Genomic DNA, 60,429 nt, shown 5'->3' with positions numbered 1-60,429 from the left:
TCACGATATTCCCAATGCAGGCTCCCAGATTATGCCCTGAGACAGCCAGGTATGGGCCCTGCTTTACCAGAGAGTCCTCAATATCAGGACCCTGAGGTCCTTGGCTCACACTTCCTCTCCATGTGCACATGATTCTGTAGACTGTACCTCTCTCCTGTCTTCAGACCCCACAGATGAACGCCCACGCCTTCCTGCCCCCACATCACACGATTCTCCCACCACTCACTCATCACCAGTACTGGCTTTTTTTTCTCATGAGAGAATTCCCACTGGAGAAAGTCCTTATGTGTGCAGTAAATGTGGAAAGCCCTTTCTCCATAGAAGGAGCCTCAATGTGCATGTAAAGGTTCACTCAGGTGAACAGCCTTATAAGTGTAGTGATTGTGGGAAGTGTGTTATTTTTTCCCCAAAGATTTTAAAATGTATTTCAAAGAGGAATAGAACAAATGGAGATTGGCAAATAGAATCTTCAAGCTGCCTCCCTGCTGGGCTCGGAGCTAGAATCCTCTGAATCCGGCGCTCTGGAACCTTAGGAGACAGACGGATCTAACAGGAGGCAAAAAAAAAAAACCGCCACGGAGATGAGGCGGGGCTGAGGCAGGAAGTCCCACCCCCCTGGGGTGGCGCCCGCCTAGAAATGCGGCGTCCTGTTCCCTCATTGGCTCCTCACTGCGCCCTGTTGCCCAGGCTCTTCCGGGTGGTGTGGCTCGCAGAACTCTGGCTGTCTCCCGTCGTGGGTGCTCCCTCCAGGAGTTCTTGAGCATAGTTTTTCCTAGACGTCGGTAAAAGCTAAAAAAGGAAAACCATTATCACCCCAGAGACCTACTAGGAGAAGACTTAAGTCTGAGAAAAGATAGAATCAAAGCATGTCACCGTGCTAGACCAATGGGCCTGGACATTGTGAGGTTGTTCTCTCCAAAATGTGACTTGCATTCCTGAAAACATTGAGGCATACTGTTGTCAACCATAAGTATAAATAGCCAGCTATTTTACAAGCAGACTGAGTTTATTCAGGAATAACGGGAATTTCAACTCGGGATAAGCACAGGATGGTAAACCACAACTAAGTCTGAAGAGAAAAAGGGAAAGTCAGCTTTTATAGGTCTTAGAAGGCGATTGGGGAGGGTAGCTTTAATTAAAGGTTATTCAAGAAAAGTTTGAAGGACGCCTGGGTGGCTGAGTGGTCACACATCTGCCTTAGGCTCAGGGCATGATCCCAGCATTTTGGGGATCGAATCCTGCATCGGGATCCCTGTGAGGAGCCTGCTTCTCCCTCTGTCTGTGCCTCTGCTTCTCTCACTGTGTTTCTCATGAATAAATAAAATATAAATATAAATAAAATATTTTAAAAAAAAGAAAAGTTTGAGGTTTTTGGCAGTGTTTTATTGGCGCATGTCAAAGTTAATGTGTCTTTGCTGGGGCAAAGATAATGTGGACAACCTAAATCTGCTTAGTCGACTTCTACCCTGCATCTCCACCAGAAGGCACCAGTGGTCATATTGGGGCGAGTGGGTAGAATTAAGGACTCACCTGTGAACTATGCTGTATCCCATACCTGGACAAGAACGGGCAGAGCTCTGAACAGGGCATTACCTTGAGGATCCAAGTGTGGGAACATCAGCTCCAGAGGAAGTAAGGGACTCAGCCCAGAGGGTCCTTCCTAAATTGCCTCCAGCAGTGTTGCCATACATCAGGTGTTCCCCGCTCCTGCACTACACTTGCCCTCCTACCCAGCATCATGGTCCCCCTGCAGGCAGGCCTCTTCCTGGCTGATCCTCACAGAGGAGACCCTATCTCACCTGGGTACATGACAAAAAGGTCTCAGCAGATTCCCACACTAAAGTGCCTGACCTGGGATCCTTTTCCTTATGGTAGAGCACTACCCCAATCTTCCTGGTGAGGCCCCATTCCACCTGGCTCCCAGTCCTTCCAGGCAAGGGGAATACCGTAAGTGGCCCTAGTGTCCCTTCACAATCTTCCCCAAACAGCTATCTGGAAATTGCCCAGAGCAGTGGTGAGATGCACAGAAGGTAGACTCCTTTGGAGACGAGTAGTCAACTATTCCAGGAAGAAAAGGAATTATATCATTTGGAGGTGATTATGTGAATGGGGAAGTCCTTCCAGTGTACAGTGTGGGATCAGAGGAAGTGACTCTGAACTGAGTGGGTGTCACAACCTTGTATCTACTAGAGACCAGCCTGACTTACAGTCACCCCTCAGGGTATTCAGGGAGGTCCCTCCCGTCCACTGTCAGGATTAACTGCTCCCGCCTGCGTGGCTCCTGCACACATCTAGCCAGCTCACAGCCTGCGTGGCTCCTGCACACATCTAGCCAGCTCACAGCGACTCACAATGAGTCGCTTCCTACCTAACACCCAAATACGGTTTTTCAGCACATCCTGCACTCAGAATGGGATAATAAGCACTCTGGAAACTGGCTAACACTACAAATCAGGATGGATTTTTGTATTTCTGAATGCCTGGACTTTTTTTTTTTTTTTTCCTCAAGATTATTTAAGAGAGAGAGGGTAAGAGAGAGAGAGAGCATGCACTCAAGGGTGAGGGGTGGGAGAAGATCCCCGCCCCCCACAGAGCAAGAAGACATACCTGGAGCTTGATTCAAGGACCCTGAGATCATGATCAGAGCCAAAGGCAGATAGATGCTTAGCCAAGTGAGCCACCCAGGCAAGTCTGAATGCCTGGACTTCAGAAAGACATTACATAATGGTAGGAATGCACTCTACACTTAACAGTGGGGCCATATCATACGGGACACAAAAAAATCCGAGAAAACATAAGGAAATGCCCTTCCAGTATTACTATGATTCCATTGAGAAAAATGTCACACCATGAAAGAATGAGAATTCCAAAATATACCTTTGTTGTACACATCTTATTTGTAAATGACAAGGAATAGTCAAAATTCATATGAAATACACAAATGATACAAACAGAAATTTTACCAAAGACGACATATAGGTGGTAAATAACACATTAAAGGGCAGCCCTGGTGGCGCAGCAGTTTAGCGCCGCCAGCAGCCTAGGGCGTGATCCTGGAAATCCTGGATGGAGTCCCACGTCAGGCTCTCTGCATGGAGCCTGCTTCTCCCTCTTCCTGTGTCTCTGCCTCTCTCTCTGTCTCTATGAATAAAAAAAAATAAAAAAATTTAAAAACCACATTAAGAAAAATGCTCAAGGGCAGCCTGGGTGGCTCAGTGGTTTAGCGCTGCCTTCAGCCCAGGGTGTGATCCTGGAGACCTGGGATCAAGTCCCATGTCGGGCTCCCTGCATGGAGCCTGCTTCTCCCTCTGCCTGTGTCTCTGCCTCTCTCTCCCTCATGAATAAATAAAAATCTTAAAAAAAAAAAAAAAAAAAAAAAAAGCTCGAAGTCAGAAATTCCTAGGAAATGCAATCACAACATAGTACTACATGTGTATTAAAAGAGCTGACATTGGGATCCCTGGGTGGCACAGCGGTTTGGCGCCTGCCTTTGACCCAGGGCGCGATCCTGGAGACCCGGGATCGAATCCCACGTTGGGCTCCCGGTGCATGGAGCCTGCTTCTCCCTCTGCATATGTCTCTCCCTCTCTCTCTGTGTGTGTGTGACTATCATAAATAAAAATTTAAAAAAAAGAGCTGACATTAAAGACTGGCCCTACTAAGTATTGGCAGAGGCTGGAAATACTGGAACTCTCATACAAGCCTAGTGGAATGCAATAGTGAACAGTTTAGATCCCATTTCATATGTTTACACTGACCTGCTTCGACTTAGGCATTGGACTTGGAGGGGTGTTTTTGTTTTGTTTTTAGATTTTATTTATTCATGAAAGACACACAGAGGCAGAGACACAGGCAGAGGGAGAGCAGGCTCCATGCAGGGAGCCCGATGTGGGACTCGATCCCGGGTCTTCCAGGATCATGCCCTGAGATGAAGCCAGCGCTAAACTGCTGAGCCACCCGGGCTGCCCTGTTTTGTTTTGTTTTTAAGAGATTTTATGTATTTATTCATGAGAGACAGAGAGGCAAAGACATAGACGGAGGGAGAAGCAGGCTCCTCACAGGGACCCCAATGAGGGACTCGATCCCCAGACCCAGGATCATGCCCTGGGCCAAAGGCAGGCACTCAATCACTGGGCCACCCAGGAGTCCTGTGCTTTGAGTTTTAAGAGAAATGAAACCTCTATCTGCATAAGGAGTTACAATGAAAACATATAGATGGGTTTGTTTCCCAAAGCCAAAAGCTGGAAATAACCCAAATGCTCCAAACACATAAAGAAACTTTTTATTTTTTTACACATGAAGAAATTAATAGTGCTGTATGTCCAGAGAAGAAAACAGTAGTGTTGAAAGGAACGTCTTTGCAAAACACCTGAGCCTTCAGACCAATGAAAAAGTCTGAAGTCCACCTTGATTAGAAATGGTTAATTCAAGGTCTTTGGGACAGAAATATAATTTGAGAAACAACACTAGGAGTAGGTCTCTGCACCACCACATCCAGTAAGATTTTTTTTTTTTTTCTTTAAACACTGGGGTGTACTTGGGAAGAGGTTTCAGAAGAGGTGCCTGCCAGTTTGATATACCAACAATACTGTCTAGGCAGGATCACAAAAGCTACATCCCAGGGATCCCTGGGTGGCTCAGTGGTTTAGCATCTGCCTTTGGCCCAGGGTGTGATCTTGGAGTCCTGGAACCAAGTCCCACATCAGGCTTCTGCATGCAGCCTGCTTCTCCCTCTGCCTGTCTCTCATGAATAAATAAATAAAATCTAAAAAAAAAAAAAAAAAAAAAAGAGCTACATCCCTATGAATTCTCCCTGTTCCTTATCTTTTTTCTGCCTGCACTACAATTTCCTTGACATTAAGCAAGCACCAAAGAAGAAATGAGAAATCAGGTACCTTGGATTATTTTGATAATGACCTGTTACACAGGATATGTATCTGAAAGTGGAGAATTTGTGAACACTGATCCTGCCCACTCAGCCACTACAGTATTTGTGGATACACTTTTATAAGACATATTCTGGGACACCTGGGTGACTCAGTGGTTGAGTGTCTGCCTTTGGCTCAGGTCGTGATCCGAGGGTCCCTCTGGGGAGCCTGCTTCTCCTACTGCCTATGTCTCTCATGGGTAAATAAAATCCTAAAACTAAAAGAAAAAAAAAATACATACCTTCCATTAGGGGCCTGATATCTCCTCTAATTACCTAATTATGCAGTCATCTAGAGGACCACTTACAGTTCCCTTTCCCCTGTGGTGTCACAAGTGAATACTGTACATCAGGTCACATGGCTCCTCTGAAGGATCTGAGGTAGAGATTCCACTCAACAGTGCAGGGCACTATGTGGTATCAGCTGTGGGCAAGCAAAATATTCACATGGTCTCCATAAGCACTGGAGATGGTCTCAGCTGCTCCCTCTTCAGGGTGACCTGTGAACACGCAAAACTTCCTGGCATCTAGAACACAAAACCCAAATGTGGCCCCTAGGAGGATGTATTAGCTAAAACTGATGTACCAGTACCGCACACTGGGTGATTAGACAAGAGAAATTAATTTTCCCACAAATCTGGAGTCTAGAAATCAGACATAAAGTGTCATCAGCAGGGTTAGTTTCTTCTGAGGCCTCTCCTTGGCTGGTAGATGGAGATTCCCTGTCTTCAGGTGGTCATCCATATGTTCCCATACACTCATCTCTTATCATGAAACCATCCATACTGCCTGAGAGTCCATCCTAATAACCCATCTTAACTTCATCATTTCTTTAAAGGTGCTATGTCTAACTATAGTGAAATTGTGAGGTACTGGGGATTACTTCAAAATATGAATTTTAGGTACAGAATTCAGCCTATCAGAAAAGTTTGGGTTATAATGCAAATTAACAAACAAGCTAGTGTATTTATGGATATATCTATGTACATATTATTGATTTATTTGCAATTATCCTCTTAGAGACACATCCAGGTTGGGATGCAATGCAATCTGTTCATTCCTTTATGTTGGGAGAGCCCAATCCTGCTTGCTTGCTATTTATTTATTTATTTCCCCAATCCGGCTTTCAAACCACCCCTAGAGTACATACAATGTCAAAGACTAAAGGTAATTAAACAAAGATGGCATTTACTAATATATACATCAGAAAAACATGTGGAACACAATCCCCGTGTGGTGACTTGGAAGCTGCAAATACTTACCAAAGCATCATGAGATCAACAACATCCCTATGGGATTTTGTCTTCCTATGCAAGTTACCACCCAGAACTCAGATCACACACTAGATCAACACTGGGTCACATCCATGCCCTAACTTAGAAGGGAATGAGTTCTAATTACCCATAATTTACATCAGCAAATGAAAAGGCAAAGTCAGCATTAAACATGTTGGGGTGTTGACCTATGCACATTATCAGGAAATGCCAGGTGGCAGAGGTGAAAGGACATCTGCCACAGGAACTGACAGTGACTTTAATTTTGTAATGACTGCATGCATATCAGAAAGTACAACACAGGTTCTGAATTTTTCCCAACTGGAACACATCAGAAGTCACTCCATAGCATTGAGGTGAACCAAGTTCAGTACAGGTAGGTAATTGCCTCACAGAGGTTGTCCTCCAGCCTAAACTATACTAAGTAAGAAGTATCACATTCTGTCCTATTTTAAATCCTTCCTGCAGTGTGAAGATTGTTATGATATTTAAAACCATTACTACTCATATATGATTTCCCACATTCACGGCACTCATAAGGCCTTTCTCCAGTGTGAAGTCTCTGGTGAGAACGGAGGGAAGAATTACCAGTGAATGATTTTCCACATTCATGGCATTCATAAGGCTTTTCTCCAGTGTGAAGTCTCTGGTGAGAACGGAGAGAAGAACTACATATAAATGATTTCCCACATTCACGGCACTCATAAGGCCTTTCTCCAGTGTGAACTCTCTGGTGAGTACGGAGGGCAGAACTAAAAGTAAATGATTTCCCACATTCATTACACTCATAAGGCCGTTCACCTGAGTGAACCTTTTGATGAACAACGAGGGTATCTTTTCGGGGAAAGGATTTGCCACATTGACTGCATTGGTAAGGTCTCTCTCCACTGTGGACGCTCTGGTGAGCTCGAAGGCGGGTACTTGTGAGAAAAGATTTCCCACATTCATTGCACTTAGAACAGTTTTGTCCAGTGTGAACTCTCTGATGAATACGGAGGGCAGAACTAGCAATAAAAGATTTCTCACATTCACTGCACTTATAAGGCCTTTCTCCTGTATGACGTCTCTGGTGACAACGGAGGGCAGAACTAAAAGTAAAAGATTTCCCACACTCAGGGCACTCATGAGGCTTTTGTCCAGTATGACGTATACGGTGAGAATAGAGGGCAGAACTAGCAGCAAAAGATTTCCCACATTCACTGCACTTATAAGGCTTCTCTCCAGTGTGAATTCTCTGGTGAGAACGGAAGGCAGAACTAGTAGTAAAAGATTTCCCACATTCACTGCACTTATAAGGCCTTTCTCCTGTATGACATCTCTGGTGAGAACGGAGGGCAGAACTAAAAATAAAAGATTTGCCACATTCAGGACACTGATGAGGCTTTTGTCCAGTATGACGTATGCGGTGATAATAGAGGGCAGAATTAGCAGTAAAAGATTTCCCACATTCACTGCACTTATAAGGCCTCTCTCCAGTGTGAATTCTCTGGTGAGAACGGAAGGCAGAACTAGCAGTAAAAGATTTCCCACATTCACTGCACTTATAAGGCCTTTCTCCTGTATGACATCTCTGGTGATAACGGAAAGGAGAACTACCAGCAAAAGATTTCCCACATTCGTTGCATTCATAAGGCCTTTTTCCATTGAGAACTCTCTGATAACGTAGGGCAGAATCACTGGTAAAAGATTTCCCACGTTCACGGCATTCATAGGGCTTTTGTCCAGTGTGAACTCTGTGGTGATAACGGAGAGCAGGATTACTGATAAAAGATTTCCCACATTCATGGCACTTATAAGGCTTTTGTCCAGTGTGAACTGCCTGGTGATAACGTAGGATAGAATTAGTGGTAAAGGATTTCCCACATTCACGGCACTTATAAGGCCTTTGTCCAGTATGAACTCTCTGGTGAACACGGAGGGCAGAACTAACAGTGTAAGATTTCCCACAGTCATGGCACTCATAAGGCCTTTCTCCAGTGTGAAGTCTTTGGTGAGAACGGAGGGCAGAATTACTGGTAAAAGATTTCCCACATTCATGACACACATAAGGCCTTTCTCCAGTGTGAACTCTGTGGTGATAACGGAGAGCAGGATTACTGACAAAAGATTTCCCACATTCACGGCACTTGTAAGGCTTCTGTCCAGTATGAATTCTCTGGTGAACACGGAGGGCAGAACTAACAGTGTAAGATTTCCCACATTCACGGCACTTATAAGGCCTTTGTCCAGTATGAACTCTCTGGTGAACACGGAGGGCAGAACTAACAATGTAAGATTTCCCACAGTCACGGCACTCATAAGGCCTTTCTCCAGTGTGAAGTCTTTGGTGAGAACGGAGGGCAGAATTACTGGTAAAAGATTTCCCACATTCATGGCACTCATAAGGCCTTTCTCCAGTGTGAAGTCTTTGGTGAGAACGATATTGGCTACTAGTAATAAAAGATTTCCCACATTCATTACACTCATAAGGCCGTTCTTGTGAGTGAATCTTTCTGTGTTCAACAAGGCTATATTTTCGGGAAAAGGATTTGCCACATTCACTGCATTCATAAGGCCTCTCTCCACTGTGAACTGCCTGGTGATAACGTAGGTTAGAACTACTGGTAAAGGACTTTCCACATTCATGGCATTCATAAGGTCTTTCTCCAGTGTGAACTCTCTGGTGAACGTGGAGGCCAGAACTAACTGTGTAAGATTTCCCACATTCATGGCACTCATAAGGCCTTTCTCCAGTATGAACTCTCTGGTGAGAACGACATTGGCTACTAGTAATAAAAGATTTCCCACATTCCTTACACTCATAAGGCCGTTCTTGTGAGTGAATCTTTTTGTGTTCAACAAGGCTATATTTTCGGGGAAAGGATTTGCCACATTCACTGCATTCATGAGGCTTTTCTCCACTGTGAACTGTTTGGTGAGAACGGCACTGATTACTAGTAATAAAAGATTTCCCACATTCTCGGCACTTATAAGGCTTTTGTCCAGTATGAACTCTCTGGTGATAACGGAGGGTAGAACTAAAAGTAAAGGATTTCCCACATTCATGGCATTCATAAGGCCTTTCTCCAGTATGAAGTCTTTGGTGAGAACGGAGGACAGAATTACTGATAAAAGATTTCCCACATTCACGGCACTCATAATGCCTTTCTCCAGTATGAAGTCTCTGGTGAGAACGGAGGACAGAATTACTCGTAAAAGACTTCCCACATTCACGGCACTCATAAGGTCTTTCTCCCGTGTGAGATCTCCGATGATAACAGAGGGCAGACATAGAGGGAAAAGATTTTCCACAGGCATGACACTTATAAAACCTTTCTTCAGGTTGAACATTATGAGTAATCAACACTGAGTTACAGCTAAAAGATTTTTCACATTCACTGCACACATAACTCTTTACTCCATTGTGCCATCTCTGGGGATGAATGAGGACAGTTTTGGGACCTAAGGATTTCCCACATTTACTACACGTGTATTGCCTGGATCCACTATGAGTCTTTCCATGTTCACTCAGGGTTGATCTTTGCCTAGAGTATTTTCCATATTTGCCAAACTCATGGTATCTTTCTTCAGTATGGAACCTCTGATGTATAGCAAGTAACGATTTATACCTGAACGTTTTCCCACATTCACTACACACAAAGCACTGTCTTCCAGGGTGGACACCCTGGTCCTGAACATGGGGATGTTTGGGACTAAAGGCGTTCTTGCATTCTCCCCAAGGATAATGACTTTTTCTGCTTTGTGAAGTTGCCCTGTACTGTGTGATGGTGTTTGGCTTCTCCCCACTCGCAGTGGCCTCTTGCCGCAGATGTCTCGAGCCAGACAGGAAGTCCTTCCGAACTTCCCTACAGGTAAAGGGCTTTCCTGAATCATGGATTCCGCAGCTCTTCACGTCACAGGCCCCATCCACACCGTTTCTGCATAGTGTTTCTCCCACGTGCTGCTGCTGTTCAAACTTTATACTGAAATAAAATCGTTTCCCACATGCTCCGCACCTCAACAGTTTCTGGCTGTTTTCTTTTCCCTGCTGCTCAGCCAAATGGAAAATGTCTCTCAAGACTGGACCACACATCTCACAGGGGTGGGTCTTCTGGGAAGTCAGAGCTACTCTGGGCGTCCTGGTCTGTGACACACCTCCAGAAGCACTCTGTTCAATGGGTGCCTCCACAGCCTCTGCTCCACAGCAGCAACCTGAACGCAAAGAAAGGCTGGTAAAACACGTGTTGACTAAAGCAAAGCAGTGAGCACATAACATGTAAGCAACCCACTCATGTAGGCATGAGTGTATAGCTTGATTTTCCAAATACAAAAGATTCATTTGAAAGAATGGCTGCTGTGCATTCCTGGGCCCAACTGGTCAAAGTGTTTTGGAGAACACACTAGAAGGCTAAAAAACTAGGGTATAACGTAAGGAAGAGAACCAGAGTCTACAACTTGTTCTCTGACAGCAGCTTCATATAGGACCATTTCTGCTACTGGTACTTGGCTGACTAGAAGACTGGAGGAAAATCCAATTACAAGAAATTTGTTTTTGTTCAAGGTCAGCTTAATATCAATATCTTATGGCAAAATGTTCACTGGTGAATGTTGGACTACACATAAAGTGCAGTGAGAGGAATGGGTGAGATAAGGAGGCCCGAAAAGCATTAATAACCCTTGCACTAGACATCACTGAATTACCAAAGGAATAGAATCCATAAAACAAATTGTCAACAGTGAGGACGGAAAGACAGAAATGGGGTGTGGCCATCAGCAATGGCACCAAACTCTGGTGTTTAACAAACAAAAGGTGCCCAGTATAACCTAAACACAGCCCTGATGTCACAACTTTGCCAACCACCATTCACAAGAAACAGGTCCTCTAGTCGACGTGGTCACGTCTAGAGCATAACCACTCTCTGAAACACAAAAGACTCTTCCCTGGAAGCCCTAGCAGTGCAACTAGAGTATGAAAAGGATATAAATACTGCAGGAAAACAGGCCAATTGGAGCACCAACACTGTCCCTGAGTTACTCAGGACACAACGAACACAGAAAAATAGCCTAACGGACTGTTATCAGCAAGAAGGCAGATTATGAGATACCATTACTCACTCCAACAAAAATCAATTCAATAGCTGTCCATAGATGACATTAGCCTTGGAGGGCTCAGTAGTCCTATTAAGACTGACTACTGTACAGTAGAACATAAGAGGGCACAAGCACATAGAAAAGATGGCTGAAGGCTATATTAGCAGAGACACATAGGGATGGGTAGGAAATAAAGCTGGGGCTATCTCCATCAGCCACATGGTGGGTGCTACTGCAGTCCCTGATGAGCAGAGACTCCTACTACCTGGTCCACAGAGGACATTGGAATATTTGTCACCAACTTTACAAAAGCTGAAACACTGGGCAGTCCGGGTGGCTCAGGGTTTAGCACTGCCTTCAGTCCAGGGTGTAATCCTGGGAACTCAGGATCTAGTCCCACATTGAGTTCCCTACGTGAAGCCTGCTTCTCTCTCAGCCTGTGTCTCTGACCGCCCCCCCCGTGTCTCTCATGAATGAATAAATAAAATCTTAAAAAAAAAAAAAAGCTGAAACATGAAGTCATCTTGAGAAAGATCAGTTTTAGGTAGCACATATCTTTAAATGTTTTCTTTCCTTTCTTTTTTTAAAAATTTATTATTTGAGAGAAAGACAGAGAAAGAGAGAGAGAGAGAATGCATAAGCAGGGGAGGGGAAGAAGCATACTTCCTGCAGAGCAGGGAGCCCAACTCGGGGTTCAATCCCAGGATCTCGAGACCATGACCTGAGCCAAAGGCCAACTGCAGACACTTAACCGACTGAGACACCCAGGTGACCCTAGGCAGCACATTTCTGCTAAGAAACTACAGTGGGGAAAAAAAACTTCTTTCCTACTGCTGTGAAATCTAAATATCCAAATGAAAAAATAAAAGTGACTCCACCTTATAGCACTCCTTGAAATGCACATGCATTGATTAAAGACTGAAATATATGACCTGAAATCCCAAAACTCCTAGCAAAAACAAAGGGAAAAACCCCTTTAACCTTGCACCTGGCAATAATTTTTGAATCAGACATCCAAAGCATGTCCTATTTGCTTTCAAAAGCAAATACAACCAAACCATATTGAATTGAAATGTTGCAGCAGAGCCAAAGAAACAAAAAAGAGTGAAAAGGAAAAAAAAAAGTGAAAAGAAGATGTAAGTGCCCAAGACGAGCTCACAATCACTGATCATCAGAGAAATGAAACAAAACCATAATGTATTACCTCATAGCTGTTACAATGGTTATTACCAAAAAGACAAGACATGTGGTGAGGAAGTGGAGAAAATTGAACCCTTGAATACTATTGCTAGGCATATAAATTACAGAAGTCATGATGGAACACATTGGGGAAGACACAAAAAATTAAAAATAGAAATACTGTATCGGCTACCATTGCCATTTCTTTTTTGTAGGTTTTTTTAAAGAATTTTTTTTAATTTTTATTTATTTATGATAGTCACAGAGAGAGAGAGAGAGGCAGAGACATAGGCAGAGGGAGAAGCAGGCTCCATGCACCAGGAGCCCGATGTGGGATTCGATCCCGCGTCTCCAGGATTGCGCCCTGGGCCAAAGGCAGGCGCTAAACCACTGCGCCACCCAGGGTTCCCCGGTTTTTTATTATTATTCATGAGACACACAGAGAGGCAGAGGGATAGGGAGAGGGAGAAGCAGGCTCCTTGCAGAGAGCCTGATCCCAGAACTAGGACCTGAGCCAAAGACAGACGCTCAACAACCACTGAACCACCCAGGTGCCCCTACTGTTGCCATTTCTAATTATGTATCTCAAGGAAACAAAATCAGTATCTCTACAAACTCTCGGTATCTTTTAGGGTTTAAAATGACAAAGAAAAGTTAGGGAGTGCCTGGCTAGCTCAGTAGGTACAGCATGGGACATTTGATCATGGGGCTGTAATTTCTAGCCTCACACAGAGTGTAGATTACGAAAAAAAAATAAAACCTTAAACAAAATAGTAAGGTGACAAAGAACAAATGCAGGAATACTCAGACATAAAAATGGGAACATTACCACTCGACACAACATGGATGAACATGGAAAACATTATGCTAAGTGACATCATCACAGAGCAAAAGACAAATACTTGGGGATCCCTGGGTGGCGCAGCGGTTTAGTGCCTGCCTTTGACCCAGGGCCTGATATTGGAGTCCGGGGATATAGTCCCACATCAGTCTCCCTGCATGGACCCTGCTTCTCCCTCAGCCTGTGTCTCTGCCTCTCTCTCTCTATGTGTCTATCATGAATAAATAAATAAAATCTTAAAAAAAAAAAAAAAAAGACAAATACTGTATGGCATTGCTAACATGGATATCCCTTTTTTAAAAAGCCTTGGGATCCCTGGATGGCTCAGCGGTTTGGCGCCTGCCTTCTGCCCAGGGCATGATCCTGGAGACCTGGGATCAAGTCCCAGGTCGGGCTCCCTGCATGGAGCCTGCTTCTCCCTCCCTCTGCCTGCGTCTCTGCCTCTCTCTCTCTCTCTGTGTCTCTCATGAATAAATAAATAAAATCTTTAAAAAAAATAAAATAAAATAAAATAAAATAAAAAGCCTTATTTGAGAGACAGAGAGCCCACATGCACAAGACAGTTTGTAAGTGGGGGAAGGAGCATGGGGAGAGAATCTTCAAGCACACTCTTCACTGAGCAGGGACAGACACAGGGCTCAAACCTACAACCTAGGATCACGACACAAGCCAAAACCAAGAGTCAGGGGCAGTGTGGGTGGCTCAGGGGTTTAGTGCCGCCTTCAGCCCAGGATGAGATCCTGGAGACCTGGGATCCAGTCCCGAATCCGGGTTCCCTGGGTGGAGCCTGCTTCTCCCTCTGCCTGTGTCTCTGCCTCTCGCTGTGTGTCTCTCATGAATAAATAAATAAAATCTTTAAAATAATAAAAATAAATAAATAAAAAAGAGTCATATGCTTAACCAAGCAAGCCACCAAGTGCCCTAGATATTATGTTGTTAAATTTTTTTATTTTTATTTTTTTTATTTTTTTATTTTTTGTTTTTAAATTTTTTAAAATGGTGTTTGTATATGGGGATCCCTGGGTGGCACAGCGGTTTAGCGCCTGCCTTCAGCCCAAGGTGTGATCCTGGAGACCTGGGATCAAGTCCCACATCAGACCCACCTCATGGAGACTCTCTCTGTCTCTCTCTCTCTCATGAATAAATAAATAAAATCTTTAAAAAAAAAAAGTGTTTATTTGAGACAGCATGAGCTAGCATAGTCAGAGGGGAAGGGATAAGGATAGCAGACTCCCCACTGAGAAGGTAGCCCGATGTGGGACTGGATCCCAGGGCCCTAGGATCACAATCTGAGCCAAAGGAAGGCACTAAGTAGACTAAGCTACCCAGGCATCCAGCCTTGCATGTACCCATTAAAAAAAAAAAAAAACTCAGACTCAGAGACAAAAAGTAGAATGCTACAAAGAATTACAGGAGGGGACAGCGGGTGCTCAGGGGTTCACACTTTCAATTAAAAGATGAGAAATTTCGGAGGAACTAACATACAGCATGTAGAGTACACTTAATATTGCATTTACAGTTGAAATTTGCTAAGAGGGAAGATATTAAGCCTTCTTACCATCAAAAACAAAAAATGTACTATGCCAAGTGATGGGTGTGTCATTAGCTACATATCGGTATTAATTTCATAATGTGTGAGTAAATGAAATAATTATACTACATAATACATTACATATTAAATAATATAACTTTATCTGTCAATCATTCCTCACAAACCTGAAGGGAAGGGGGCGGGTAGAAAAAGAGATGTAAACACTACAGAAAGAAACACAGAGGACGCTCTTGAGAAGTAGCCCATGGTCCACTTAAGAAGTAAACATGCCAATGCCTGCAGTTTCAGGCACAGACAGGCACAAGGAAATGTCGCAAGGTATCAAAAGGCAGGCCACAGAAATGGCACGGATCTGAACACATGTACCCAGCTGGGCTGAGGACAAGCCAGGTGCAATCCATCAGCCTCACTGCAGGACTACTGACCTCCAATGTCACCCTCAGGGTTCAGTACACAGGGTACGGGGACTGCAGGGCAGAGGAAAGGGCACACCAACAACTCAGAGCTAGCCACAAAAGCAACTACCCAGAAAGCTGGGGAAGCAAGCAGTGCCCACAGGCCACGCATGAGAAGGACAAACCATCCCCTGGAAAAAGGAGGAGGGGGATGTGGAATACAGAGTCTACTACTCCAGGTGAATGAGGACGGTGAAGGCCTTACCCAGTGAGGATATAAGTGTAAAGTTCTCCAGCATCACATGGTGGTACAGCCGTCTCTGAGCCTCATCCAGAAGTCTCCACTCCTTCCAGGAGAAGTACACGGCAATGTCCTCAAAGGTCACGCCACCCTGTCAGGAGAGCGACAGATGGAACCATGAACATTCTCTCTCTCTCTCTCTCTGAGAACCTACAATCCAATCCCCCACACAGCACCCCAGTCTCCCCTGCCACCCCAGCTCCCCACCGTAGGATAAATGCCAGGTCCTGGTGCCGCTAATGCTGCACTCCTCTCCTCTTCCCATCAATCACTGTTCAGCCCTCAGTAGTAACAGACACAGGACATGTAGGTGCAATCTAAGCTCTGGGTGTGGCCTGCAAGGTCCCATGTCACGATATTACCAATGCAGGCTCTCCCAGATTATGCCCTGAGACAGCCAGGTATGGGCCCTGCTTTACCAGAGAGTCCTCAATATCAGGACCCTGAGGTCCTTGGCTCATACTTCCTCTCCATGTGCACATGATTCTGTAGACTGTACCTCTCTCCTGTCTTCAGACCGCAGATGAACGCCCACGCCTTCCTGCCCCCATACTACACGATTCTCCCACCACTCACTCTTGTACTTGTCACAGGTCATCCAAAGGATGTTTGACAGATTCACACAGGCTCCACTACCACCCCAGGACTCTCATGGATCCCAACTGAGGGAAAGCCTCAGATGCTGCTGAGAAGCCCTCCTCAACCTGCCTGTAATCCTCCCTTCAATAACAGACACTCACAAGCACATGTCAACCTAGGATACTCACAGACCCTCTTCTTTTTTTATTTTAAAGATTCGTATTTATGGGATCCCTGGGTGGCGCAACGGTTTAGCGCCTGCCTTTGGCCCAGGGCGCAATCCTGGAGACCCGGGATCGAATCCCACGTCGGGCTCCCGGTGCATGGAGCCTGCTTCTCCCTCTGCCTGTGTCTCTGCCTCTCCCTCTCTCTGTGTGACTACCATAAATAAAAAAAAAAAAAAAAAAAAAAAGATTCGTCTTTATTTATGCATGAAAGACACAGAGAGAGAGAGGCAGAGGCATAGGCAGAGGGAGAAGCAGGCTCCACACAGGGAGCCTGATGTGGGACTCCATCCCGGAACTCCAGGATCACACCCTGGGCCGAAGACAGGCGCTAAACTGCTGAGCCACCCAGGCGTCCCTGCATGCCTTTCCTATATGGGACCCAAATTTCCACCTACTCCGCACAACAGCCATCATTTTTGGAAGCCTCCAATCTGCAACTTTCCCCCAGTTTCCCAAAATGTCCTGTCCAGCTGCCCACTCCACACCATCACTCACACTTCCCTAAAACATCTAAGATGCTTAACCATGTCAAGACAAGTTAGGACACCCCAAGGGATAATCAACATACTGCCAACTTCCATCAGGTTCACGGGAGCTTCAATCCCTTCCGCTGCTATTCATAACGGAAAACCTCACTAAACTGTGGAGTCGGGAGATTGCACTTCGGGGAGCTCTCAGGCATTACCAATGTGATCAACTGCAGGCCCAACAGAAAGCGATGGGATTGACCTTATATGGGACAGGACTTCACTACCTCAGACCCCAAAAGACAGGCTTTCCTGATCACCGCACCCAACAGCTCAGCCAATGAGAAGCCGCAACTCCCAACTTACTCCTGTGGACTTGTAGTTTACAACAGCTTCCCCAACTTCTCCCCTTTCCCCTTAAAATAGACTACCTCTCTCTTGTTCTCCACACTGGCCCGCTATTTTGACTCAGCTGCTTTATTCCAAACCGCAGTTCTCTTTCGCTCCCACATTAATCCATTTTTGCGGGGAACTGGCACTTTTTTAAGGTTCACGTAACTAAGGCCCTGGGGTTTGCCCTGACTCCTCCCTTCCTTTTCTCACCTGCAACACCCACAATCGGCCTCGGCCCTTCTCAAAACATAGACCAGTCAACCGGTTCACCCACGTCCACTGGCCACGGAGTCCATCAACAATCCACCGACTACTGCGAGTCCCTCCTCCTCGCTTACCCCCGCGGGGCGTGCCCTTCTGCGGCCAGATAAAGCCTATGTACACCCGGGTCTCCCCCCACTCAGCATCGCTAGGACAGATGGCCCCGTCAGGCAGCGAGGGTGCAGGCCTCACTGGCCGTCACTGCTCCTGAAAGAATGGACACTTGCAGCTCGCCGCTGCTGACGCAGCCACCCCGCACCGCTATCCCCGCAGCCTCTGCCCCAGCCCGCCCCGCCTCTGCGGTCCGCTCCCCACCGCAGCGCGCCGGCGCTCACACGGGGGTCCCAGCACACCGATGCGGGGTCTCAGGGACACAAGCAGGCGCCCCGCGCTCGGGCCTTGATAATCGGGGGGGCGGGGGAGGGGGGCGGGGAGGGTCCGGGGGATGAGCGTTTACCTGCGCTAGGGCCCTGGGCGCGGCCGCCGCCATTGGACTCATGGGGCGGAGCGAGGCCCGGTCCTAGTGTGTGCGGCGAGGACAGTGCCTCCCCTTGCGTCTTCACTAGCCACCCCGACTCTGAACCGGCACTCTGAAACCTTAGGAGACAGACGGACCTAGCGGGGGTAAAAAGACCGCCAGGGCCTCAGACCGGAAGTCCCGCCCCAGCAGATGGTGCCCGCCTAGAAACCCCGCGTCCTATTCCCTCATTGGCTCCTCGCTGCGCCCTTGCCCAGGTTCTTCCGGGTGGTGTGGTTCCCTGATCTCAGGCGGTCTCCGGTAGGGATCCTCCACCCTGGAGTACTGAAGCATAGGTCACGTGGCATCCTGAAGGCTGCAGGAAAGTGGTGCTCTTATGCAGAAGTATATGAGCATTGATTTTTTTTTTTTTTTAGATTTTATTTACTTGACAGAGCACAAGCAGGGGAATAGCAGAGGGAGTGGGAGAAGCAGGCTCTCTGGTGAGCAGAGTCTTATGGGACCCTGGATTCCCCGTGACCCCAACCTAAGGTAGGGGCTTGACCAACTGAGCCACCCTGGACTCCTGGCTTTACCCCTTCTTAAAGGTAGAGAGGAGTCATGAATGCAGACTCCATGAGGCCCAGCTTCCAAAGGAGAAAACTATTTTTGATAGTCCCAAATTCTTCTACTGAGATGACATTACTTCTGGACAGCAGTTCCGAAATAAATGAGACTTTACATAACTGGGAATATATTGCTGCTCCTCAAAAGTTTTCACCCTGAAGCATTAAAGTCAGTTTTGTAAGTTTCAGTAGGCTTGATTGGGAACTATAATTTCCAGTTAACAAAAATTCAACTCATCACATTGTAAAGCTCTCTTGGCTTTATTCAGCAATTTGTGAATTGGGCAGCATCCCATCTAAGGGATGGGATGAGTGCAGCTCCAAAAAGCTACAGAAAGGAAAAGGTTTTTAAAGGTAGTACAACAGCATCAAAAACAGAAAAGAATAGATTCACCATATTGTGGGAACAAAAGAGACTTATTAGAGGAATCCCTCATCTTTTGGGAGATGGAGAGGGCCCATCCATATGACAGATTACCTTTTTATTGCTTGCCAGAAAATTCCTAGCAGTGGGAACTAAATTCCTGGGGGAGGTTGTAAATGCAATGAGTTTCAGTATTCTGCCGCGGTTTGGTGACATGGCCTACCTAGCAGAAGCGATTCCATTTGGAACCCAATTGTTTCCTTTTTCATACCCTATACAGGTTGGTTACATGAATGGGGATGAGGGATGGTAGGTCACCCAGAATTATGGGGACAATAATGAAGTAAGACTCTGGTTCCACACTAAACCTCTCTTGCCGGGATCCTTGGGTGGCACAGCGGTTTAGCGCCTGTCTTTGGCCCCGGGCGTGATCCTGGAGACCCAGGATCAAATCCCACATCCGGCTCCCGGTGCATGGAGCCTGCTTCCGGTGCATGGAGCCTGCTTCTCCCTCTGCCTGTGTCTTTGCCTCTCTCTCTCTCTGTGACTATCATAAATAAATGAAAATTTAAAAAAAAAATTAAACCTCTCTTGCCTGCATACTGATTCTGTCCCAACTATTGAGGGACACTTTTATTCATATATTTCTTGCTCCATATTCTCAGATATATTCATTTCCTTTTAAGAGTCTGACATGTCAGGGACGCCTCGGTGGCTCAGAGGTTGAGCGCCCACCTTGGGCCCAGGGTGTGACCCCGGGGACCTGGGATCGAGTCCTGCATCGGACTCCCTGCATGGAGCCTGCTTCTCCCTCTGCCTGTGTCTCTGCCTCTCTCTGTGTGTCTCTCATGAATAAATAAATAAAATCTTAAAAAAAATATATTAAAAAAAAAAATAAGAGTCTGACATGTCAAACACAGAGCAACTTAATGATTGCTGGTTTTGGTATAGAACAAGTTGCCATTTCCAGTTGGAGCATGTGTGCAAAGAAAGAATCTAAACACTGAAATAATGGGTTATCTGAACCCAATGATCTCAACTTCTTGTGGGGAAATGATTCTATCTTTTTCAGGCCCTGGCAGTAGTGTTGCTTTAGGAATTAAAATTATCTCCAAAAAACAGCAGTGAAACACATTTCAGATGTTTAAAGACAGTGTTAGAAATAGCTCTGGGGAAACCCACATTCCATCTTCCTACATATCAGTAAAAGCTAAAAAAGCATTATGACTTCAGAGAACTTTTAGGAGAAGGCTTAAGAAGTCTGAGAAAAGATAGAATCAAACAGCATATCATTGTGCTAAAAATGTGCCTGACACTGTGAGGCTTTTATCTTGAAAATGTGTTTTTTTTTTTCATTCCTGAAAACATTGAGCTATGCTACCGGTCAACCTTAAATAAATAGCCAGTTATTTATAAGCAAACTGAGTTTATTCTAGAATAATGGCGAAATTTCAACTATGGATAAGCACACTATGGCAAACCACAATTAAAAAAAACAAAAGTCAGCTTTTATTAGGTCTTAGGAGAAGATTGGGGAGGATAACTTTCAATAAAATGTCCTTGAGAAACACAAGACTGAGTTTGGCAGTCTCTTATTGGCTGCATGCCCTGGTTAGAGTGTGATTGCTGGGGCAAGGAGAGATCATACTTTCTTTTGTTAAAAACAGGAGATTGGGGGGATCCCTGGGTGGCGCAGCGGTTTGGCGCCTGACTTTGACCCAGGGCGCGATCCTGGAGACCTGGGATCGAATCCCACGTCGGGCTCCCTGTGCATGGAGCCTGCTTCTCCCTCTGCCTCTGTCTCTGCCTCTCTCTCTCTCTCTGTATGACTATCATAAATAAATTAAAAAAAAAAAAAAAAAAAACACAAACAAACAGGAGATTGGGCAGCCCAGGTGGCTCAGTGGTTTAGCGCTGCCTTCAGACCAGGACCTGATCCTGGAGTCTTGGGATCCAGTCCCATGTCAGGCTCCCTGCATGGAGCCTGCTTCTCTGTCTCTGTCTCTGTCTCTATCTCTGTCTCTGTCTCTCTCAGTGTGTCTCATGAATAAGTAAATTCTTTTTTTTTTAATTTTTATTTATTTATGATAGTCACAGAGAGAGAGAGAGAGAGAGAGAGGCAGAGACACAGGCAGAGGGAGAAGCAGGCTCCATGCACAGGGAGCCCGACGTGGGATTCGATCCCAGGTCTCCAGGATCGCACCCTGGGCCAAAGGCAGGCGCCAAACCGCTGCGCCAACCAGGGATCCCTGAATAAGTAAATTCTTAAAAAAAAAAAAAAAAAAGCAAGAGATTAAAATCATCCCTAGAAAGTCTCCTTTGTCAAGATAAAAATTGTCTTCCTTCTTAACTGCTGATTATGCTTCTCATGCCGGTTTGTACTGTGATTCCTTAATACATCTTCCATGAGTTCTCTCTTCTAATTTTCACACTACTTTGGAGAAACTTAGAAGAGTACATTTAGGGTACCTGAAGACTTAAAATGACCAGGAAATTGAAAGCCCATGTTTATCCACTCTTCTAACAAAGTGCACTGAGCGCATACGGGGTTTTCAGGAACTTTGGTAGGTGCATGGGAGAAATGTAGGCACAAGACATGCAGTCTTGCCTTCCTGTGGCTTTTATGAGGTTCAAGAAAACATAGGAAACATGAAAGCAGAAATACTAGGGAACCCTGGTTGGCGCAGCGGTTTAGCGCCTGCCTTTGGCCCAGGGCGCAATCCTGGAGACCCGGGATCGAGTCCTGCATTGGGATCCCTGCATGGAGCCTGCTTCTCCTTCTGCCTGTGTCTCTGCCTCTCTCTCTCTCTCTCTCTCTCTCTGTGTCTCATGAATAAATAAATAAAATCTTAAAAAAAAAAAAAAAAAGAACCTTTGACTCTGCTGCTCATCACAGCCTGTACATCTACAGCCTCTCTGTACTGGAGCCTGGGGCATGCAGTCTGACCTTCCCTAAATAACCTGTTTTTACAGTTTCATCTCTGCACTGAGCTCTCCATCGGCTTCACCTCAACTCATTAGAAATGCTCATTCTCAGCCCCACAAGACACACCTATTGACTCAGGGCCTTTGGGGGTAGCCATAGAATGAGTATTTATTTTATTTTATTTTATTTTATTTTATTTTATTTTATTTATTTTATTTATTTTATTTTATTTTATTTTATTATTTTATTTTTTTTTAGAATGAGTATTTTAAAAAGCCTCCAGGTGAGAGAGACACACAAATTCCATCTGCTTGCTGTGGTTCCTGTGGACAAGGCACCTGATATTCTTGTGATTCACACAAATGTCCTCTACGGCTGCAGGATTTCATAACCTAGGCAGAAAATTTATCAGCACACATTTGTTTCTTTCATTAAAAGTGGAGTGTCTAGGGACACCTGGGTGGCTCAGTGGTTGAGCGCCTGCCTTCAGCCCTAGGGTGTGATCCTGGAGTCCTAGGATTGAGTTCCACATTGAGCTCCCTGCATGGAGCCTGCTTCTCCCTCTTCCTGTGTCTCTGCCTTTCTCTCTCTCTGTCTCTGTCTCTCATGAATAAATAAATGAAATCTTTAAAAAAAAAAGTGGAATGTCTAGAATGTCTGGTTTTGCTTTTAGTAACAGATTATTACTCCGTTGTGAACATAAAAATGAAAACCGGCTAATCACTCTGATGTGGAGAACAAGGGAAAAGAAAAAAAATTAAAATTCTTTACAACTTACTCCCCATTGACAACTACTTGAGACAGGGAGGGTGACCTTCCAGGAAGGTAACTCCCTCAGCGTTAGCTCTTTCCTTTTTTTTTTTTGTTAGCACTTTCCTAAAGGAAAAAGACAATTTTAGCCCAAATGCCAAGATCCGGTAGATCTTCTTTACCATATGAATATCCCTTTGGAAACTTCCTTTAGTTCTACCTATTCCCTCAAGGTATACAAGAGCAATCGTTCTCTAAACAAAGAGCCAACTAATCTACATTTGAAGGGGCTCTCAGTACTAAGATTTTAGTAGACAGCAGCAAATGACCTTGACCTAACAACAGCTACCTCTCAAGGTCCTGGAAACCTTGCTTCTAAAATACTTTACAGGTTAACATTTTCCCTACCCCAGTCCCAACTGAAAATTATATAATCAGTCACAGTGCAGCTCTTTCTGACCATGGATCCTGTCACCATGCTTTAATCAATCACTTTTTTCTCACCAAATCCTTTCCTGAGTCAAGAAATTCTTTCTTGACTGTGTGATCCCTCACCCTGACATTTCACATCAACTACCTCAATGCAGAAAAACAATTATCAGCAGTATGGTATCCTTTTATTTATTTTTTTTTAAGATTTTATTTATTCATGAGAGACACAGAGAGAGGCAGAGAATAGGCAGAGAGAGAAGCAGGCTCCATGCAGAGAGCCCGATGCGGGACTCGATCCCAGGACTCCAGGATTACACCCTGAGCTAAAGGCAGATACTCAACCACTGAGCCACTCCGGCATCCCAGTATGGTATCCTTTTAAAATTGCTTCGGCACATGGAAGGATTGCAATGTTTCTGTGGGGATCTGTGTTCAAATATGTTGTTAGCAAAACCCAAGTTTGGCTGCACATCACTATAAAGCCAATAATCAAGAGACAGGTGCTGACTGGAAAGATACAGGAGCTTTTTTTTTTTTTTGATACAAGAGCTTTAATGAGGAGGCTGGCCGTGTGGAAAGAAGGCAGACCACTGTACAAAGAAAAACTCCAAAGTCTCTGCCTCATGAAGAGGTTTTTAGAGGCGTTTGGGTCAGTTAGCCAGTAAATGGAGCACAGCAGTACTTAACACTTCTTGACAACGTGCAGACTCCAGAGTGCTAGCTATAGATGTTATCACAGTGCTGGGAGGTTGTGCAAGGGGATCTGGTTTGTTTTGTGGCATGCAGAGTACTCAGCTCTTTCTAGGAGAGAATGCATGGTCTGTAGACAGAGAAACAACCAATCACATGGGCTAATGGTGCTTCTTTAACCTTAAGATTACAAGGTCACCCAAGGGCCCGAGGTGGCTTCACCCATACATACTGGTTTTCCTAGTACTGAAAGAGGACCTTGGCTGCCCCTATTTTGACCTCAAATCTTCCAGTTGGGTTCTTTTTTCAGGCTTGTCCCCTGTCTCAGATGGAAGACCCTGATGCCTGTTTCATCACCACCTCTTCCTCTGTCTTTGGATTTTGTCACCAGGCAGTGGCCAAACCTAGTTTGTCTGGGACCCTCAGGTTAGGTGCTCTTGCACCCCTGTGCCCTGACAGTACAACAAAGTCCGAATTTGTTGACAAACCTGCTCCTGAGGTTTTTTTCCTTTAAGATAATCGTGGGCAACCATCTGCTGAGTTTAGTCCAGACATATATACTCTGACACCGCCAGGAGGTGCCAGAGCGGTCATGATGGTGCATGTAAGAGGAATGGAGGGATCACCTGTGGACTGTGCTGTGTCCCTGAGGGATCTACCAGGTCAACACTCTGGGAGGGCATTTGCCATAAGTATCAGTGGTGGGAGCTTAGGCTCCAGAGGAAGTATGGGGACTCAGCCCAGAGAGTCCTTCCTAAATCTGCTACCCAGGGTCCTAACTCCCTCCAGGTGTCTCCTCTGTCCCTGTGCCACCCCTACCCTTCTGCCTGGTACTGAGGTCCTCAGGAGACCGCATCCCAATCTCCACGTGCTCAGCCCCTTTCTCGCTGACTCCCCAAGATGCCATCATGCTCATGCAAGGGTCCATAGAATAAAAGGCCTCTCCAGGTTCCCATATTAAAGCACTTAATCTGGGTACCCTCTTCCTTGCAAGATGGGCTGTACCCATCCTGGCCTTCCTTCTCTCCTCTTTCTTTCCTTCCTTCCTTTTTTTCCTTCCCTTCCTTTCCCTCTTTCTCTATTTTTGTTTTTCTTTTTTTTTTATTTTTGTTTTTCAAAAATAAAAATGCTAGTAGGTGAAATAGATTGCTTTTAAGCCACTGACATTAAAGCCCGCAGGCATTAAGGGCAGCCTTTTTTTTTTTTTTTTTTTTTTTTTTTTATTTATGATAGTCACACACACAGAGAGAGAGGCAGAGACACAGGCAGAGGGAGAAGCAGGCTCCATGCACTGGAAGCCCGATGTGGGATTCGATCCCGGGTTTCCAGGATCGAGCGCCCTGGGCCAAAGGCAGGCGCCAAACCGCCGCGCCACCCAGGGATCCCGGCAGCCTTTTTTTTTTTTTTTTTTTTTTATGCCTACATACCCTAACTTTCTTTATTTATTTTATTGGAGTTCAATTTTCCAACATATAGCATAAGACCCAGTGCTCATCCCATCAAGTGCCCCCCTCAGTGCCCGACACCCAGTCACCCCCACCCCCACCCCCGCCCCCGTCCACCTCCCTTTCCACCACCCCTTGTTCGTTTAAGGGCAGCCTTAAAGAGATTTACACTGGCTGTCTTCCTGTCCTCCACTATTATGCATAGCCAGTAAAAGTCCAGAAGTCAGTGCCAGACTTCTCAAATCCCAGAAGTAGTGCACTATAGGTGAGGGTTCCCTGTTTTGGCCACTAAGCTGACAGTGTAGAGGAGCCGAGACCTGTCGGAACCCAGGTGGCAGATTCATGTTGAACCAGGAAACCGGACCTTCCTGTGTATCTCCCAGTCAGCAACTGCAAAGGATCTTTCTGACATGGGAGCCCTCAGGTGGAGAGGGTGCTGCTTGGCCCGAAAGTGGATCAAAACAGGCACAAGGTCAAGAGGGATAGTTCAAACCAAATGCCAAAGTCACCACCTGGAGGTAGCAAACAAAAACCGCACCAACACTGACCCCAGGGCAGCTCCAGGGGCGCAGCAGTTTAGCGCCGCCTGCAGCCTGGGGCGTGGTCCTGGAGATCCCGGATCGAGTCCCACATCAGGCTCCCTGCATGGAGCCTGCTTCTCCCTCTGCCTGTGTCTCTGTCTCTCTCCCTCTCCGTGTGTGTGTCTCTCATTAATAAATAAAATCTAAAAAATAAATTAAAAAAAAAAGAAAAGAACACGGACCCCAGATCTATTCTAAGATAGGCTTCACTTCCTCCCACACCCTCCTGCTCCCAGTCCTTCCAGGTCAGGGGGAGGCGGGATGCGACCCCAGCGCCTGCCCTTCCCAGGCCCAGAAGACTTCCCCTGAGACAGCTGACGGGAAACAAAGCCCAGAGCAGTTTCCTTTGGGGATTAGTCGTCAACTGTTACAGAAAGAGAAGGAATTAAATCACTTGGAGGCTAGCGCTCTGCGGTGAGAAATCCTTCCCCGTGTACTGGATGGGATGGCAGGAAACAACTCTGTCAGGTGGGCACAGCAACCTTGTCTTTACTAATGTGAGACCAGCCTGACTTACAGTCACCCTTCAGGGTGTTCAGGCAGGTCCCTCCCCTCCAGCCTGTCAGGATTAATGTCTCCTGCCTGTGAGGCTCCTGGACACCTCCAGTCAGCTCACAGTCCCCAAATCTGCTGTCTGCCTGGGCTTGTAAAGGTAAACACATGAACAAAATCAGAAATCCCTAGGAAATGCAATTACAACATAGCACTACACATGTATTAAAAGAGCTGACCTTAAAGACTGGCACTACCAAGTATTGGCAGGGGCTGGAGATACTGGAACTCTCAGACATGCCTGGTGGGAATGCAATAGTGAACAGCTTAGATCCCATTTTGGCTCTTTCATGAAAATGTTAACTCCGGCCTACCTCTGCCTTTGGCATTGCACTTTGAGATTTAACATAAGAGAAATGAACCCTCTATCTGCATAAGGAATTATAATGAAAACATATAGAGGGGTTTGTTTGTGGAAGTCAAAAGCTGGAAATAAGCCAAATGTGCCAAATGCTCTAATGAAATAGATCAGTAGGGGTGTAAATCTGGAGAAGAAAACAGTACTGTTGACTCAAAGGGACATATATGTGAAACGTCAGAGCCGAATGACCAAAGAAAAAGGGTGTGAGGGCACTTGGGTTGCTCAGTCGGTTAAGTATCTGCTTTCGGCTCAGGTCGTCATCTCAGAGTCCTGGAATGGAGCCCCACATCAGGCTCCCTACTCAGTGGGCAATCTGCTTCTCCCTCTGCCCCTACCCCAATTTGTACTCTAATAAAATCCTAAAAAAACAAAAAAGAAAGAGGGTGAGAACTCCAGCCTGAGGAGGAATGGTTTATTTAAGAACTTCAGGACAGAAGCAAACCTTTGGCAATCTTAACAGAAGTAGAACTCCACACCACCACTGGCAGTTAAGACCTGCATTTACAGCCCTAGATGATGGGGAGTATCTGGGAGAAAACCTGGGAGATGGATGTTTCAGAACAGGTGTCTGCCATAGTTGTATAGGATACTGTAAGAATGCTGGCAAGGCAGGGTTACAAAACTACATCCCTAGCCTATGAAATCTCCTGTTTTTATCCTTTCCTTGCCTGCACCACAACAGCCTTGACATGTAAGCACCAGAGAGAGGATATAATTCAGAGACTTTTGGATAATTTTATGACAATGACCTCTGTTACACAGGATACCTGTGTCTGAAATTAAAGAATTTCTGTGCACACTGATCCTGCCCAGCCAGTCACTATATCTGTGATACATTTTTATAATAGATACATTCCATAAACAGGCCTGATGACTCCTCTACTCCCTAATTACCCAATCATTTAGATTACCAATTAGAGTTTCCCTGCCTCTGTGGTACAAGTGAATACTGTACAAAGGTCACATGGATCCTCTGAAGAATCTGAGTTAGAGACTCCACTCAACAGTGCAGGGCACTATGTGGTATCTGCTGTGGACAAGCTTGTCTCTACAAGCACTGGAGATGGTCTCAGCTGCTCCCTCTTCAGGGTGACCCGTGAACACGCAAAACTTCCTGGCATCTAGAACACAAAACCCAGATGTGGCCCCTAGGAGGCTGTATTAACTAAAACTGATGTAACACAGTACCACACTCTGGGTGATTAGACAAGAGAAATTTATTTTCCCACAAATCTGGAGTCCAAAAATTGGACATAAAGTGTCATCAGCAAGGTTAGTTTCTTCTAAGGCCTCTCCTTAGCTGGTAGATGGGGATTCCCTGTCTTCAGATGGTCATCCATGTGCACCCATATCCTCATCTCTTATCATGAAACCAGCTAGACTGCCTAAGAGTCCATCCTAATAACCCATTTCAACTTCATGATCTTTTTTAAGATGCCATGTATAACTATACTCACATTGTGTGGTACTGGCAGGTTACAACTTCAAAATAGGAATTGTGGGTGCACATTCAGCCCATCAGATAGGTTGTTAGAGTTAATGCAAATTCCCCAGGATGGAGAACAGTAAAGATGTACATATGTAGGTATTCTCCTCTCTGAGGCACAATAAATTTGTGATGCAATGAAATCTGTTCACTCCTAAGTGCCAGCAGAGCCCAACTCTGCTTTCCAACCACTCCTTAAAATGGATACAACTGGGCAGCCCCGGTGGCTCAGCGGTTTAGCGCACTTTCGGCCCTGGGTGTGATTCTGGAGACCCAGGATCGAGTCCCGCATCTGGCTCCCTGCATGGAGCCTGTTTCTCCCTCTGCCTGTGTCTCTGCCTCTCTCTCTCTGAATCTCTCATGAATAAATAAAATCTTAAAAAAAAAAAAAAAGAATGGATACAACACCTACAATTAAAGGTAATTAAATAAAAAGACCTATTAATGCATAAACCAGAGCAACAAGTGGCATCCAATTCCTCTATTACTGACTTGGAAGCTTCATTAATGCTTTAATCCAAAGCATTAAAAGACCAACAAAGTCCCTAAGGGATTTAGTCTTCCTGTGCAAGTAACCACCCAGGACACAGATCAGGTACTGATAATCAAAACTAGGTCACATGCATGACCAAAATTAGAAGGAAACGAAGAGGGCAGCCCCGGTGGCGCAGCGGTTTAGTGCCACCTGCAGCCTGGGGTGTGATCCTGGAGACCTGGGATCGAGTCCCACGTTGGGCTTCCTGCATGGAGCCTGCTTCTTCCTCTGCCTGTGTCTCTGCCTCTCTCTCTCTCTGAATAAATAAATAAATAAATAAATAAATAAATAAATAAATAAATCTTTAAAAAAAAAAAAAAAAGAAGGAAATGAAGAGGTCCAATTACCCATAATTTCCATCAGCAAATGACAACACAAAGACGTCAGCACTGTTAAGCATATTGGGTAGTGACTAATGTATATTATCAGGATCATCCTGGTGGCAGAGGTAAAATGACTTCTGCCACAGAATATAACAGTGACTTCTAACAATAACTTCAAACATATCAGAACGCAATATGCACATTCTGAATTTTTCCCAAAAGGCTAGAACTTACGGACAGTCAATTCACTGTGGACATTCAGGTAAACAAAGCTGAATTCAAGAAGGTGATGGACTCATAAAGGTTCTCCTCTAGAGATACTAAGCAAGGAAATATCAGTTTCTATGCTATTTTAAGTCTTTCTGCAGTGTGAACTCTCAAGTGGGGGAATGAATACAAATAACTGGCTAAAGGAATTTTGTTATTCACCTACTTATGAGGCTTCACTCCAGGGTGAATTCAGATTTTTATGAAACTATATCTTTAAATGATCTCCCAAGACACTACATGCTAATCCTATTGCATTAGAGGACAGGGATTCAACAAATCAATTTTAGTGAACATAAACATTCGGTTCGTAATATCACCCACAAGGACTTTATTTACTACGGACTTCCTCATGTTGAAGGAGACTGAAGATTTAGCTGAAAGATTCCCCACAATACCAGGACCCCTAAGGCCTGTCACCACTGTGAACTCTGTGATGATGGCCAAGAGCACCGTAACTAATAAAAGATTTCCCACATTCACTGCAAGTGAAAGACTTTTCCCCTGTGTGAATTCTCTGGTGTTTTATGAATGTTGACTTGCACTTCCAAGATTTCCCACATTCATTACACTTATAAGGCTTTTCACCTGAGTGAACCTTTATGTGTACATTGAGGCTATTTCTTCTGACAAAGGACTTGCCACATTCACTGCATTCATAAGGCCTTTCCCGAGAGTGAACTCTCTGGTGAGAACGGAGGACAGAGCGAGCGGTAAAAGATTTCCCACATTCACTGCACTCATAGGGCCTTTCTCCAGTGTGAAGTCTCTGGTGGTCACGGAGGACAGAACTAGTGGTAAAAGATTTCCCACATTCACTACAGTCATAAGGACTTATTCCAAGGTGACTTTGACGATGATACCGGAGGGCACAGCTATGACTAAAAGACTTCCCACATTCATTGCACAGATAAGGCTTTTCTCCTGTGTGAATTCTCTGGTGTTGGATGAACGTCGACTTATAGTTCAAAGATTTGCCACATTCATTACATTTATAAGGCCTTTCACCTGAGTGAACCTTAATATGTACATTGAGGCTATTTCTGTGGAGAAAGAACTTGCCACAGTCATCGCACTTATAAGGTCTTTCTCCTGTGTGTACTCTTTGGTGAGAACGGAGGGCAGAACTAGAGGTAAAAGATTTTTGACATTCATTGCACTCATAAGGCCTTTCTCCCGTGTGAACTCTCTGGTGAGAACGAAGGACAGAAGTAGCAGAAAAAGATTTCCCACATTCACTGCATTCATAAGGCCGTTCTCCTGTGTGAATTCTCTGATGTTGAATGAATGTTGACTTACACTTCAATGATTTCCCACATTCATTACATTTATAAGGTTTTTCACCTGAGTGAACCTTTAGGTGTACACTCAGGCTATTTCTTCGGACAAAAGACTTGCCACATTCACTGCACTCATAAGGCCTTTCTCCAGTGTGAACTCTGTGATGATAATGGAGGGCAGAACTTGTGGTAAAAGTTTTCCCACATTTACTACACTCATAAGGCCTTTCTCCAGTATGAAGTCTCTGGTGATCACGGAGGACAGAACTAGTGGTAAAAGTTTTCCCACATTCACTGCACTCATAAGGCCTTTCTCCAGTGTGAACTCTCTGATGAGAATGAAGGACAGAACTAGTAATAAAAGACTTCCCGCATTCACTGCACTCATAAGGCCTTTCTCCTGTGTGAATTCTCTGGTGTTTAATCAACGATGACTTACACTTCAAAGATTTCCCACATTCATTACACTTATAAGGCCTTTCACCTGAGTGAACCTTTCTGTGTACTTTGAGGATATTTTGTCGGACAAAAGACTTGCCACATTCACTGCACTCATAAGGCCTTTCTCCAGTGTGAATTCTTTGATGATAACGCAGGTCAGTCCTAGATATAAAAGATTTCCCACATTCATTGCACTCATAAGGCCTCTCTCCTGTGTGAATTCTCTGGTGTTTAATGAATGTTGACTTAAACTTAAATGATTTCCCACATTCATTGCACTTATAAGGCCTTTCACCTGAGTGAACCTTTATGTGTACATTGAGAGTATTTTTTCGGAGAAAGGACTTGCCACATTCTCTGCACTCAAAAGGCCTTTCTCCTGTGTGAATTCTCTGGTGTTTAATGAATGCTGACTTACACTTCAAAGATTTCCCACATTCATTACATTTATAAGGCCTTTCACTTGAGTGAACCTTTATGTGTACATTGAGGCTATTTCTTCGCAAAAAGGACTTGCCACATTCATTGCACTCATAAGGCTTTTCTCCAGTGTGAACCCTCTGGTGAGAATGGAGGACAGAACGAGCAGTAAAACACTTTCCACAATCACTGCACTCAAAAGGTCTTTCCCCTGTGTGAGATCTCCGATGATAACAGAGGGCAGACATAGAGGGAAAAGATTTTCCACAGCCACGACACTTATAAAACCTTTCTCCAGGTTGAACTCTATGAGTAATCGACACTGAGCTACAGCTATAAGATTTTGCACATTCACTGCACACATAACTCTTTACTCCATGATGCCATCTCTGGGGATGAATGAGGACAGTTTTGGGACCTAAGGATTTCCCACATTTGCTACACGTGTATTGCCTGGATCCACTGTGAGTCTTTCCATGTTCACTCAGGGTTGATCTTTGCCTAGAGTATTTTCCATATTTGCCAAACTCATGATATCTTTCTCCAGTATGAGATCTCTGGTGTATAGCAAATAATGATTTGTACCTGAATGTTTTCCCACATTCATTACACACAAAGCACTGTCTTCCAGGGTGGACACCCTGGTCCTGAACATGGGGATGTTTGGGACTAAAGGCGTTCTTGCATTCTCCCCAAGGATAATGACTTTTTCTGCTTTGTAAAGTTGCCCTGCACTGTGTGATGGTGTTTGGCTTCTCCTCACTCGCAGTGGCCTCTTGCCGCAGATGTCTCGAGCCAGACAGGAAGTCCTTCTGAACTTCCCTACAGGTAAAGGACTTTCCTGAATCATGGATTCCGCAGCTCTTCACGTCACAGGCCCCATCCACACCGTTTCTGCATAGTGTTTCTCCCACGTGCTGCTGCTGTTCAAACTTTATACTGAAATAAAATCGTTTCCCACATGCTCCGCACCTCAACAGTTTCTGGCTGTTTTCTTTTCCCTGCTGCTCAGCCAAATGGAAAATGTCTCTCAAGACTGGACCACACATCTCACAGGGGTGGGTCTTCTGGGAAGTCAGAGCTACCCTGGGCGTCCTGGTCTGTGACACACCTCCAGAAGCATTCTGTTCAATGGGTGCCTCCACAGCCTCTGCTCCACAGCAGCAACCTGAACGCAAAGAAAGGCTGGTGAAACATGTGTGTTTTTTTGTTTTCTTTTAAGGATTTTATTTATTTATTTATGAGACACAGGGAGAGAGGCAGAGACACAGGCAGAGGGAGAAGTAGGCTCCACGCAGGAAGCCCGATGAGGGACTCGATCCCAGGACCGCAGATCATGCCCTGAGCCAAAGGTAGCTGCTCAACCGCTGAGCCACCCAGGTGTCCCGAAACATGTGTTAACTAAAGTGAAGAGGTGAGCCCACTCACCTAGGCATTACTGACTGTACAGTCTGTTTTTACAGACAAATGAGATGGAATTTATTTGAATGAGAGGTTGCTGTATATTCCTGGGCCCAACTGGTCAAAGTATCATGGAAAACACACTAGAAAGATAAAAAACTAGGGTATGACACAAGGAACAAAGGGTCTGCAACTTGTTCTCTGCCCAAAGGTTTGTGTAGGACCATTGCTGCTGCTGCCATTTGGCTGAATAGAGGCTGCAGGAATATATAATTACAAGAAATTTGCTTTCGTTCAAGGTCAGCTTACGGGCATATGAATATCTCATGACAAAATTTTCAGAGGTGAATGTTGAACTACACAGAAATAGCAGTGAGAGAAATGGGTGAGATGTGGAGGCCTGAGGAGGATCAACAACCCTTCCATTGGACATTATGGAATTACCAGGGAGTAGAACCCAGAAGTCCACAGATTGTCAACAGCAAGGAAGGAAAGAAAGAAATGAAGTGTGGCCATTGGCAACAGCACCAAACTCTGGTCAAAAAAACCAAAAGGTGCCCAGTATGATCTAAACACAATCCTAATATCGTACCTTCTCCAGCTCTATTCACCAGAAACAGGTTCCCCTGAGGCCACCTGGTCATGTGAGAAGCATGTCCATACCATGTTACACAAAGGCCTCTTCCCTATAAGCCCTAGTTGAGCAACACAGGGTCCCAGGCAATACAAATACTGTAGGAAAACAGGCCAGCTGAACCACTAAGACTGTCCTAGAGCCACTCAGGACACAAGAAAGAAAAACACCCTACACGACTGATGTCAGCAGGATGGTGGAAAAGCAGAAACCATCCTTTACCCCAACAAAAATCAATTCAACAGCCATCTATGAATGACATTAACCTCAGACAGCTCAAGAGCCCATAACACTGACTAGAACACAGTGGAGCATAAAAGAGGGCATAAGCACACAGAAAAGATGGCTGGAGACTGTATGAGCATAGACATGCAGGGATGGATAGGAAATCAGTCTGAGGCTATCTCCATCACCCATAGCACAGGTGCTACCGCAGTCCCTGCTCAGCAGAGAATCCTACTGCCTGCTCCAAAGAGAACACTGGCATCTTTGGCCATCCAGATAACTAATATCTGAAGCCAAAGCAATTTGAAAAACAGGATCAAGCTGAACGCAGCACACTTCTGATTTTGAACTATATTACAAAGCTATTCTTCTCAAAATATTAGTGTGCTGGCATAAAAACAGACCAGTAAAACTGAATAAAGAGCCCAGAAGTAAAGCAATATATATACAGACAAGTAATCTTGACAATTAGGCCAAGAATCTATACTGGGGAAAGAAGAATCTCTTTATTACTTTAGTGAAATCTGAATATCCAAATTAAGACACAATGTAACTGGATCCCCATCTTACTCAAGGAAATGAACTTAAAACTGATTAAAGACTTAGACATACGATCTCAAGCCCTAAATTTCCTAGAAAAACATAGGAAAAAGCCTCCTTAACCTTATTCCTACCAATGAATTTTTGAATATGACATCTAAAGCATACATGACAAAAGCAAAAAATAACAAGTACAACTATATCAAATTAAAAGTTGCAGCAGAGCCAAAGAAACACAGAAGAGAGTGAAAAGGATGTATAAGTGAGTAACACTTGCTAACAATCAGGAAAAATCAGTGAAATGAAAACTGAACCACAAGATATCACCTTCTATATGGTTCAATTACTATTACCAAAAAGACAAGAGGTAACATGTTGGTCAGGATGTGCAGAAAAAAAAAAACACTGAATACTGCCACCTAGAATGTAAATAGGGAAGTCATTATGGAAAGTATTAGGGAGGGATCCCTGGGTGGCGCAGCGGTTTGGCGCCTGCCTTTGGCCCAGGGCGCAATCCTGGAGACCTGGGATTGAGTCCCACGTCAGGCTCCCGGTGCATGGAGCCTGCTTCTCCCACTGCCTGTGTCTCTGCCTCTCTCTCTCTCTGTGACTATCATTAAAAAAAAAAAAAAAAGGAAAGTATTAGGGAGACCCACAAAAACTTATTATTATTTTTTATTTTTTAAAAATATTTTATTTATTTATTCATGAGAGAGGCAGAGAGAGAGAAGCAGGCTCCATGCAGGGAGCCTAAGGCAGGAGCCAAATCGCTGAGCCACCCAGGGGTCCCGACCCACAAAAATTTAAATTGCAACTATATATAGTCCATCATTGCCATTTCTAGGTATGTATCCCAAGGAAACAAAATCAGTATCTCCAGAAAGTATATGAATATGAAAATCCACTGCAGTATTGTTCACATAACCAATATATGGAAACATGACCAAGCATGTGTGAGTGTTTATAGTGACAAACATGGGGCACCTGGATGACAGTCTGTAGAGCATCCAACTCTTGCTCTCAAGATAGTTAAGTTCAAGACCCACATTGGGCATGGAGTCTACAAATAAATAAATAAATACTATCTAAACAAATAAATAAGCGACAAAGAACATTTAGCACACACAGGGCAGGAATAGTCATCCATAAAAGAGTGTACAGGGGCAGCCTGGGTGGCTCAGCGGTTTAGCGCTGCTTTCAACCCAGGGCGTGATCCTGGAGAACTGGGATCGAGTCCCGCGTCAGGTTCCATGCATCGAGCCTGCTTCTCCCTCTGCCTGTGTCTCTGCCTGTCTTTCTCTCTGTGTGTCTCATGAATAAATAAATAAATAATCTTAAAAAAAAAAGAGTGTACAGGAATATTCAGCCATAAAAAAGAAGGCAACAGTGCCACTTGCCGTAAAACATATAAATCTGGAAAACACTATGCTAGGTCAACTAAGCTACACAACAAAATACAAATTCTGTATATGGACAAAGGCTAAAAATCCACTTATATGGATATTCATCAAGAAAAGAAATAAGTTAAATTCCTAGAAATAGGAAGCAGAATGCCAGAAGCTGTAGACTGAGGGAAATGGGGAGATGTCAGACAGAAGTACACCCTTTCATTTACAAGATAAGTTCTGAGGATCTCATATACAGCACGTTGACTATAGTTGCTAATATTATACTATACACTTGAAATTTGCTATATTTGCTATAAGATATATTAAGCTTTCAAACCACCGGGAAGAAAAATGTAATTATGTCAATTGATGCTGTGTTGATTAGGTTCATTTTGTTAATAATTTCATAATATTGGGGCACCTGAAGGGCCTAGTCATTTTTTGTTTTAAGATTTTATTTATTTACTCATGAGAGACAGAGAGAGAGGCAGAGACATAGGCTGAAGGAGAAGCAGGCTCCTCACCAGGAACCCGATGAGGGACTCCATCCCACCCCAGGATCATGCCCGGAGTCAAAGATAGATACTCAACCGGTGAGCCACCCAGGCATCCTGGCCTAGTCAATTTAACGTCCAGCTCTTGGTTGGTTTGGAACTGACGTCTGGGTTGAGAGATCAAACCCTGCTGAGGCTCTGTGCTCAGCTGAGTTTCTATCTCCCTCAGGTGTCCCCCACTGCCTCACATTTTCTCACTTTCAAATACAAAAATAAACTTAAAAAAACATTTTCATATGTATTAAGTCATTCTGTACTATAATTTCAATAGTTAATATCTCAAAAAAGCTCATGGCAGGCAGGTAGAAAAGAGATGTGAACACTATAAAAAGATCTATATAGGACAGACTTGAGAAGTAGCCCATGGTCCATTTAAGAAGTAAACTTGCCAATCCCCGGGCCAAAGGACAACACTCAACTACTGAGTCACCCAGGCATCCCTCATTTTGTTAATAATTTCATAAAGTAGGGGTGCCTGGTAGTGCAGTGGTTTAAGCATCCAATTTCTTGGTTTCTGCACATGTAGTGATATCAGGGTCCTCATATCGAGCCCCACCATAGGCTCTGTTCTCAGCACTGAGTCAGCTTAGGCTTCTCTCTTCCTTTCCTTTACTCTCTGCTTGCACGTGCAAGTACACACACTTTTTCCCTCTCATTCTCTCAAATACATAAATCTATAAAAAACTACACCAATCTTATAAGGTATATCAAAAATTATCATATAATGTAATTTCACTGATATAATCTTATCTGTCAATAATATCTTAAAGCTCAAGGAAAGACGAAGAGTAGAAGAGATGTAAACGCCACAGAAAGAACCATAGAGGACACTCTTGAGAAGTAGCCCATGGTCCACTTAAGAAATAAACATGCCAATGCCCGCAGTTTCAGGCACGGGCAGGCACAAGGAAATGTCACCTAAAACAAGGCATCAAAAGCCGGGCCACAGAAATGGCACGGATCTGAACACATGTACCCAGCTGGGCAGAGGGCAAGCCAGGTGCAATCCATCAGCCTCATTGCAGGACTACTGACCTCCAATGTCACCCTCAGGGTTCAGTACACAGGGTACGGGGACTGCAGGGCAGAGGAAAGGGCACACCAACAACTCAGAGCTAGCCACAAAAGCAACTACCCAGAAAGCTGGGGAAGCAAGCAGTGCCCACAGGCCACACATGAGAAGGACAAACCATCCCCTGGAAAAGAGAGGAGGGGGATGTGGAATACAGAGTCTACTACTCCAGGTGAATGAGGACGGTGAAGGCCTTACCCAGTGAGGATATAAGTGTAAAGTTCTCCAGCATCACATGGTGGTACAGCCGTCTCTGAGCCTCATCCAGAAGTCTCCACTCCTTCCAGGAGAAGTACACGGCAATGTCCTCAAAGGTCACGCCACCCTGTCAGGAGAGCGACAGATGGAACCATGAAAATTCTCTCTCTCTCTGAAAACCCACAACCCAACCCCCACCCCCCCACAGCACCCCAGTCTCCCCTGCCACCTCAGCTCCCCACTGTAAGATAAATGCCAGGTCCTGGTGCCGCTAATGCTGCACTCCTCTCGCCTTCCCGTCAATCACTGTTCAGTCCTCAGTAGTAACAGACACGGGACACGTAGGTGCAATCTAAGCTCTGGGCGTGGCCTGCAAGGTCCCATCCTCCTGTCACGATATTCCCAATGCAGGCTCTCCCAGATTATGCCCTGAGACAGCCAGGTATGGGCCCTGCTTTACCAGAGAGTCCTCAATATCAGGACCCTGAGGTCCTTGGCTCACACTTCCTATCCATGTGCACATGATTCTGTAGACTGTACCTCTCTCCTGTCTTCAGACCCCACAGATGAACGCCCACGCCTTCCTGCCCCCACACCACACGATTCTCCCATCACTCACTCTTGTACTTGTCACAGGTCATCCAAAGGATGTTTGATGGCTCCACTACCACCCCAGGACTCTCATGGATCCCAACTGAGGGAAAGCCTCAGATGCTGCTGAGAAGCCCTCCTCAACCTGCCTGTAATCCTCCCTTCAATGACAGGCACTCACAAGCACATGTCAACTTAGGATACTCACAGACCCTCTTCTACTTCTGTGCTGCCCATGCTGTCCCTCAACCATCAGAACCCAGCACTGTCCACTGAACCGTTGTGAAGACCCCAGCACTAAAGGTCTCCCTGCCAGGCACAGTGAAGCAGCAATGATCACATCTGCCCAGACCTTATCCAGCAGCAAGACTTTGAAAGACCCCAAATATGGTAAAAGCTGATCCCAAAATTCTGGTGAAGCCCTACAAAACTGGTAAGATAGTAGCCCCTGTTTCCCAAACACTCGTAGGTTCAGCATTTGACTCTTGATCTCAGAGTCCAGAGGTCAAGTCTCATTTTGAGCTCCACAAGGGCATGGGGCCGCCTTAAATCAGACAGACAAAAACAAAAACAAAAAAACTCCAAAACTCCCAGTTGTCCTCTGCTATCTCTTGTTCCATCCATCATCCCGTGGAAGGCTTGCCCATCTGACTGCCAGATCATTCTCTCTACCTTCACCTGTGTTCGCAATGCCCAGCAACTATACAAACTCACGCTGAACAACAGAACCACTCTTCAGCACAGTTTAGTAGGACCCAGTGACCTACTAATAGCACTGCCAATATTCTCTGCATTCCCTTCCTTTTTTTAAAAAAAGATTTTCTTTACTTATTCATGAGAGACACAGAGACAGAGACAGAGGCAGAGGCATAGGCAGAGGGGGAAGCAGGCTCCACGCAGGGAGCCTGATGTGGGACTCCATCCCGGGACTCCAGGATCACACCCTGGGCCGAAGACAGGCGCTAAACCACTGAGCCACCCAGGCGTCCCTGCATGCCCTTCCTAAATGGGACCCAATTCTCCCCCTGCTCCGCACAACAGCCATCACTTTCGGAAGCCTCCAATCTGCAACTTTCCCCCCAGTTTCCCAAAATGTCCTGTCCAGCTGCCCACTCCACACCATCACTCACACTTCCCTAAGACATCTAAGATGCTTAACCATGTCAAGACAAGTTAGGACACCCCAAAGGATAATCAACATACTGTCAACTTCCATCAGGTTCACGGGTGCTTCAATCCCTTCCGCTGCTATTCATAACGGAAAACCTCACTAAACTGGAGTCGGGAGGTTGCACTTTGGGGAGCTCTCAGGCACTACCAATGTGATCAACTGCAGGCCCAACAGAAAGCGATGAGATTGACCTTATATGGGACCTGACTTCACTACCTCAGACCCCAAAAAGACAGGCTTTCCTGATCACCGCACCCAAGACCTCAGCCAATGAGAAGCCGCAACTCCCAACTTACTCCTGTGGACTTGTAGTTTACAACAGCCTCCCCAACTTCCCCCCTTTCCCCTTAAAATAGACTACCTCTCTCTTGTTCTCCACACTGGCCCGCTATTTTGACTCAGCTGCTTTATTCCAAACCGCAGTTCTCTGTCGCTCCTACATCAATCCATTTTTGCGGGGAACTGGCACTTTTTAAGGTTCACGTAACGAAGGCCCTGGGGTTTGCCCTGACTCCTTCCTTCCTTTTCTCACCTACAACACTCACAATCGGCCTCGGCCCTTCTCAAGACATAGACCAGAGTCAACCGGTTCACCACGTCCACGGTGGCCACGGAGTCCATCAACAATCCACCGACTACTGCGATTCTCTCCTCCTCGCTTACCCCCGCGGGGTGTGCCCTTCTCTGCGGCCAGATAAAGCCTATGTACACGCGGGTCGCCCCCCTCTCAGCACCGCCAAGACAGACGGCCCCGTCAGGCAGCGAGGGCGCAGGCTCACTGGCCGCGCGGCACCTGCTTTGACAGAAAGAATGGACCCGTGCAGCTCCCGGGTGCTGGCGCAGCCAACCCCCACCCCCGCAGCCTCCGCCCCAGCCAACCCCTCCCCTGCAATACAGCGCACCCGCGCTCACACGTGGGGTTCCTGCACACCGGCGCCTCCCTGTCCGGAACGCCGGGGCCGGAGCCGCAGGGCCACGAGCAGGGGCCCCGCGCTCGGGCCTTAGGGGTCTGGGTGCGAGGAGGGCGGGGAGGGTCCTGAGGACTAGCGTTTACCTTCGCCGGGGCCCTGGGCGCGGCCGCCGCCATCGGACTCGGGAGGCGGAGTAGGGCCGAGAGCTGAGGGAGCGGAGCGGACACCCGGACCATCATTCTTTTTCCAGGCTTCATCATGAGAAGCGTTGCGGAGCCTCGGACCCCAGTCTTGCGTTGGAGCGACAGCCTGCCCTTACCTCTTCTCGATCAGTAATCCTTCCGAAATTGCTTTCCTGAACCCAGGCAAAGTAAACAAACGGAAAAAGAAGCCTAAGGTCGTAATGGGCCGGAAGTCCCGCCCCGGGGCCGGCGCCCGCCCATAAACGCCGCTTCCTATTCCCTCATTGGCTCCTCGCCGCTCCCTCAGTGCCCAGGCACTTCCAGGCGGTGTGGTTCCCAGAAGGTCTGGCTGTCGCCGGTAGTGGGTCCTACACCCTGGAGGTTCAGGGCTTTTTTTGGTGGCATCCTAAGGTCTGCCGGGAAATCCTGCTTCTATAGCGGGACCAGCTTTTTTCTTTATTAAGGGTGAAGAAGAGCCATAATTTCAGACTCCATAACAGTTTTCAAAGGAGAAAACTATTATTTTCGATGCTCTCAAATCTCCAATCCTTTCGCAGAGGTAAATGACCTATCATTTCTTGAGGTACTTCAGAAAGAAAGGTGTGTTTTGAGTTGCTGGAGAGGTGTTGTTTTTCATCAATTCTTGCGCCCTGAAGCATTAGAATACGTTTTGTAGTTAGGAACAATAGAAAACAATAGAAACCTCCCTTCCAAATGATAAAAATTCAACACTGCCTCCTAAAGGGCTGTTGGCTTTATTCAGCGATTTCTGACTTGGGCAGCATCCCATCTAGCAAGTAGAGGGCAGCCTCAAGGAAGCAGTACAGAAAGGGAAAGGGTTTTTTGTTGTTCTTTTAAAAATTAGTTATTTGAGAGAGCATGAGCAGGGGCAGAGGGAGAAGCAGGCCTCCCACAGAGCAGGGAGCTGGATGTGGGGTGGATCCTACACTCTAGGATCATGACGTGAACTGAAGGCAGATGTTTAACCGACTGAGCCATCAGGGCACCCAGAATGTTTTTTTTTTTTTTAAGATTTTTTTTTTAATTTTTATATGATAGTAACACAGAGAGAGAGAGAGAGGCAGAGACATAGGCAGAGGGAGAAGCAGGCTCCATGCACCGGGAGTTCGACGTGGGATTCGATCCCAGGTCTCCAGGATCGCGCCCTGGGCCAAAGGCAGGCGCCAAACGACTGCGCCACCCAGGGATCCCCAGAATGGTTTTTAAAGATAGGACAAATACATTATAAACAGGAAAAAAAAAAAAAGGATTATATCAGGTGAGGGCGCCTTAATGTGAGGCAAAATAGTCTTACTAGGGGTATGCCTCAACTTTTGGGTAACAGGGCCCAATCATGTGGCAGATTACCTCAGGACACGAGATTAGGACCTGAGCCAAAGGCAGACACTCAACCACTGAGCCACCCAGGCATCCCCGTATGATATCCTTTTAGAATTGCTTTGGCACACAGATGGATTGCTCTGTCTGTGCCTGTGTTCACATACATCCCATATTTCCAAATCCCAATTTCAGCTGCTTAGCACTACAGAAATCAATATTCAAGAGAGAGGTTTTTTTTTTTTTTTAAAGATTTTATTTATTTATTCATAGAGACAGAGAGAGAGAGGCAGAGACACAAGCAGGCATCATAAAGAGAGCCTGATGTGGGACTCGATCCAGGGTCTCCAGGATCACGCCCTGGGCTGCAGGCGGCGCTAAACCGCTGCGCCACTGGGGCTGCCCAAGAGAGAGGTATTGATTGGAAAGGAAAATGAGCTTTATTCAGAAGGCTGGCCACCTGGGGAGAAGGTGGACTCTTGTACAAAGATCAACCTCAAGGTTTCTACCTCTCCCAGGAGTTTTTATTATTTTTTAAACCATTCTTTATTTTTTTTAAAGATTCCATTTATTTATTCAGGAGAGAGACAGAGACAGCGTCAGAGACACAGGCAGAGGGAGAAGCAGGCTCCGTGCAGGGAGCCCGACATGGGACTCGAATTCTGGGTCTCCAGGATCATGCCGTGGCCCAAACTACCCAGGTTGCCCTCCCAGGCGTTTTTAAAGGATTCTAGGGCAGTTAGCCAGTAAAGGGAGCACAGCAGTCCTTAACACTTTTTGACAACATGCAGACTTGATGGTTCTAGTTATAGATGTTATCGCAGTGGTGCAAGGGTGTGTGCAAGAGGGTCTGTTTTGCTTTGTGGCATGCAGAAGTGCTCAGCTCTTTCTAGGAGAGAATGCATGATCTGTAGATAAACAAAAAGTTAATCATGTAGGCTAAGGATGCTTGTTAAACTGTAAGATTACTAGGTCACCCAAGGGCCTGAGGTGGCTTCAACCATACATACTGTTTTTCTTAGTACTGAAAAGTGAATCTCAGCTGCCACCAGATTGAGCTCACATTCCAGTTGAGTTCTTCTTTCCAGCGGTCTCATGATGCAGACCATTGACCATTATGGCAAAGCATCCCCTGATGAGAACCCAAACTACTCCCCTCAACCACTAATGATTGCCCTGAGCCAGCAAACTCAATCCACTGACTCCAAGACAACGATCTGTTTGATGTTCACTGCCTTCTTGCATGTACCTATCCACCTTGGCCCCATATTTCCTTATGTGAACCTCAAACTCTTGTTCATCACTCTGGAGTCAGTCTTTGAAAGGCTAGTCCATTGTCTTTCCTGTGTTGGTCAGGCTGAAAGAGATTCCTTTTCTTGTTTCACCACCACAACTTTCTCTGCCATTGGATTTTGTCACCACAGAGTGGCCAAAGGTAATCTGTCAAACAAAGCACTCCCAGGTTAGGTGCTCTCGCACCCCTGTGCCCCGAAACTACAGCAAAGTCAGAAGTCAGAATTTGTTGACAAACCAGCTCCTGAGGTTTTTTTCCCCTTAAGAGAATTGTGGACAACCTAATCTGCTGAGTTAGTCCAGGCATCTACACCCCGTCACTGCCAGGAGGTACCAGAGTGGTCACGATAGAGCATGTGGGAGGAATGTAGGATCACCTGTGGACTGTGCTGTGTCCCTGGAGAGCAAGAATGGCCAGAGAGCTCTGGGCAGGACAATGCCTCAAGGATTGATGGTGAAAACGTCAGTTCCAGTGAATTACGGGTACTCAACCCAGAGGGTTCTTCCAACAACTGCCAGGTGTCTTGTCTTTGTGCCACTCCTGCCCTCTCACCCAGCAGCAGACCACCCCACAAGCCCCTTCCTGGCTAGATGAGACCATGATCCCAAGTGTGTGTGGAAGAAATAAAAGGCTTCCGCAGATCCTGCAAGCCTGACCAAGGAAACCTTTTCTTTATGGTAAAGGCCCTATATTGCCTGGACTCCGGCCCTTCAGGTGGAGAGGGAGGTCAGCACTGATACGGATGTTCTGGGTGAGGTCTTGCCCAGGGGGGAATCCCTGTCTTTCTCAGGACAGTCCCTGTCCCACCTGTCTCTCAGTCCTTTCCGGCCAAGGGGAGGCTGGAAGTGGCCAGCCCTGCAAGCTTCCCGAGACAGTGGTCTGGAAACAAAGCCCAGAGCAGTGGTGAGATGCACGGAATGTCGACTCTTTGGGGACCAGCAGTCAACTATTACAGAAAGAGAAGGAATTAAATTAATTGGAGGCTGGTGCTCCACAGTGGGAAATCCTTCCAATGTACAGGTGGGATCAGAGGAAGCAACTCTGAACCCAGTGGGTGTGGGTGTGTCCCCCACACCCCTGCCTTACAGTCACCCCTGAGTGTTCAAGGAGGTCCCTCCAGCCTGTCAGGATTAATTTATCCTGCCTGTGATGCTCCTACACACCTCCAGCCAGCGTGCAGCCTCCACAGTGAGTGGTTTCCTACCAAACACCCAAATGCAGTTTCTAAGAACCTTCTCTGAGCATATCCTGTTCTCATAAGGGGGGGGTGGGGTGGGATTTACACTCTGGATATTGGCAAACACTACACATCAGGGATGAATTTTTGTTTTTCTGAATGCCTAAACTTAAGAAAATGACGCTGTCATGGTAAAAATGCACCCTAGATTTATACATGTAAGGTGTTTTGGGCCATGATATTGAGCAAAACACAAAAAATCTGGAAAAATGATGAAGAAATAGCCTTCCAGTATTACCATGACTCCATAGAGAAAAATGTCACACCATGGAAGAATGAGAAAATTCTAACATTTATCTTTGTTGTATGTATATAGTCTTTTTTTTTAAGATTGTATTTATTCATGAGATAGAGAGAGAGGCAGAGATACAGGCAGAGGGAGAAGCAGGCTCAATGCAGGGAGCCTGACAAGGACTCGACCCTGGGACCCCAAGACCACGACCCGAGCCGAAGGCAGCGCTAAACCACTGAGCCACCCAGGCTGCCCGTATGTATATAGTTTTTGTAATTGAAAAGGGAACTAGCTGAAACTCACATAAAAGAAAATAGACAAGGGACACTTGGGTGGCTCAGCTGGTTAAGCACATGAGTTCAGTTCAGGTCATGATCCCAGGGTTCTGGGATCAAGCCAGGTATCCAGCACCCTGCTCAGTGGGAAGTTAGCTTCTCCCTCTGCCCCTCCCTCTGCTTGTGTTCTCTCTCACATGTTCTCTCTCTCGAATAAATAAAATCTTTAAAAAAGAGAGAAAGAGAGAGAGAAAACAGGCAAATGATACAAATTGGAATTTTACCCAGGAAGTCATATAGGTAATAAACAAATGAAAAAATATTCAACATCAGAAATCCCTAGGAAATGCAATTAGAACACAGTGCTACACACATAATAAAAAGGCGGATGTTAAAGACTGGCGGTACCAGGTATTGACAGGGACTGGAAATACTGGAACTCTCATACATGCCTGGTAAGAATACAATAGTGAAGTTTAGAATCCCATATTGACCCCATTCATGAAAATGTTAACACTGACCTACCTGTGACTTAGGCATTACGCTCTGAGTTTTAACAGAAGAGAAATGAAGACTATTTGCATATGGAATTTTAAAAAGATTTTATTTATTCATGAGAGGCACTGAGAGAGAGAGAAGCAGAGACACAGGCAAAGGGAGAAGCAGGCTCCACAAAGGGAGTCCGATATGGGATTTGATCCCGGGTCTCCAGGACCACACGCTGGGCGGAAGGCGGTGCTAAACCGCTGAGCCACTGGGCTGCCCTATCTATTTGAAAGAGAGAGCAAGGGACAAAACAAGTAGGGTAAGGGGCAGAGGGAAAAGGAGTAGCAGACTCCCTGCTGAGCAGGGAGCCTGATGGGGTCTCCATCCCAGAACCATGGATTCATGACCTGAGCCAAAGGCAAACACTTAACCAACTGAGCCACCAACATGCCCTGCATAAGGAAATGTAATGAAAATATACAGAGGGGTTTGTGAAAGTCAAAAGTTGAAAATAACCCAAATCCTGGAAATAACCCAAATGTTTCAAACACATGAAGAGATCAATACTGGTATATGTCCAAAGAAGAAAAGGGTGTTGACTAAAAGGACATCTTTGCAAAACCACCTCCAAGCCTTCAGACCAGAGAAAAATGCTGAGAAGTCCACCTTGGAGAAATTGTTTGTTTATGGACATCGGGACTGATTATCTTGACCAAGCAAGAGTAGGCCTCTGCACCACCTCCAGTAACATTTCCTTTTTCTGCTGTAGATGCTAGGGTGTACCTGGAAGGAAGATGTCCCCCCCTCCCCTCCATTGGGTCACAAAAGCTACTTCCCTGGACTATGTGTTCTCCCTGGTCTTTAGCTTTTTCCTGCCTGCACAATGGCCTGGACACGTTAAGCACCCCAGAAAATAGGATAATTCAGAGACTTTTGGATTATTTTATGACAATGATCTGTTACACAGGATACCTGTGTCTGAAGTGATGAATTTCTGTGCACACTGTTCCTGCCCAGCTACTCACTACATCTGTGGATACACTTTGACACCATATGTACTCCACTAGGGGCCTGATATCTCCTCTAATTACCTAATTACGTAGTCATCTAGATGACCACTTACAGTTCCCCTTCCCCTGTGGTGTCACAGGTGAATACTGTACATCAGGTCACATAACTCCTCTGAAGGATCTGAGGTAGAATTCCACTCAACAGTGGAAGGCACTATGTGCTATCAGCTGTGGACAAGCAAAATATTCACATGGTCTCCACAAGCACTGGAGATGGTCTCAGCTGCTCCCTCTTCAGGGTGACCTGTGAGCACTCAAAACTTCCTGGCATCCAGAACATAAAACCCAGATGTGGATCCTAAGAGGCTGTATTTCCTAGAAGTGTTATAATACAGTACTGCACACTGGGAAAATAAGAGAAACTTATTTTCCCACAAATCTGGAGTCTAGAAATAGAATATAAGGTGTCAGCAAGGTTAGCTCCTTGAGACTCCACTCCTTGGCTTATAGAGGGGCTCCCTATCTTCACATGGTCAGCTGTGTGTGCCTGTATCCTCATCTCCTCTTATCACAAAGCCAGTCATATCTCATAAGAGTCCATCCTAATAACCCATCAACTTCACCATCTCCTTAAAGAGTCTCTAACTAAAGTCATATTGTGAGGTACTGGGGGTTACAACTTTAACATGTGAATTTTAGGTACAGAATTCAGCCCATAACAAAGGTCTTGAGTTTCAATACAAATTGAGGCCCAAGGGATCCCTGGGTGGCGCAGCAGTTTGGCGCCTGCCTTTGGCCCAGGGCGTGATCCCGGAGACCCAGGATCGAATCCCACATCGGGCTCCCGGTGCATGGAGCCTGCTTCTCCCTCTGCCTGTGTCTCTGCCTCCCTCTCTCTCTCTCTGTAACTATCATAAATAAAAAAAAAAAAAAAAAAAAAAAATTTAAAAAAAAAAAACAAAAAACAAAAAACAAATTGAGGCCCAAGCTGAAGAGTAGAACTGACGTACATATGTATTATTTATTTGCAATCATCCGTTCGGAGATAAGTAAATTTGGGAGACAATTAATCTCCTATGTGCTGGCAGAGCCCAATTCTAATTTCAAACCACCCCTTAGTGTGAATCTGATACCTAAGATTCATGGTAATTCAATCAAAAAGACAGTTAGCAATACCTAAAGGAGAGCAACACTTAGCACCTAATTCCTGTGTTGCTGACTTGGAAGCCACAAAGATTTATCACAATCCTCAGGAGACCAACAATGCCCCTACCAGATTTACTCATTCTCGGCAAACCACCACGCAGAATATTGATGAGGTACTGAGGGTCAACACTGGCTCACATCCATGCCCTAAAATAGCAGGGAATAAGGAGTTCCAAATACCCATAATTGCCATCAGCAAATGACAAAGCAAAGGTCAGCATCACTAATGGATAATGCATATGGTGTTGAGCATATGGGTGGTGACAGAAGTTCACTATTGGGACCATCAAGGTGGCTGAGGTGAAAGGACGTCTGCCACAGGATCTGGCAGTGACTTCCAGCAAGGACTTTGAATACATCAGATCACAGAGTACAACTTCCAAATTTTTCTCAAATACCTGGAACCTAAGGAAGTCATTCCATTGTGGACATTCAGGTGAACAAAGCTCAAATTGGGAAGATGGCTGCCTCATAAAGGTTCTCAGCATCATATACTAAGGAAGGAAATATCATCTTCCCTGCCATTTTAAAGCCTTTCTGCAGTGTGAACTCTCAGATGTGGAATAAAGACAGAAGTTTGGTGAAAGGAATGGTGTCCTTCACCTTAATCATGTGGCCTTGCTCCAGGGTGTATTCTGATTTCTCTGAAACAGTATCTTTGCCCGAAGAATTACCCATATTCTTCATGTTTGTCTGAGCGCAGGCTGCTCTAACAAAATATGATAAACTGGGTGGCTTGTAAGCAACATTTATTTATTTCTCAGTTATGGAAGCTGGATACCTCACATAACATTCCCCATATGGTCTGGTTTTGTGTCTGGCAAGGACCAGCTTCCTGATTGATTGGAGATCTTCTCAAAGGGTCCTCACATGATTGGTAGGGGAAGCTAGCTATCTCAGATTCTTATAAAACATCAATACCATTCATTAGGGATCTACACACATGACCCATTCTAATAAATATTACCTTCAAAAGACAGCACCTACTACTCCTACTGCATTAGAGGACAGGGATTCGACATGTCACCATTAGTGAACATAACCATTCAGTTCATATTATCACCTATTAAGAACTTTTACTGTGTACTTTCTCAAGTTGAATGAGAAATTTTTTTTTAATTTTTATTTATTTATGATAGTCACACACACAGAGAGAGAGCCAGAGACATAGGCAGAGGGAGAAGCAGGCTCCAGGCACTGGGAGCCCGATGTGGGATTCGATCCCCAGGGATCCCTCAAGTTGAATGAGATTAGAAATTTAGCTGAAGGGGATCCCTGGGTGGCTCAGCGGTTTAGCGCCTGCCTTCAGCCCAGGGCGTGATCCTTGAGTCCCAGGATCAAGTCCCACATCGGACACCCTACATGGAGCCTGCTTCTCTCTCTGCCTGTGTCTCTGCCTCTCTCTCTCTCTCTGCGTCTATCATGAATAAATAAATAAAATCCTTTAAAAAAAATTTAGCTGAAAGTTTTCCCACATCTTCAGGATTCCTAAGGTCTCTCTCCATTGTGAACTCTGTGATAACTAAGCGCACTGTAACTAATAAAAGATTTCCCTCACTGCAACCATAAGGCCTCTCTCCTGTGTGAATTCTCTGGTGTTGAACGAATGTCGACTTATACTTCAACAATTTCCCACATTCATTACACTTAATAAGGCTTTTCACCCAAATGAACCTTTATGTGTACATTGAGGATATTTCTTTGGAAGGTCCTGACACATTCACTGCACTCATAAGGCCTTTTTCCAGTGTTAAGTCTCTGGTGAGAACGGAGGAGGGAACGAGCAGTGAAAGACTTCCCACATTCGTGTCATTTGTAAGGCCTTTCTCCAGTGTGAACTCACTTGTGATCATAAAGAGAAGAACTACAAGTAAAAGATTTCCCACATTCACTACAATCATAAGGGCTTATTGCAAGGTGACTCTGACAATGATATAGGAGGGTACGGCTATAACTAAAAGACTTCCTACATTCACTGCACAGATAAGGCTTTTCTCCTGTGTGAATTCTCTGGTGTTGGATCAATGTTGACTTATAGTTCAAAGATGTGCCATATTCATTACATTTATAAAGACTTTCACTGGCATAAACCTTCTCGTGTACATTGAGAGTGTTTCTTTGGATAAAGGACTTGCCACATTCACTGCACAAATAAGGCCTTTCACTATTGTGAACTCTCTTGTGAGAATGAAGGTCAGAAGTAGTAGTAAAAGATTTCCCACAATCAGTGCATTCATAAGGCCATTCACCAGTGTGAACTCTCTGGTGAGAATGAAGGGCAGATCTACTGGTAAAGGATTTCCCACATTCACTGCACTCATAAGGCCTCTCTCCTGTGTGAATTCTCTGGTGTTGAATGAATGTTGACTTACACCTCCACGATTTCCCACGTTCATTACATTTATAAGGCTTTTCACCTGAGTGAACCTTTAGGCATATACTCAGGCTATTTTTTCTGACAAAGGACTTGCCACATTCAACTGCACTTATAAGGTCTCTCTCCAGTGTGAACTCTATGGTGATTAACAAAGGGCCAAATTAGTAGTAAAAGACTTCCCACATTCATTATACTCATAAGGCCTTTCTCCAGTGTGAATTCTCTGGTGTTTAATCAATGTTGACTTACATTTCACAGACTTCCCACAATCATTTCACTTATAAAGGCTTTCATCTGAGTCAATCTTTCTGTGTACCTGTGGATATTTCATCAGATAAAGGACTTGCCACATTCATTGTACTCATAAGGCCTTTCTCCAATGTGAATTCTGTGATAATGGAGGTGAGTGCTATAGATAAAAGATTTCCTACATTCACTGCACTCATTAGGCCTTTCTCCTGTGTGAATTCTATGGTGTTTAAACCCTTTTTTTTAAAATATATTTTTTATTTATTTATGATAGTCATACAGAGAGAGAGAGAGAGGCAGAGACACAGGCAGAGGGAGAAGCAGGCTCCATGCACCGAGAGCCCGACGTGGGATTCGATCCCGGGTCTCCAGGATCGCGCCCTGGGCCAAAGGCAGGCGCCAAACCGCTGCACCGCCCAGGGATCCCGAATTCTATGGTGTTTAATCAGTGTTGACTTCCACTTAAAAGATTTGCCACATTCATTACACTTACAAGGCTTTTCACCTGAATGAACATTTATATGTACTTTGTGGCTGTATTTTCACAGAAAGGACTTGCCACATTCACTGCACTCATAAGGTCTTTCTCCAGTGTGAACTCTCCCATGAGCATGGAGGACAGAATTAGTGGTAAAAGATTTCCCACATTCACTGCACTCATAAAGTCTTTTCCCTGTGTGAGATCTCTGATGATAATGGAGGGCTGACATAAATGTAAAATATTTTGTGGAGCCACTACGCTTATAAAACCTTTCTCTAGGCTGAACCCTGTAAGTAATAAAACCTGATCTATGGATTAAAGATTTTGCACATGTAACGCAATCATTACTCTTCACCCCATTGTGCCATTTCTGGGGATAAATGACAAATTTGTGGTTTAAGGATTTCCCACATTTGCTGCATGTGTACTGCTTGGATCCACTGTGAATATCTCCATTTTGACTATGGGTTGACATTTGCCAAAGGGATTTTCTATATTTTTCAAATTCATAATGTCCTTTTCCAATATGAAATCTCTGGTGTATCACAAATAAGGATGTGTACCTGAACATTTTCCCATAGTCACTGCACATAAAGTACTGTCTTCCAAGGTGGACACTCTGGTCCTGAATATGTGAATGTTTGTAACCGAAGGCATTCTTGCATTCTCCCCAAGGATAACGACTTTTTCTGCTTTGTAAAGATGTCCTGCACTGTGTAATTGTGTTTGGCTTCTCCCCACTCAGTGGCCTCTTGCTGTAGATGCCCTAAGCCAGACAGGAAGTCCTTCTGAACCTCCACACAGGCAAAGGACTTCCCAGAATCATGGAGTCCCCAGCTCTTTACAAAAGATACTGTGTCCATGTTTATGGTTTTTGTTTCACGTGATGTTCCTGTTGTTGAAACTTTATACTGAAATAAAATTGTTTCCCGCATGCCCTGCACCTCAACAGTTTCTGACTCTTTTCTTTTCTCTGATGCTCAGCCAAGTGGAAAATGTCTCTCAAGACTGCACCACACATTTCACAGGGGTGGGTCATCCAGGAAGACAGAGCTGCCCTGGGTGTCCTGGTCTGTGACACGCCTCCAGAAGCACTCTGTTCAATGGGTGCCTCTACAGCCTTTGCTCCACAGCAGCAACCTGAATGCAAGGAAATGCTGGTAAAATATGTGTTGACTATAGCAGGGGGCTCATCCTATCACATGCCACTGTCACATACATGACAGTCACATACATATCATATACATGCCACTGTCTCACTTGAGAATGAGTGTATGGCATGGTTTCCAGACACTGGAGATGAAATTCAGTTGAAAGAGTGGCTGCTGTGCATTGTTGTGCCTTGAAAGTCAAACTGTTATGGAGATCCCACTAGAAGGATATCAAACTAGGGTATGACACAAGGAAGAGAGCCAAGGGGTCTAAACCTTACTTCTCGGGATCCCTGGGTGGCGCAGCGGTTTGGCGCCTGCCTTTGGCCCAGGGCGCGATCCTGGAGACCCAGGATCGAATCCCACGTCAGGCTCCCGGTGCATGGAGCCTGCTTCTCCCTCTGCCTGTGTCTCTGCCTCTCTCTCTCTCTCTCTCTGTGTGACTATCATAAATAAATTAAAAAAATTAAACCTTACTTCTCCTCCCACAACTTAGTTTGGGACCACTTCTGCTGGTGATACTTATCCAAGTACAAAGTTGTAGAAGAATTCAATCACACTAAATTTGCAGCTGTTCAATATCAGTTTAAGAACAGGTAAATGGGGCACCTGGGTAGCTTAGTTATTTACCTGTCTTCGGCTCAGGTCATGGTCCCAGAGACGTGGGACTGAACCCTACACTGGGCTCCCTGCTCAGCAGGGAACCTGCTTCTTCCTCTCCCTCTGATCCCTGCCCTGCTTGTGCTCTAATAAAGAAAATCTTTAGAAAAAATTTTTTAAAAATAAGGACATGTGAATGTCTCATGGTAAAACATTCAGTGAATGCTAGAGTACACAGAAAGACCAGTGAGAGGAATGAATGAGATGTGGAGGCCTGAGGAGCACCAATTACTCCTGTACCGGAAGTTATGTAGTTACCAAAGGATTAGAACCCAGAATTCACAAATTGTCAAGAGTAAAGAAGAAAACATGGAAAAGGGGTGTGTCCATCAGCAATCACACCAAACTCTGGATGAACAAAGGTGCCCAGTATGATCTGAATAGAAGCCTAATTTCACGCCTTTCCCAGCTGAGATTTGCCAAAAACAGGGCCCGTAGGAGATCACCTGTCATGTCTGCTGCATGTCCATACTATGATACACACAGGATTCTACCCTGGAAGCTCAAGCTGAAAACCACACGGTACCATGATGATAGAAATACTGTAGGAGGGATGCCTGGGTGGCTCAGATCCTGGATCTTCCTGGGGTCGAGGATCGAGTCCTGCATCAGGCTCCTTGCGAGGAGCCTGTTACTCCTCCTGCCTATGTCTGCCTCTCTCCGTTTCTCATGAATAAATAAATAAAATCTTAAAAAAAAATACTGTAGGAAAATAGGCACATGGACAACCAAACTGTCCCAAAGAGGATGGTAGAATAGGAGATACCATCTTTCACCCCAAGAAAAATTAATTCAACAGTCATCTATGAATAGCATTATCTCAGGGAGCTCAAAAGTGCCATTAAGACTGGGTAGTACACAGTGGAGCTTAAAAACGGCACAAGGACACAGAAAAGAAAGCCGGACAGTGTATTAGCAGAGACAAATGGGGATGGGTGGGAAATAAGGGCTGAGGCTATCTCCATCAGCCACAGGGCAGATACTACTGGAATCCTTGCTCAACAGAGACTCCAGCTGCCTGCTCCACAGGGGACACTAGTATCACTGTCACCAATTCAACCAAAGGCTAAAGCCAAAGCAATCTTTTTTTTTTTTTTAATTGGAGTTCAATTTGCCAACATATAGCATAACACCCAGTGCTCATCCCATCAAGCGCCCCCCTCAGTGCCTGTCACCCAGTCACCCCCATCCCCCGCCCAACTCCCTTTCCACCACCCCTTGTTCGTTTCCCAGAGTTAGGAGTCTCTCATGTTCTGTTTCCCTCTCTGATATTTCCCACTCATTTTCTCTCCTTTCCCCTTTATTCCCTTTCACTATTTTTTATATTCCCCAAATGAATGAGACCATATAATGTTTGTCCTTCTCTGATTGGCTTATTTCACTCAGCATAATACCCTCCAGTTCCATCCACATCAAAGTAAAAGGTGGGTATTTGTCGTTTCTAATGGCTGAGTAATATTCCAAGCCAAAGCAATCTTGAGAAAGAAAATCAAATCTGAAGGCAGGACATTTCCGATTCCAAAACTAGATTATAAAGCTATAGTATTCAAAATAATAGGGTACGGGCTTAAAAACAGACAATGGGAATAGAAGAAAAATCCCAGAAGTAAACACACACATATATAGTCAACTAATTGTTTACAATTATGCCAAAAACCCACAATGGGGCAGAAAAATCTCTTTAATAATGTTGTGAAATCTCTGGGGAGCCTGGGTGGCACAGCTGATTCAGCTTCAATTCCTAGTTTCAGCTCAGGTTCTCATTTCAGGGTGGTGAGAGCAATCTCCACATTGTTTAGCTAGGAGCTGCTTGGGATTGTCTATCTTCCTCTCCCTCTGCCTCTCCTATCTTGGTCTCTCTCTCTCAAATAAATAAATAAATCTTAAAAAAAAATAAGTTAACTATTATTACTATTCTTTTTTTTTAAGATTTATTTATTTACCTATGATAGACATAGAGAGAGAGAGAGAGAGAGAGAGAGAGGCAGAGACAAAGGCAGAGGGAGAAGCAGGCTCCATGCCGGGAGCCCGACACGGGACTCGATCTCGGGACTCCAGGATCACGCCCTGGGCCAAAGGCAGGCGCCAAACAGCTGAGCCACCCAGGGATCCCCCTATTATTACTATTCTTTAAAGACTTTATTTATTTAAGAGAGAGAAACAGAGATAAAAAGAGAAAACACAAGCAGGGAGGAGTGGGAGAAGTGATGCAGAGCTTGATCCCAGGACCCTGGAATCATGACCTGAATCAAAGACAGATGCTTATCCGACTAAGACACCCAGGCACCCCAATAAACAAATCTTTAAATACCATTGTGAAGGGTGCCTGGGTGGCTCGGTCTGTTGAGTGTTCGACTTTTGGTTTCGGCTCAGATCATGAACTCACAGTTGTGAGATGGAGCCTGCATCGGACTCCATGGTCCGCAGAAAATCTGCTTTGGAATCATTCTCCGTCTCCCTCAGCCTTTCCCTGCTGTCCCTCTTTCTCTTTCTCTAAAATAAATAAGCAAAATATTTTTTAAAAATAGGCGCCTGAGTGGTACAGTTAATTAAACATCTGACACTTGGTCTCAGCCAAGGTGGTGATCTTATTATGGTTGTGGGATCAAGCCCAACTTCATGCTCTGTGTTTAGGTCAGAGTCTGCTTGATTTTCTCTCTCTCCCCATCTGGCATTCCCTTCCTTGTGCATGCATTCAATTGCTCTTTCTCAAATAAAAAAATGTATTTTAAAAATAATAATAAAATACTGTTGTGAAATCTGAATATTTCAATAAAAAAATAGGCAAACTCCTGTAAACAAAGTAGAAAGCCAGAAGCTAGGGATCCCTGGGTGGCGCAGCGGTTTAGAGCCTGCCTTTGTGCCTCTCTCTTCACTCTCTGAATGAATAAGTAATCTTAAAAAAAAAATACAATTACCATATAGTCCACCATTGCCATTTCTAGTTATGTATCCCAAAGAAACAAAATCGGTATCTCCATAAGTATCTGAACATGGATATTCACTGAAGTATTATTCGTAACAGTAAATAAATGGAAACATCAGTAAGTGTGTATGAATGTTTAAAGTGACAAGGGAGGCAAGCCTGGCTGCCTCTGTCCATAAAGTATGTGACTCTTGATCTTGGCATTATAAGTGCAAGCCCCACACTGTATATGGAGTATATGTAAAAAATAAAATAATTTTTTTTAAGATTTTATTTATTCATGAGAGACACAGAAAGAGAGAGTGGGGGGGGGGGGCAGAGACACAAGCAGAGGGAGAAGCAGGCTCCATGCAGGAAGCCTGATGTGGGTGGGACTCGATCCGGGGTCTCCAGGATCACACCCTGGGCTGAAGGCAGTACTAAACCACTGAGCCACTGGGGCAGCCCAAAAAAATAAATTGTATTTAAATGAATAAATGAAATAAAGAGACAAGGAAAATTTAGTACACACACACACAGGAATATTCAGCCATAAAAAAAAAGAAGGCAACAAGTCACTTTCCACAGATGGACCTGGAAAACATTATGCAAAGTCAAAACAGCACACAGCAAAACACAAACATTGTAGGGTATCACTTATCTAAGTATTATATAAAAAAGAAATAAATCAAACTCCTGTAAACAAAGTAGAAAGCCAGAAGCTAGGGATCCCTGGGTGGCGCAGCGGTTTAGAGCCTGCCTTTGTCCCAGGGCGCGATCCTGGAGACCCAGGATCGAATCCCACGCCGGGTTCCCGGTGCATGGAGCCTGCTTTTCCCTCTGCCTATGTCTCTGCCTCTCTCTCTCTCTGTGACTATCATAAATAAATAAAAATTAAAAAAAAAACCCAGAAGCTAGGGACTCAGGGAAATGGGGAGATGTTGGTGAGGGATACACATTTTCACTTACAAGATAAGGAAGTTCCGAGATTCTAATGTACAACAGGTTGATTACAGTCATTAATATTGCATTCGACACTTGATTTTGATAACAGGATAGATATTAAGTTCTTGACTCACTATCACGATCAAAAAAGATAATTATGTTAAGTGATGGTGTGTTATAGCTTCATTTTTTTTTTTAAGAATTATTTATTCATGAGAGACAGAGAAAGAGAGAGAGACAGACACAGGCAGAAGGAGAAGCAGACTCCATGCAAGGAGCCCGAAGTGGGACTCGATCCTGGAAATGTGGGAACACGCCCTGAGCTAAAGGCAGATGCTCAACACCTGGGCCACCGAGGTGTCCCTCATTTTGTTAATAATTTCATAAAGTAGGGGTGCCTGGTAGTGCAGTGGTTTAAGCATCCAATTTCTTGGTTTCTGAACAGGTAGTGATATCAGGGTCCTCATATCGAGCCCCACCATAGGCTCTGTTCTCAGCACTGAGTCAGCTTAGGCTTCTCTCTTCCTTTCCTTTACTCTCTGCTTGCAAGTGCAAGTACAAGTACACACACTTTTTCCCTCTCATTCTCTCAAATACATAAATCTATAAAAAACTACACCAATCTTATATAGTATACCAAAAATCATCATATAATGTAATTTCATTGATATAATCTTATCTGTCAATAATATCTTAAAGCTCAAGGGAAGGCGGAGAGTAGAAGAGATGTAAACGCCACAGAAAGAACCATAGAGGACACTCTTGAGAAGTAGCCCATGGTCCACTTAAGAAGTAAACATGCCAATGCCCGCAGTTTCAGGCACAGGCAGGCACAAGGAAATGTCACCTAAAACAAGGCATCAAAAGCCGGGCCACAGAAATGGCACGGATCTGAACACATGTACCCAGCTGGGCTGAGGACAAGCCAGGTGCAATCCATCAGCCTCACTGCAGGACTACTGACCTCCAATGTCACCCTCAGGGTTCAGTACACAGGGTACGGGGACTGCAGGGCAGAGGAAAGGGCACACCAACAACTCAGAGCTAGCCACAAAAGCAACTACCCAGAAAGCTGGGGAAGCAAGCAGTGCCCACAGGCCACACATGAGAAGGACAAACCATCCCCTGGAAAAGAGAGGAGGGGGATGTGGAATACAGAGTCTACTACTCCAGGTGAATGAGGACGGTGAAGGCCTTACCCAGTGAGGATATAAGTGTAAAGTTCTCCAGCATCACATGGTGGTACAGCCGTCTCTGAGCCTCATCCAGAAGTCTCCACTCCTTCCAGGAGAAGTACACGGCAATGTCCTCAAAGGTCACGCCACCCTGTCAGGAGAGCGACAGATGGAACCATGAAAATTCTCTCTCTCTCTGAAAACCCACAACCCAACCCCCCCCCCCACAGCACCCCAGTCTCCCCTGCCACCTCAGCTCCCCACTGTAAGATAAATGCCAGGTCCTGGTGCCGCTAATGCTGCACTCCTCTCACCTTCCCGTCAATCACTGTTCAGTCCTCAGTAGTAACAGACACGGGACATGTAGGTGCAATCTAAGCTCTGGGCGTGGCCTGCAAGGTCCCATCCTCCTGTCACGATATTCCCAATGCAGGCTCTCCCAGATTATGCCCTGAGACAGCCAGGTATGGGCCCTGGCTTTACCAGAGAGTCCTCAATATCAGGACCCTGAGGTCCTTGGCTCACACTTCCTATCCATGTGCACATGATTCTGTAGACTGTACCTCTCTCCTGTCTTCAGACCCCACAGATGAACGCCCACGCCTTCCTGCCCCCACACCACACGATTCTCCCACCACTCACTCTTGTACTCGTCACAGGTCATCCAAAGGATGTTTGATGGCTCCACTACCACCCCAGGACTCTCATGGATCCCAACTGAGGGAAAGCCTCAGATGCTGCTGAGAAGCCCTCCTCAACCTGCCTGTAATCCTCCCTTCAATGACAGGCACTCACAAGCACATGTCAACTTAGGATACTCACAGACCCTCTTCTACTTCTGTGCTGCCCATGCTGTCCCTCAACCATCAGAACCCAGCACTGTCCACTGAACCGTTGTGAAGACCCCAGCACTAAAGGTCTCCCTGCCAGGCACAGTGAAGCAGCAATGATCACATCTGCCCAGACCTTATCCAGCAGCAAGACTTTGAAAGACCCCAAATATGGTAAAAGCTGATCCCAAAATTCTGGTGAAGCCCTACAAAACTGGTAAGATAGTAGCCCCTGTTTCCCAAACACTCGTAGGTTCAGCATTTGACTCTTGATCTCAGAGTCCAGAGGTCAAGTCTCATTTTGGGCTCCACAAGGGCATGGGGCCGCCTTAAAACAGACAGACAAAAACAAAAACAAAAAAACTCCAAAACTCCCAGTTGTCCTCTGCTATCTCTTGTTCCATCCATCATCCCGTGGAAGGCTTGCCCATCTGACTGCCAGATCATTCTCTCTACCTTCACCTGTGTTCGCAATGCCCAGCAACTATACAAACTCACGCTGAACAACAGAACCACTCTTCAGCACAGTTTAGTAGGACCCGGTGACCTACTAATAGCACTGCCAATATTCTCTGCATTCCCTTCCTTTTTTTTAAAAAAGATTTTCTTTACTTATTCATGAGAGACACAGAGACAGAGACAGAGGCAGAGGCATAGGCAGAGGGAGAAGCAGACTCCACGCAGGGAGCCTGATGTGGGACTCCATCCCGGGACTCCAGGATCACACCCTGGGCCGAAGACAGGCGCTAAACCACTGAGCCACCCAGGCGTCCCTGCATGCCCTTCCTAAATGGGACCCAATTCTCCCCCTGCTCCGCACAACAGCCATCACTTTGGGAAGCCTCCAATCTGCAACTTCCCCCCAGTTTCCCAAAATGTCCTGTCCAGCTGCCCACTCCACACCATCACTCACACTTCCCTAAGACATCTAAGATGCTTAACCATGTCAAGACAAGTTAGGACACCCCAAGGGATAATCAACATACTGCCAACTTCCATCAGGTTCACGGGAGCTTCAATCCCTTCCGCTGCTATTCATAACGGAAAACCTCACTAAACTGGAGTCGGGAGGTTGCACTTCGGGGAGCTCTCAGGCACTACCAATGTGATCAACTGCAGGCCCAACAGAAAGCGATGGGATTGACCTTATATGGGACCCGACTTCACTACCTCAGACCCCAAAAAGACAGGCTTTCCTGATCACCGCACCCAAGACCTCAGCCAATGAGAAGCCGCAACTCCCAACTTACTCCTGTGGACTTGTAGTTTACAACAGCCTCCCCAACTTCCCCCCTTTCCCCTTAAAATAGACTACCTCTCTCTTGTTCTCCACACTGGCCCGCTATTTTGACTCAGCTGCTTTATTGGAAACCGCAGTTCTCTTTCGCTCCCACATCAATCCATTTTTGCGGGGAACTGGCACTTTTTAAGGTTCGCGTAACGAAGGCCCTGGGGTTTGCCCTGACTCCTCCCTTCCTTTTCTCACCTGCAACACCCACAATCGGCCTCGGCCCTTCTCAAGACATAGACCAGTCAACCGGTTCACCCACGTCCACTGGCCACGGAGTCCATCAACAATCCACCGACTGCTGCGAGTCCCTCCTCCTCGCTTACCCCCGCGGGGCGTGCCCTTCTCTGCGGCCAGATAAAGCCTATGTACACGCGGGTCGCCCCCCTCTCAGCACCGCCAAGACAGACGGCCCCGTCAGGCAGCGAGGGCGCAGGCTCACTGGCCGCGCGGCACCTGCTTTGACAGAAAGAATGGACCCGTGCAGCTCCCCGCTGCTGACGAACCCCCACCCCGCAGTCAGCCCCTGCCCGCCCCTCCCCTGCTGCCCGCTCCAGCAATACAGCCCGCAGGCGCTCACCCGCGGGGACCCCGCACACCGGCGCCTCCCTGTCCGGAACGCCGGGGCGGGGCCGGGGCCGTAGGGCCAGGAGCAGGCGCCCCGCGCTCGGGCCTTAGGGGTCTGGGTGCAGGGAGCGCGGGGAGGGTCCGGGGGATGAGCGACTGTGTCGGGGCCCTGGGCGCGGCCGCTGTCATTGGACTCGAGAGGCGGTCCGGGGCCCGGCCCCCATTGGGTGCGACGAAGACAGCACGTGCCTTCGGGTGTTCAGGGTTAGTCACCCCGACTCTGAACCCAAACCTTACAGGATAAACGGACTCAACCAGAGGCAAAATACCTACGCGAGATGAGGCGGGAAGTCCCGCCCCCGAGGATTGCGCCCGCGTAGTAACGCCGCGTCCTGTGCCCTCATTGGCCCCTCGTGCGCCTTCGGTGCCCAGGCTCTTCCGGGTGGTGTAGTTC

At 45.6% G+C, this 60,429-nt stretch overlaps 2 protein-coding genes across 4 annotated transcripts; both read right to left on the bottom strand.

The window, feature by feature from the left end:
- Nucleotides 1-4,257: 4,257 nt before the first annotated feature.
- Nucleotides 4,258-24,618, bottom strand: LOC102152536 (zinc finger protein 721). The gene is made up of 4 exons (XM_038525519.1): nt 24,531-24,618; nt 17,416-17,657; nt 15,504-15,630; nt 4,258-10,392 (listed from the first exon to the last, which is right to left on the bottom strand). Exons 1-4 carry the CDS (start codon nt 24,616-24,618, stop codon nt 6,653-6,655), a joined length of 4,197 nt encoding a protein of 1,398 aa, XP_038381447.1. The 3' UTR covers nt 4,258-6,652.
- Nucleotides 24,619-29,563: 4,945 nt separating this feature from the next.
- LOC102152670 (zinc finger protein 665) lies at nt 29,564-59,885 on the bottom strand. Of its 3 annotated transcripts, none has more exons than XM_038527457.1 (5): nt 59,607-59,885; nt 57,315-57,441; nt 40,231-40,919; nt 37,415-37,541; nt 29,564-32,570 (listed from the first exon to the last, which is right to left on the bottom strand). In XM_038527457.1, the coding sequence occupies exons 3-5, from the start codon at nt 40,345-40,347 to the stop codon at nt 29,668-29,670; spliced, it is 3,147 nt and encodes a 1,048-aa protein (XP_038383385.1). In that variant the 5' UTR covers nt 40,348-40,919; nt 57,315-57,441; nt 59,607-59,885; the 3' UTR covers nt 29,564-29,667. The 3 variants fall into 3 exon arrangements, with proteins under 3 accessions (XP_038383385.1, XP_038383387.1, XP_038383386.1); XM_038527459.1 differs by having other exon boundaries at nt 40,407-40,919; XM_038527458.1 differs by having other exon boundaries at nt 40,231-40,442.
- Between the last annotated feature and the right edge of the window lie 544 nt (nt 59,886-60,429).

This window comes from Canis lupus, chromosome 1, assembly GCF_011100685.1.
Source record: "Canis lupus familiaris isolate Mischka breed German Shepherd chromosome 1, alternate assembly UU_Cfam_GSD_1.0, whole genome shotgun sequence".
In the NCBI taxonomy this organism is placed as follows: domain Eukaryota; kingdom Metazoa; phylum Chordata; class Mammalia; order Carnivora; family Canidae; genus Canis; species Canis lupus.
This window is presented reverse-complemented; position numbering and strand designations above follow the sequence as displayed.

Coding starts and splice junctions, on each gene's coding strand:
- LOC102152536 (XM_038525519.1), bottom strand. CDS start 24,618: ATGGCATCTTGGGGAGTCAGCGAGAAAGGGGCTGAGCACGTGGAGATT. Junction 15,631..17,415: donor GCCGATTGTGGGTGTTGCAG/GTGAGAAAAGGA, acceptor CTCTCCTGACAG/GGTGGCGTGACCTTTGAGGA. Junction 10,393..15,503: donor TACACTTATATCCTCACTGG/GTAAGGCCTTCA, acceptor CTTTGCGTTCAG/GTTGCTGCTGTGGAGCAGAG.
- LOC102152670 (XM_038527457.1), bottom strand. CDS start 40,347: ATGATGAAGCCTGGAAAAAGAATGATGGTCCGGGTGTCCGCTCCGCTC. Junction 37,542..40,230: donor CGCCCAGGGCCCCGGCGAAG/GTAAACGCTAGT, acceptor CTCTCCTGACAG/GGTGGCGTGACCTTTGAGGA. Junction 32,571..37,414: donor TACACTTATATCCTCACTGG/GTAAGGCCTTCA, acceptor CTTTGCGTTCAG/GTTGCTGCTGTGGAGCAGAG.